The sequence below is a fragment of the Sapajus apella genome, unplaced genomic scaffold, assembly GCF_009761245.1.
Source record: "Sapajus apella isolate SASKATOON/1434 unplaced genomic scaffold, GSC_monkey_1.0 scaffold12, whole genome shotgun sequence".
Taxonomy (NCBI): Eukaryota; Metazoa; Chordata; class Mammalia; order Primates; family Cebidae; genus Sapajus; species Sapajus apella.
Window position 1 is genome coordinate 7918132 of NW_022436952.1, and position 71043 is coordinate 7989174.

Genomic DNA, 71043 nt, shown 5'->3' on the forward strand with positions numbered 1-71043 from the left:
CCTCCTTCTCCCTGCATCCCTTCCCTCTTACTCTCAGGGTAGCCAGATGGCCTGGATTTTGACCTTCAGTACACTCTCTCTGACACATTTTGTCCCTTGCTGTGGCCCACCACATGCTGTCTTCTTAGTTCTCTCACTTGCTCCTTCTTCATTTAGACTGGCTGACATTCACCCCTCAGTCTCCTTTTGCTGTCAGTGGGAATCCACTTTCCTTGCTAAATGGAAGTCCTTTTAAAATGAAGACTCTTGGCCTAGTGTGGTGGCTCACACCTCTAATTCCAGCACTTTGGGAGGCCAAGGCAGGCAGATCGTCTGAGGTCAGGAGTTCGAGACCAGCCTGGCCAACATGGTGAAAACCCATCTCTACTAAAATACAAAAATTAGCTGGGCATGATTGCATGCACCTGTAGTCCCAGGTACTTGGGAAGCTGAGGCAGAAGAATCTCTTGAACCTGGAATGCGGAGGCTGCAGTGAGCCGAGATCATGCCACTTCACTCCAGAATGAGACTCCATCTCAAAAATAAATAAAATAAAGATTCTCATCTTTACACACACACACACACACACACACACACACACACACACACATATTTTTTTAAAGACGGGGTTTCACCATGTTGGTCAGGCTGGTCTTGAACTCCCGACCTCAGGTGATCTGCCTGCCTTGGCCTCCAAAGTGCTTGGATTACAGGCGTGAGCCACTACGCCCGGCCAAGATTCTCATCTTTGACAATAAATGATATGGTGGAAGTTCTCAAATAGGTAAACAGTAAATGTAGAATCAGAGACATTAAAACTCTAGAATATTAGACCTACTAGCACTGTAAGAAAAATACAAAGTAGATTTTATTTATTTATTTATTTATTTTTGATACGGAGTTTCGCTCTTGTTACCCAGGCTGGAGTGCAATGGCGCGATTTCGGCTCACCGCAACCTCCGCCTCCTGGGTTCAGGCAATTCTCCTGCCTCAGCCTCCTGAGTAGCTGGGACTACAGGCACGCGCCACCATGCCCAGCTAATTTTTTGTATTTTTAGTAGAGATGGGGTTTCACCATGTTGACCAGGATGGTCTCGATCTCTTGACCTCGTGATCCACCCGCCTCGGCCTCCCAAAGTGCTGGGATTACAGGCGTGAGCCACTGGGCCCGGCCTACAAAGTAGATTTTAAACAAACAGTTGGAAGAAACATTAGAGACTATATATCATTCAGCCCTCTCATGTTGCAGACCTAGAAACAGATGCCCAGACAAATGCAGGACTTGTCAGAGGCCATTCAGCAAATCAGAGACAAGCAAAGGACCAGGACTCCTGCATCCCACTCAATTCTACCTCAAAACATAAATAACTTCTAAAAGAATTTAGGGCCAGGCAGGTGGCTCATGCCTGTAATCCCAGAATTTTGGGAGGCTGAGGTGGGCAGATCACGAGGTCAGGAGTTCGAGACCTGCGTGGCCAACATGGCCCTGTCTCTACCAAAAATACAAAAATTAGCTGGACATGGTGGTGCATGCTTGTAATCCCAGCTACTCAGGAGGCTGAGGCAGGTAATTGCTTGAACCCAGGAGGCAGAGGCTGCAGTGAGCTAAGCTCGTACCACTGCACTCCAACCTAGCCAACAGAGCAAGACTCCGTATCAAAAAAAAAAAAAAATTTAGATGGAGGAGTACTTTTCAGAAACAAAAAGAAACAGGCTATTGATATTTGCTACAATGTGAATGGACCTTGAAAACATTATGCTAAGTGAAAGAAGCCAGACCCAAAGGACTACATATTATATGACTCCATGTATACGAAATGTCCAGAAACGGAAATTTATATAGAGAGAAGGCAGATTTGTGATTGCTGAGGACTGGGAGCAGGAATTATCTACCAATGGACACTTTTTCGAACTCTGGGATGATGGTAATGTTCCTAAGCTAGAATGTGGTGATGGTTGCACAATTCTATAAATATACTTTAGAAATAACAGCATGTGGTGGGGCACAATGGCTCACGCCTGTAACCCCAGCACTCTGGGAGGCCGAGGCAGGCAGATCATGAGGTCAGGAGTTCAAGATCAGCCTGACCAACATGGTGAAACCCCGTTTCTACTAAATACAAAAATTGGCTGGGTAATCCCAGCTACTTAGGAGGCTGAGGCAAGAGAATTGCTTGAACCCAGGAAGCAGAGGTTGCAGGAAGCTGAGATCGTGCCACTGAACTCCAGCCTGGGCAATGGAGCAAGACTCCATCTCAAAATAATAATAATAATAATAATAGAATCAGCAAGCCGTGATGGGTCATGCCTATAATTGCAGCATTTTGGAAGGCCAGTGGGGGAGGATCACTTGAGCCCAGGAGTTTAAGACCAGCCTAGCCAACATGGTAAAATCTGTCTCTACCAAAAACACAAAAATTAGCCGGGTGTGCTAACACATACCTTTAGTCCCACCTACTCGGGAGGCTGAGGCTGGAGGATCTGTTTACCTTAGGAGGTGGAAGTTGCAGTGAGTCATGATCACACCACTGCACTCCAGCCTGGGTGACAGCGTGAGACCCTGTCTCAAAAAATAAATAAATAAATAAATAAATAAACAAAAATAGGCTGGGCACAGTGGCTCACAACTGTAATCCTAGGACTTTGGGAGGCCAAGGCAGGTGAATCACTTGAGGTCAGGTGTTTGAGACCAGCCTGGCCAACATGGAGAAACCCTGTCTCTATTAAAAATAAAAATAAAAAAAAAAGCTGGGTGTGGCGGCAGGTACCTGTAATCCCAGCTATAGAGGGCTGAGGCAGGAGAATCACTTGAACCTGGGAGGCAGAGGTTGCAGTGAGCCAAGATCGTGTTACTGCACTCCAGCCTGGTCAAGAGAGCGAGATCTCCGTCTCAATAAATAAATAAAAACAAATAAATAAGTCTGGGTGCGGTGACTCACACCTATAATCCCAGCACTTTGGGAGGCCGAGGTGGGCAGATCACAAGATCAGGAGTTTGAGACCAGCCTGGCCAACATAGTGAAATCCTGTCTCTACTAAAACTACAACAATTAGCTGCGTGTGTGGCACGTGCCTGTAGTCCTAGCTACCCAGGAGGCTGAGGCAGAAAAATTGCTTGAACCTGGGAGGCAGAGGATGCAGTGAGCCCAGACCATGCCATTGCACTCTAGCCTGGGTGACAGGATGAGACCCTGTCTAAAAAAAAAAAAAAAGAAAGAAAAATAAATAAATAAATAGAAGAATAGAATTGTACATGAGTAATGGGTGAATTTTATGGTTTGTAAATTATACATCAATTAAGCTGTTTCAAATAACATAAAAGGTAAGATAAGCTTCTCTCTCAGAGATCAATGATGTGTGGGAGACCCTGCTAATCTTTTCAGGGGAATGTCCCAGGGGAACAAATATACCTGCCCTTATGATATCCCTAAGGGTTACTGCCAGAGACAGATATGGCTCTTTGGACTATGCAATACCCAGGCTGGTATTTCTCATTAAAAAAAAAAATGTCCTGCACTAAAATATATAAGCTTCCTAAGGAGAACAGGTATGTATTGGTCATCTCTCTACAACACCTAGGACTGTGACCAGCATGCAGATGGTGCTTCAAAAGAAATGAATTAAAGGACACTCTAGTTCCACTGTGTCATGTGGGTACCTTGAGAAACCAGCTGGTTTCTAGAGCAGTGCCTTAGTGGGAGCAGTTTGTGTCCCCCACAGCTGACTTTCCTAGGCACTCCCTCCCAGAGGAAAGTCTCTGGAGAGGGGATGCTGGTTGAGTACATTCCCAGGCGACTGTGTGTAAACCAAAAGATCTGTTTCATCCCCACTTTAGATTTCTTGCTTCTCCGCTGTTCCCAATTACCTTTTTCAAGTCTGCCTCAAAACCATAATTGTCCTGGGGAGCAAATAAGCCGTATCTTTGACATTCTCCACCTGATTCTACATCTACTCCCTGTCCCTTCCCCTCATACCATGCACCAAATCAGGCATCAAGTATCATCAAAAGGGCCAGGTATGGTGGCTCACATCCGTAATCCCAGCACTTTGGGAAGCTGAGTTGGGAGAGAATCACTTGAGCTTATGAGTTCAAGACCAGCCTGGACAACACAGTGAGATCTGGTCTCTACTAAAAATTTTAAAAATTAGCCAGGTGTGGTGGGGTGTGCCTGTAGTCCCAGCTACTTAGGAGGCTGAGCGGGGAAGATTGCTTAACCCAGGAGATCAAGTCTGCAGTGAGCTAATATTGTGCCACTACATTCTAGCCTGGACAACTGCGGGAGACTCTGCCCAAAAAAAAATCATCAAAATCCAGTTCAAAGATATGAAAATATAACAGAAGAGATGAGTAATCTGAAAGGTGGTCTATGGTCTGATTTCCTTTAGACCCAGGGCATAGGCCCCAGAGCTTATTTTCAGAGTCGAAAAATATCATTTATCATTTGCATTGTAGATAACCACAAAATATCACCACAGATTTTTATGCAATTTTATTTTCTGTGCCTTGGTCAATGAGATTTTCCTCTGCCCCGTAAACTCCATCTTCACTGTCATTTACTTTAGCTTCAAATTAGACCTCGATTTCTCCAAATGTTCCTCATCTGCCCTTATCAGTTACTGATTCTTTCAGGACTTAAGTATTCAGTTTGTAGCCCATAATTTTGTAGTAGCTTAAGGTAGCCTTTCTCCAAGTCATTTTAAATATGGTTGTCTTTTTTCCTCAACTGAGAGCAAAGGGTATTTCTTTTTTTCTTTTTTTGAGATAGTCTCACTCTCTGTGTTACCCAGGCTGGAGTGCAGTGGTACAATCACAGCTCACTGCAGCCTCTACTTCCCAGGCTCAAGCAATCCTCCTCCCACCTCAGCCTCCGGAGTAGCTGGGACTACAGGCAGTTACCACCACACCTGGCTAATTTTTTTTTTTTTTTTTGAGTTGGAGTCTCCCCTTGTTGCCCAGGCTGGAGTGCAGTAGCACAATCTCAGCTCACTGCAACCTCCGCCTCCCAGGTTCAAGCGATTCTCCTGCCTCAGTCTCCCGAGTAGCTGGGATTACAGGCATGTGCTACCATGCCCAGCTAATTTTTGTATTTTTAGTAGAGATGGGGTTTTGACATGTTGGCCAGACTGGTCTCAAACCCCTGGCCTCAAGTGATCTGTCCTCCTCGGCCTCCCATAGTGCTGGGATTACAGGCATGAGCCACTGCGCATGGCCACTGTAAATCTACTTCTGACGGAAAGAATGAAGCCCAGTTACATCCTGCCCAACACTTCAGCCCTGACTTAATTTGTGTCTATTCTTGGTTTGAGATGGAGTTTCATTCTTGCCCAGGCTGGAGTGCCCAGGCTCGGCTCACTGCAACCTCCACCTCCAAGGTTCAAGAGATCCTCCTGCCCCAGCCTCCCAAGTAGCTGGGATTACAGGCACCTGCCACCATGCCCAGCTAATTTTTGTATTTTTAGTAGAGATGGGGTTTCACCACATTGGCCAGGCTAGTCTCGAACTCCTGACCTCAGGTCATCCACTGCCTCGGCCTCCCAAAGTGCTGGGATTATAGGTATGAGCCACCACACCTGGCTATTCCTGGTTTTTACTGTGGGTTTCCCATACCCAACACATCTATTCCACAAGACAGCCCTGGCTCAACAAGATGGCCTTGGCAGCCTAGTCTCTCTCTCTGATGAAAAAGTCCCAAAGGGCTGCCTGACACTCCTCCCACTTAGTGACTCTTAGAACAGTGCTCCTCTCAGCAGGTGGTTTCTCCTGCTGTGCATGGTGGAAGGTGAGGACCTTGTACCCAATTCTGGAAGCCCCTGATGGTTCAGTGCCTCGAGGAGTTGTATTATGCAGTGGAAGGGCCTGGAATGTTCCAGTACATTCCACCAGTGGCCTCTGTGACCCCCTGCTTCCATTCAACTTTGGCAAAGGCCTGGTCATCTACAAAGTAGCCTGTATTCTGCTGGGGTAGGAAGCAGCTTGGCCTTGCTTCTTCCTTGCCACTCTGATAATATCACACAAGTTGGCACCTTCCCTGGAAGTCCCACCCAAAAGCTTCATCCAACTCTCTGGCCTCCTGGGTGTTTGCCCAGAATGAGTCAGGGTTTAGATTCCAATCCTGTCAATTTATTGGCCCTGTACATCCAATTCTGAATTCTTCACCTGATTAGAAACCATGGGATTCCTGAACCAGTGGGGGGGTCTGCATTCTTTGGAATGCTAAAAAAGCACCCACCCCCCACCCCATACACCTGTGGAGACAGTAACATCAAGGCCCCAGGAAGGAAGTAACACAGCCAACAACCATGATGTAACAGGCCATGTGCCCCTGCTTCACAGAACAGAAGAAGGCTTCCACTTGCTAGGCACTGACTACAAGCTAAGCAATTTACAGATATGGTCTCATTTGATCCTCATAACTACCTTATACAGTTGGTACAGTTATCTTCATTTCACAGGTGAGGAAGTTGAGGCACAGAGAGGTTAAAAAATGTGTTGATGGTTATATAGCTAGAAGGGATCAACTACTTTCAAAGACTGTGCGTAACCACTATGAAGGGGCTCAGTGGACTAGGTCAGAGAGATCCAGACCTAGACAAGTGAGAAATACAAGTCGGAACAGTCATTCCCCTGCCTCTCTGTCACCTTCCCCAGCTCTAAACACTCTAGAACTCTGATTTTGTTTATAATGCTAAGAAATTATGGAGGTGTATCTGGAGGGTTCTAGCTTCTCATGGTATGGGAGTTGAGCTTCTCTGCAAAAGGACCATTATTTAATATTATGTTTCTGCCTCCAGTGGACTAGCCTAGAACCAAACCTACTCCCTTTCTCCAACCTTCCTACCTTGGGGGAGGAAAGCAAGATGGGGAAACCTGGGGGTTTTCCATGAAGGAGAAACCAGGAGATTAAGGAGGAGGAGGCTGGCGCTGCCCTTTCAGAAAGTCTACCAGAGCTAGGGAACTAGGACTCCTAAGACACTTTAATAGTGTGCCAGGGAAAGTAGGAAAGCTCTTTGTGGGGTCAAAAGGGAAGCTGCAAGAGGAGGCCCTAGGGGTGACTCGGAGGAAGAGGGTAGAAGAGGAGGTAAGAATCTATGCAAGACCAGAAGTGTGTTTGGATTCTGAAACCACCAAAAATCAGAAAAGGACTCACTCCTTGACTCTGTCTCCCCACCTCTTAGATGGGGCAGCCAAATAAGGGGGACTCTTGCAGGACTGTGCTCTCCAATGCCAGAAAACACTGGCTGCATGGCCTGCCCAGCCTGCCAGAATGCTGCTGGAAAGAGTGGCTGGCTGCTGTGTTTGGTTGATAAATGATGGGCACCCCTGCCTGCTGCCCATTCTCTCTTTTCTCCCTGCTTAGCTTGCAGCCTTCTGCCTGGCAGGGAGCCTCAGGGTAGGGGTGGGGGAACAGGGTCCTCTAGACAGTATTTAATACTCAGTGATTTATAGACTGCTGGAAGGGGAGGGGTGGGAAGCAAACAGGGAAGCCCCAAGCCTAGTTTCCACAAGGCACCAGGGCACCACTGCTAAGAGTCAAGGTATCTATTTTCTTGATGCCTATTCCTTCACACCCAACTTTGGAACAGGATGCAGCCTTCACCCCTCCGGGGGCCTGAGACTCTGGAACTATATGTGTATGAGACCTTTGGAGCTGGCTGGAATGAGGCTAATGGACACACATCCAAATCCTCAACCTTTTCCTTAAGCTCCACACTGCTGGGAGAGGGAAGAAATAAGTGAGGCCAAGCAGCTCAATAGCTGTTTTTGGAGGATTTTTTTTTTTAAAGTTCAAGAATTCTTTTGAACCCTCCATGGCTCCAAGAAAAACTATTTGAAATGTCCCTTCTTATGGGGCCAGGGGGTTAAGTGCCAGGGATGGAAGGCTAAATGCCAGGGATGCTGGTTGCAGGCGTTCTTGGGACCGGGGCTAATGGTCTCCCTGCTGTGGGCTCAGGAATACCAGGCCCAGGCACTGGTTGCCCTGAGAGATGCGGCCATTTTTACTTCTGACTGAAGGGCACCACCTTCTGGGATTTTCTCTTCTCTGGTGGGAAACAGAGTAGAATATGCCAAGGGACCAACAAGGTTTGTACCCAAGAGTGGAGGGCACTGAAGGCAATAACACGGAGGCACTGGGATAGGGTGAGACTAGCGACTTATATAGCTTAGGATTTGGTCCCTCCTGGTGGGAAGAAGATGCACTTTGTGGGAATGCATGGTAATTGCCCTTCATGAGGATGATCTCAAAAGGTCAACGGATGGGCCTTGAATAGCCCTAATGTCCCTGAAACAGTCCATTGTGTAGCTATTGTCTATACAAGTAAAGAAACCCTTCTTGACCTTATTCATACTTTTCTTTTTTTGCCTCTGGGGTTTCCCAAGTGAGTAATTGCATACTACCTTATTTATCCCTTGACCCGAGTCTACCTCCTTTGAGCTTTAACAACAAAAATAGTTCAGAAGACATTTCTTGAGCCCCTATTAAGTCCAGGCATCATGTTAGGTGCTGAGATATGCAGACAAATAACACACAGTCCCTCCTTTGGAGAATCCACAGCCCATTTTTCAAAAAATGACCCTTAGTGATGACTTTTGGGATTTTGAAAACAAATCTGCATGTATCCCCTTTATATTTCCATATACATGGATCATGATCTCAGACTCCATATTTCCACAATCTTTTCACATTTTGCCTGATATAGTAGTCTCCACTTAGACCAATTTAGATGACTTTCCTCGACTCTCATTTATCTTCCTCCACAGGTAGAGTGACCAGAATTAGGCACTATATTTCACAAGCAAATACCACATAAATGTAGGTAAGGAGTAACACTATGTTCTCTAACTTCCTTCATTTACCCCCTTGCCATTCATTAATACATCTGATAGTTATTGAATGCCTAATTGCCTTGCACTCTGCCAGGTCCTGAGAAGGCAATGGAAGTAAAATGGACACTGCCCTCATGGAACTTACAGTCTGGGGTGTGTGCTGGGGAGACAGAAAGTAAAGAATCCAAATATCACACACATAAATGTGTAATTACAGAGACAAGTGCTATGAAGAAAAGCACAGTGCACTGTAAGGGCATGGCAGTGGGGGCCAAGGTCTCCTGAGAAAACGATATTAGAGCTGAGATTTGAAGGATTAGTGAAAATAGGCAAAGAAGAATATGGGGGAAGAACATTCCAGGCAAAGTAAGGAGTATGTGCAAAGGTCCCGAGAAAGAAGAAACCGGCACACTCCTAAGGAATTGCAGGGAGGCCACTAAAGCTGCAGCACAGAGAAGGACGCAGGTTTGTGTGAGATGGGCCTGGAGAGTTAGCCAGAAGACAGACCATGCAGGACACTGCAGGCCAGGGAAGGATTTCTGACTTTATCCCTCCATGGATAGGCACGTGGAACGAAGATGTTTACAGAAGAGCGGCCAATGGCTCTTTCTCCCAGATTACTGATGCTACTTATAGTTGTCTTGAAGAACAGTCACAATGGTCTAAGTTGCTAGGAACTTTCCCAGCATCCTGACATGGTGTGGCTATGCCTGGCTGTCACTGGGGAGCCCCCCAAACCCATGGATCAGCCCTAGTCTACAACCCTCAAACAAGGGAGAGCCCTCACCCATGTGGACAGAGGGGCAGGGCGGAGTGTGGGTGGAGTGCTTTGCCTGAGGTATCAGCTCTGCATGACATTTGGAACAGCCCCAAGACTATGGCTCTTGTTCCTAGATAACTCTATCATGTGTACCCCCCATTTAAATGGCCTGCCACCCTTCCTACAGCAGTTGTGCTACCCACCCAATCTGGAGAAGGTCCCTGGATAAGAACTCTTGACTCTCCCCAGAGACTTGGGTCTTGACCTGCTGAGCTTAGGCCTCAGGACTATTGGGAGCCATGGATATATACATATCCTTATTAGTTTCCCAGGTTATTAATGGAAGCCATGGGAGAAGGGGGTCATAATGGTCGGACTTGGCCTTTCTAAGACCAGCCCTTTCCTTTCAGTCAGATCTTTGGAAAATGTGGTTTGGTGTAGTGACATCTGCTGGCAAGGCTAGGCACATAATAAAGTGACTGGATCCCTACTCATCCTCCTGTAATTTCCAGACTAGCAAGAAAATCATCCTTAACATTTGAGATTGGATTGGGCAAACTGGTAACCTCAGTTTGTAAGAGCAAGACTAAGATGTCCAAGGCTGTGGGTCTGAGCTATGTATGGGCTGGTTTGCTTTAAATAGAGAAAATGTGTTTCCTAGTTGTGGCTTACACCCCTCCCATTGGCCAGTTAATTCATATTTGGGTACAGTTAATCACAAGGGAGACTGGGTAAACATGTGTAAATGACTCAGAGGGATTGGTTCCTAGCCCCCATGCCTGGGAAAGCATCTCCCAACAAATAAAAAGACCTACATTTTACAAATGGCAAAATGCAGGGTCATTTTTTATCCTCCCGAGGTTGACTAGTTTGGGAAACTTTATAGTGTCTCCCAGGTCACCAGGAAAGTAGTGTCTACAGAATCATCTTCATGGTTCTTATGGTGGGCAAGAGTGACTATGGCTTTTATCATGGCCCTTTCACACATGCTGGGGTAAGGGCAGTGGCATGATCTAGGCTCACTGCAACCTCTGTCTGCTGGGCTCAAGCAATCCTCCCACCTCAGCCTCCCAAGTAGCTGGGATTTACAGGTCCACTGGCTAATTTTTTGTATTTTAGTATAGATGGGGTTTTCCCATCTTGACCAGGCTGGTCCTGAACTCCTGGCCTCAAGTGATCTGCCTGCCTTGGCCTCCCAAAGTGCTGGGATTACAGGCTTGAGCCACTGTGCCTGGCCTCTCCTCAACATTTTCATCCATGCCACGTACACATTCTGTTTATTTTATTTTATTTTATTTATTTTTTTATTTTATTTATTTATTTTTTTTGAGACGGAGTTTCGCTCTTGATACCCAGGCTGGAGTGCAATGGCGCCATCTCGGCTCACCGCAACCTCCGCCTCCTGGGTTCAGGCAATTCTCCTGCCTCAGCCTCCTGAGTAGCTGGGATTACAGGCACGCGCCACCATGCCCAGCTAATTTTTTGTAGTTTTAGTAGAGACGGGGTTTCACCATGTTGACCAGGATGGTCTCGATCTCTTGACCTCGTGACCCACCCGCCTCGGCCTCCCAAAGTGCTGGGATTACAGGCTTGAGCCACCGCGCCCGGCCCCACATTCTGTTTATAATCTCACTCTTTCTCAATAGTATGTGTACTTGACAGCATTTACCATTAGATGTAATTGGGATGCCAGAGGGAAAGAGTGAGGAGAAAATACTGAAGAAATGATCCTGAAGCAAATGTTCTGCCTTCTTTTTTTTGTTGTTGAGATGGAGTTTTGCTCTGTCACCCAGGCTGGAGTACAATGGCACAATTTCAGCTCACTGCAACCTCTGCCTCCTGGGGATTCTCCTGCCTCAGCCTTCCAAGCAGGTGGGATTACAGGTGTCCACCACCATGCCCAGCTAATTTTTGTACTTTTAGTAGAGACAGGGTTTCACCATGTTGGCTATGCTGGTCTCAAACTCCTGACCTCAGGTGATCTACCCACCTTGGCCTCCCAAAGTGCTGGGATTATAGTCGTGAGCCACTGCGCCTGGCCATGTTCTGCCTTCTTAATAACAGTAGCACTGACCCATAGCTGAATGTAGCTCAGACAACGCATCTCTCTCTCATTCGAACTTAAAAAACTCACCAAAATAATTTAGTAATAAATAGGGTTTCCCAGAAGAGGAAACAGACCTAGTAAATAAACACATGAAAGACTTAAGTATATCCTCAGTAGGTATAAAATCAAAAGCACATTTGGGGTGCGTTTTTTTTTTTTTTTTGAGACGGAATCTCACACTGTTGCCTAGGCTGGAGTGCAGTGACACGATCTTGGTTCACTGCAACCTCCACCTCCCAGGTTCAAGCAATTCTCCTGCCTCAGCCTCCTGAGTAGCTGGGATTACAGGCATGAGTCACCATGCCTAGCTAATTTTTTTTGTATTTTTAGTAGAGACGGGGTTTCACCATCTTGGCCAGGCCGGTCTCGAACTCCTGACCTCGATTCCCCCACCTCAGCCTCACAAAGTGCTGGGATTACAGGTGTGAGCCACCGTGACTGGCCCGCCATTTTCACTTTTATTAAAATTACAAGTTTTTTAAAAGTGGTAACGCTTAGTTCTGGAAACAATGACTTAAATTGGCACCCTTGCATTGATGATGGCATTGTAAATTTGTGCAAGTCTTTAAGGAAAGAAAAAAGCAATATATAAGAGGCAGAAATAAAAACAGGAGAGAGCTATGGATGCATGCAGATACCCACTGCAGCATTACCGGACATAAAAGAGCTTCAATAACTTCACAATAGGGGAATGAGAGCATATTACATCATAGCATCAAAGTGCAATGTCACACAGTGAGTATAGTTACAATTATGAGGATTTTATGGAAACACAGAAAATGCTGAGAAGATGTACAAAATATAAAATTTCGGCCAGGCACAGTGGCTCATGCTTGTAATCCCAGCATTCTGGGAGGCTGAAGCGAGAGGACTGCTTGAGCTCAGGAGTTTGAGACCAGCCTAGGTAACCTAATGAGACCCTATCTCTACAAAAAATAAAAAATTAGCAGGGTGTGGTGGCATGCACCTGTAGTCACAGCTACTTGGAAGGCTGGGTGGATCGCTTGAACCCAGGAGGTCAAAGTTGCAGTGAGAGATGATTGTACCACTACACTCCAGCCTGGGTAACACAGCAAGATCCTGTCTAAAAACAAAAATAATGAAATTTCATGTAAACAATGAGTATATCTATATTAAAATATGCACATAAAATATACGCATGAGGAGAAAAATTGGAAGGCAATATACAAAAAATACAAATAGCTTTGTGCCGAGCATGGTGGCTCCTGCCTGTAATCCCAGTGCTTTAGGAGGCCAAGGTGGGTAGATCACTTGAAGTCACAAGTTTGAGACCAGCCTGGGCAACGTGACGAAATGCCATCTCTACTAAAAATACAAAAATTAACCGAGCTTGGTGGCACACACCTGTAGTCCCAGCTACTGAGGCACAAGAATCAGTTGGACCCGGGAGGCAGAGGCTACAGTGAGTCGAGATCGTGCCACTGCACTCCAGCAAGACTCTGTCTCAAAAAAAAAAAAAAGCTTTTGTGGCAGCAGTGAGATTAAGAATGTCTTTTTTTTACTCAAATTTTCATTTTTCTTAAAAAAAAAAAAAAAAGTCTGGGCACGATGGCTCACACCTGTAATCCTAGCACTTTGGGAGGCCGAGGTGGGTGGATCACCTGAGGTCAGGAGTTCAAGACCAGCCTGGCTACCACGGTGAAACCCCATCTTTAAAAAAAAAAAAAAAATTTAATTTAGTGTTATTACACTGGGTTAATCATTTTGAAATGGTAGAGGGGAGTTGAGGGGAGGTGAAAGTGCTCCTCTAGCCCCTTCCTGTACATACTTGTCCTAAGCTGACAGAGAGGAAAGACCATGCCTGCTTATTCAGGTCCTGGCCAATGCCTAGCAACTATCAGGTGCTCAATAAACATTTGTCGAGTGAATAAATGAAAATGGCTGCAGTCTAAATGTCTTAACCCATGGTAACCGGGTACTTTCCACCCCGGGGAATAAAGAGCAATTTGGTTTTGCTGGAATCAAAAAATGAAGGCTCATCCATAATGGCAATTCCCTGATCTTCTTGGTAAGTGAATTTGGGCATGGAGAATCCAGGGAGAGACAGTCTGTTAAAGAAAACCCAATTACCAGTGTGGAACATATGTTGCCCTGAGGCCTCTGCTGCCATAACAACATCTTGTAACTATAACTACAGCCCTGAAGGGCTTTGGCCCCGTCCAATATGGAAAAGGATGTCTTCATCATAAGACAGCTTTGTGCTCGGACTGACTTCCCTAGGGAGCTTGGATCAGGAAAGGGAGGTGGATAAGTGGAGGAAGTGGGGAGATGAAGGGCAGAGGTGAGAGAAGAACTGCTATTGAATCAAGATCAGAGTGATTTTTTTTTTTAGTGATTTTCAAAATGTGGTTATTTGACTGTTTAGCTTTGGTGGTTATTTATATCCCCAGCTGCAGAGGCAGGGAGCTGTGCTTGAGCCTGCTGGGATCAGTCCAATAACTTCTCCCAGGGTGGGGCTATGGGTGGGGGCTAAGGGTGCTACAAAAACCAAATTAGGTGGCCAGAATGTAAGAGAAGCTCCAGGCCATTTCCAGCAAGAGTAAGGAAGAAGGGCCTATTAGTGACTGTGCTGACCCTTTTTGAGGCAGCTGCAAAAGAAAATATTTTAATAGGAATTATGGTCACATCAAGCAACCTCTGAGATTCTCCCAAAAGGATAGAGACTAAGCCAATATTTTGCCTCAGAAGTTATGAGATTGGCCTGGCAGTGTGTTTAAAGGCCAAGGCATGCTTCCCCCACCTTACAAGACTGCACACAGAGGAAATGGTGATCCCTAACCCCTACTGGCCACCCCACTGGTCAGAAAGAGGCTTAGAGGAGAGAGCACCGCTGGTTCTGTGCAAGCCTTTCCTGGCTGAGTCAACAACTGGCAGTGGGGTGAGAAACATTCAATTTGGTGCCACCCCAATTACTGAATTCTTTTGGGTGCCACGCAGGAAGGGAGAAGCTGGAGATACTACGGCCATCCAGGCAAGGCTCCCAACCTCTGGGAGAAGCAATGAATAACTCCATTTTGTATTTGAAATATGGTACCTATAATTTTACTGTCAAGGAAACATTTTAAAGGACATTGAGGGATCTTTTAGGGAGCTTACAAAACTGAGTAGACAACACACTGATATAAATAAGGAAACACAAGGACATATACAGAAAAGATTGCCCCCACTACCAATGCCTCCTTCCGTCCCTCCTCGTCGCTGGCTAAGGCTATTTCAGCAGCCTTCTAACTGGTCTGCTTTGGGTCTCCCTGCTACTCTGATCAGTTCCCTTCACAGCTGCCAGAAAGATATTTCCATTAGCCAGGCGTGGTGGCAGGTGCCTGTAATTCCAGCTACTCGGGAGGCTGAGGCAGGAGAATCATTTGAACCTGGGAGGTGGAGGCTGCAGTGAGCACAGATTGCACCACTGCACTCCAGCCTGGTGACAGAGTGAGACTCTGTCTCAAAAATAAAAATTAAAAAAAAAAAAAAAGAAAAAATTAAAAAACTTGTCCAAGGCCAGGCATGGCTTATGCCTGTAATCCCAGTGCTTTGGGAAGCCAAGGTGGGAGGATGGCTTGAGGCCAGGAGTTCAAGACTAGCCTGGGCAACATAGCAAGATTCTATCTCTACAAATAATTTAAGAATTAGCTAGGCATGATGGTGTGTACCTATAGTCCTAGCTACTCGGGAGCTGATGTGGGAGGACTGCTCGGCCCAGGTTCAAGGTTGCAGTGAGCTATGATTGTGCCACTGCACTCCAGACTGAGTGACAAGAGTGAGACCCTGTCTCTTAAAAAACAAAAAACAGGCTGGGTGCAGTGGCTTATGCCTGTAATCCCAGCACTTTGGGAGGCTGAGGTGGGTGGATCACGAGGGCAGGAGATAGAGACCATCCTGGCCAACATGGTAAAACCCCGTCTCTATTAAAACACAAAAAAATTAGCGAGGCGTGGTGGCGCGCGCCTGTAGTCCCAGCTACTCAGGAGGCTGAGGCAAGGGAATCCCTTGAACTAGGTCGGCGGAGGATGCTGTGAGCCGAGATCGTGCCACTGCACTACAGCCTGGGCGATACAGCAAGACTCTGTCTCAAAAAAAACAACAAAAACAAAAAACCAAAAACAGCAACAACAAAATACTTGTCCAAGAGTAATGCAGGTAGGAAGCAGCAGAGTTGAGATTCAAATTCAGATCTGACATCAAAGCCCTGTACTGCATGTGAGTAGAGCTGAGGATATAATAAACATTATTTATTTATGTTCCTATTATCTGTTTGGGAAGGGAAACGAACAGAATATCTACCAAATTGTACAAGGAAAAGTACAAATCCAGCAGTTAAGTGCAAAATAAATTATGCCCTACTATCTTACAAAGAATAAATCAGAACATATTTTCTGAAATAAGAAAATTTTAAGGAAGGTTAGGAGATGCATCCAGGCAGGAAGGAAAGCCTGTGAGAAAGTATAAAAGCAAGGAGAACTGCCGAGAGTGTCAACATGAAGTCTGGAGGTTGAGGATGGCCTGGGGGACAACCAATCAGAGGCTTTGAAATCAACATCAGTTCCTGCTTGGAAAGCTAATTGTGTTGTGATGAAAATGAACCTCAAAGTATATATTATATTTGGTTTAAAAAAAAGAAAGGGGCCGGGTGCGATGGCTCACGCCTGTAATCCCAGCACTTTGGGAGGCGGAGGCGGGCGGATCACGAGGTCAAGAGATAAAGACCATCCTGGCCAACATGGTGAAACCTCGTCCCTACTAAAAATACAAAAAACATCAGCTGGGCGTGGTGGCGTGCGCCTGTAGTCCCAGCTACTCCGGAGGCTGAGGCAGGAGAATTGCTCAAACTGGGGAGGTGGAGGTTGCAGTGAGACGAGGTCGCGCCACTGCGCTCCAGCCTGGTGCCTGGTGACAGAGTGAGACTGTCTCAGAAAAAAAAAAAAAAAAAGAAATGAAGAAGGAATAAGCTTTTAAGATCCTCCCCCTCCCCATTCTAAATACACCTAGCTGGTCTACTCTCTCGTACTATACATTTTTTTCCCCTTATGATCATGTTTCTATCACACTGGTGTTTTCTCATCTTTCTCCCAGAGTGTACATTTTCCAAGGACAAGAACCATATCTAAATGAAACTGTAAACTCTTTAGTATCAGCTACAGTCTTAGGGAATCTAGTGTAAGAAACTAACGAAGTTTTGTAATGCTGGTACTTGTGTGATGGATGTAAGCCAGGATAAGATCTTATTCTGAAACACTAATTTTTAGGGAAGGATAATCTCTGAGTGCTACAAATTCAGAGACGATAAAACAGTAATGATATTCTTACTAACTAGCAAGCATTTACTGTAGGTAGAACAAAGTTTGAGCACCATTAGAAAGGATGGTATGGGTGGGAGCAGTGGCTCACGCCTGTAATCCCAGCACTTTGGAAGGCTGAGATGGGCGGATCACCTGAGCTCAGGTGTTTGAGACCAGCATGGGAAACCTGGTGAAACTCTGTCTCTACAAAAAATACAAAAATTAGCTGGGTGTGGTGGCACACAACTGTAGTCCCAACTACAGCCTGGGCAACAGAAGGAGACTCTGTCTAGGAAGAAAAAAAAAAGGAGAGAGAGAGAAAAAAAAAAGGATGGTATGAAATAACTGAGATATGCTCTTAATATAAGAGATCCTTACCACCAGTTGGGGAGCCAGAACATTCAAATGTAACCTCAGGAACATACCAGCAAGTGCAAAATAAGAGTGACGGTATGAAATTAAATGCTTAACCGCCGAGGGTCTACAAAGGAAGAAATAAAGTGAGCCATTTTCAAATAAGTTCTTATGTGCAGTTCAACCTAAGTAGGTTATCAAAGGTATACTAAGCACTAAAAGCTAAGTATTAAATACGAAAAGCTGCCTGTGTCAACACTGGCCCAGGACATCCCCAAGGAGAGTGCTGGCTAAGGGTTTGGAACGTTAACTATTCAGAGTTCTTTACTTAGCACATCCGATGTTTACCTTATGCTGCTTTGTTCTTTAGCCTTGCTCCTGGGGAAATCTCCATCTTAACTGGGCCTGATTGAAATTGGGGTTCCGGATCCTAACTTAATGACTGAGCATGCCTGGATTCCACCCAGTCGCAATTGGCCAAGACTTGGTCCTCTCAAGACTTTTCTTACAGAGAGGTTAAATCCTCAAGGCCCGCTCTCAACTTTCCAATCTTTTCTTATGGCTCTTGCTTCAGCCTAGTATCTGTGACCAACTTCTCCTTCCTAGGCCCTCTCATTATTTAAATTTCCATTCTTTGGGGAGGCTTCAGCTTCACTGAAAACATTCCTTCCTCTTTCTCCGCCTCTTAACTCTCGGCTCAAGCATCTGGATTCCAGAGGTCATCCAAAGCTTTTCTGACTCTCATACCGCATCTCCACTTGCAAGTCACATTTTTCACCCCAGGGCCCCCAGTGCTCTCAAACCCAAACACAGTGCGGGAAGGGAGTGGGCGCTCGCCACAGAGATAAATTGGGAATTCTTTTGAAATGCAGCTTCTGGAAAATGGTTTTGCCACCTCCCGCGACATCAACTTACTGTCAGCTAAGGGCAAGGACAATGTCTCCTCTACCAGACAGGAAACTTCCTGATGGCGGACGCTACCCTTTAGTTCCTTTTTCAATTCCCCATTCCTACCCCTTCAAGACACAGGATGGTTCTTAAAATACGGAGTTTCTTTTACAAAACATCCCTCCGCAACTTTGAGTTTATATAATAAACGGAAACGTCCTTTAAACAATCAGGCAACGAAGAGGTTAACTCTAATCTCAGCAACCTGATGGATTCTGGGGGGTTTCCTTCCTCGAATCTAGAAATTAAAACGACCGGGAAGGGAATTTTGCCTAAAGTAAAGATGAGAACCATTTACATCAACTGTCAGGCTTCTGCCCCAAACAAGAATGGCTACCCACGCCCACAAAGAGTGCCACTCACGTAACTAAAAATGGCTGGCCCCGGATTCCACCACGGGCGTCACTTTCTGCCCAACTTCAAAATGGCGCCCACTGGCTTCACCAAAAGCATCGAACCTCCCAGCACTCTCTTTGGCCCGTAACGTCAGGTGACGCGAGACCCAGCCGGAAGTGAAGGAAAAAGCGCTTCAGCCCGCGGCGCCTGCGCAGAACGCTTCAGACGCTGAGAGGCAGGAGGCACTAGGGATCGTCCGCAGGATTGGGACTGCTACAGAGGCCGCCACGGAGCCCGCCGGAGCCACCGTTCCTGCTGCTGCTGCTGCCGCCGCTGCCCGAATCGGAACCGTCGGGCCGCAGCCGCCAGCAATGCCGCGAAGGAAGGTAAGAAACGGGAGAGGAGGGATGGCGGGTTTCTAAGGACAGTCGATTGAGCACCGTGACGCAGTTGACCACGCCTCACAGTGCTTGGGTCCCAACTTCCCGCTTCCCCGAACCTTGCTCAGCCACTCTCTCTTCCGTCCATACCCAACAGAAAAATGTGGGCCCGACCCTGGCCTCGGCCTTTGCTTGCAACTATTCCCGCCCTCTGCTTGCCTGGATCGGAGGCGTTCTTATTGTTAATTGGTCACTGAAACGTCTGGAAGCAAATTGATTGGCTGGTGACGCCGCCTGTTTGGGCTCAACGGTCACCTCCCCGCGTGCGGGGGCGGTGTCTGGCCCGGGCCCCAGCGCTCTATCATTGGCTGCAGAGAACGATCCCTCTTCTCCTGATTGGCCGGGATTGGCAGTCTGTCCCGTGGGGGCGCGGCTTAGCCGGACCTCGATTGGGTGGCCCGAATCCCCGCCTTTCCGAGTGGGGACGCTGATAGGTGGAGAGGCGGGGTTTTTGAGGCCTCGTTCCTTTCCAGGTGTGGGGCACAACAAAGCGGACTGAGTGTTGGGAAGGCAGCGCCCACTCCTAGGGGATCCTACTCAGGCCGGTTGCCTCCAAGCCGTAACATTTCCTTGTTTGCTAGTTTGACAGCGCGTAGAAAATGTAGTTGGTAAAAACCAACAACTTAAAGAATTAGAAGGGGCTTAGGAGATCACCCAGGAATGGCCCTGTCCCTTTTTGCAGCTGAACTAACGGAGGTCCATGGAATGCCGCAAGCCACTCAGGTAGTGGCAGATCCAGAATATAGAACAAATCTAACTCAATTCAACAAATGTCTGTTGACTGCTTTCTGCTGGGTGGTTGCTGAAGGTTCAGAAATTAATTAGACGTGATCCCTGGCTTAAGGATATCGCATCCCAATAGGAGAAAAGAGACATGAATAACTTTACAAGGATCTAGTAAGTTCTCTGCTTGGAGGTGTATACAGAGTGTTACGGGAAGGAAGTGAAGGAGCAGTTAAATCTGTTCTGGAGTACAATTCGAGGTATATTGGTAAAAGCCACATCGAAGAGGTGAGTTCCATTATCAAGCCAGGAAGGAACAAGTCTGACGTCAAGGCTTTAAATAACTAGGTAATTGGATTATAATGGTGACTTTTAAGATTCCCCCTTCATTTAGCCATTTTCTGTGATTCCTGCTCATTTCCCAGGTGTTTACCCTTGAGTTAGTTGGAAAGCTGGGTGGTGGTCTTGCTTATTTAAGTAGAAATCTTTCTCTTCACAGAGGTTTTTCGTGTTGAAAATGTACACTTTTTTTTTTTTTTTTTTTTTTTTTTTTTGTTTTTGTTTGAGACGGAGTTTCACTCTTGTTACCCAGGCTGGAGTGCAATGGCGCGATCTCGGCTCACCGCAACCTCCGCCTCCTGGGTTCAGGCAATTCTCCTGCCTCAGCCTCCTGAGTAGCTGGGATTACAGGCACGCACCACCATGCCCAGCTAATTTTTTTGTATTTTTAGTAGAGACGGGGTTTCACCATGTTGACCAGGATGGTCTCGATCTCTTGACCTCGTGATCCACCCGCCTCGGCCTCCCAAAGTGCTGGGATTACAGGCTTGAGCCACCGCGCCCGGCCTGAAAATGTACACTTTTTAATGTCTCCTAAAATGACCCCAGCTGATAGGTGGTGTGTGTGTGTGTGTGTGTATAGTTTTTTTCTTTTAGACGGAGTTTTATTCTTGTTGCCCAGGCTGGAGTGCAGTGGTGTGATCTTGGCTCATTGCAGCCTCCACCTCCCAGATTCAAGTGATTCTCCTGCCTCAGTCTCCCCAGTAGCTGGGATTACAGGAGGATGCCCACGATAGCTAATTTTTGTATTTTTAGTAGAGATGGGGTTTCACCATGTTGGTCAGGCTGGTTTTGAACTCCTGACTTGAGGTGATCCACCCAACTCTGCCTCCCAAAGTGCTGGGATTACAGGCATGAGCCACCTTGCCCAACGGGTGGTTCAGGCTCACCAAATGCAGGAATAATATTGGTGCCTTGAAATAGGGAATTCTTTTGGGATCAGAGTTCTGGTCCATGATATTTTGAAATAGTATATATGGTTTTTTAAAAATGTGATAGCTTTTCATGGAGACATTGAATAAAAGCTACTCTAAAGTTAAGTGAGGTCCAGCACCAATGATTTTCTCACTACAGTAGACCTTTTTTTGTGATATTGATCTCCAAATGGTCTTGGTTCATTCTTAGTGCTAATACAGTAAGAATTAATTCTCTTCATGCCGGGCGTGGTGGCTCACATCTGTAATCCCAACACTTTGGGAGGCCTGACCAACATGGTGAAACCCCGTTCCTACTAAAAATACAAAAATTAGCTGAGGATGGTGGCAGCCTCCTGTAGACCAGCCACTCAGGAGGCTGAGGCAGGAGAATTGCTTGAACCCTGGAGGCGGAGGTTGAGCTGAGATTGCGCCATTGTACTCCAGCCTGGGCAACAAGAGCAAAGGAAACTCCACCTCAAAAAAAAAAAAAAATTAATTAATTTGTTTAACAAAAGTTCCTTATTTGTAGGTTATTCCATTTAAGAGTTCTAAATAAAGCTGCCTGAGGTTGGGAGAATGGGAAATGCTTGTGGAATCCTTTCTTAGGTTTGAAAACTTAGGTGTTTTCAGTGTCACAGCTTTTATTTTCAGTGTTAATGCAAACCCTTAGACCAAATGCTACTGTGCTAATGTCTGGATTTATGGTATTGCAGAGGAATGCAGGCAGTAGTTCAGATGGAACCGAAGATTCCGATTTTTCTACAGATCTCGAGCACACAGACAGTTCAGAAAGTGATGGCACATCCCGACTATCTGCTCGAGTCACTCGTTCCTCAGCCAGGCTAAGCCAGAGTTCTCAAGGTAAAAATCTTCATTTTTCCTTACCATTCCTCACATCTGGCTGTCCATCACATTATTTTACTAGGTAATGTGGAAACTGGTCCCTTGGCTTGGTGTAGGTGACAGTGCACCAGATGATTGGTAAAATGTAGAGTGAATGCAGAGTTGTCAGGTCTTTAACCATGCTTCTATCGGGGACTACTGTCCAATTTGTAGACTCAAAGGAACTGTGGATGATATAATGGATAAACACACATGTATGTCTCGAGGGGTTTTTTTTTTGTTTTTTGTAGAGACGGGGTTTCACCATATTGGTCAGGCTGGTCTCGAACTTCTGACCTCAGGTGATGCACCTGCCTTGGCCTCCCAAAGTGCTGGGATTACAAGCGTGAGCCACCGTGCCCAGCTGAGTCCTTTTTTTTTTTTTTTTTTTTTTTTTGAGATCGCAGTGTCTCCAGTAAAATGGGAATGTTATCCCTGCACTTTCTGTTTGAATGGTTTAGGCTTAGGGACTTGAAGTACAGATGGTATCTGACTTATGGTGGTTTGATTTAATGATTATTTTTTTTTTTCACTTTACTGTGATACAAAAGCAATATGTATTCAGTAGAAACTTTTTGAATTTTGAATTTTAGTCTTTTTCTGGGGTAGCAATATGTGGCCCAAATATTTTCTCATGATGCTGAGCAGTGGCAATGAGCCATAACTCCCAGTTGGCCATTTGATCATGAGGGTAAACCGATACTCTTCAGTATATGATCTTTAATAAATTACATGCAATATTCAACACCTTATTAAAAATGGGCCTTGTGTTAGACGATTGTGCACAACTATAGGCTAATGCGTTTAGAGCTTGTTTAAGGTAGCATAGGCTAAGCTATGATGCTCTGTAGGTTAGGTGTATAAATGCTTTTTTTTTTTTGTTTTTATCTGCAAACAGGGTCTTGTACTCTGTTACACAGATTGGAGTGCAGTGGTGCGATCTTGGTTCACTGCAGCCTTGACCTCCTTGGCTCAAGCAATCCTCCCACCTCAGCGTCCTGAGTAGCTGGGACTACAGGTGCGCGCCACCATGCCTAGCTAATTTTCATTGTTTTTTGTAGAGACGAGGTCTCATTATGTTGTCCAGGTTGGTCTTAAACTCCTGGACTCAAGCAGTCCTTCCACCTTGGCTGCCCAAAGTGCTGGGGATATAGGTGTGAGCCCCCATGTTCAGCCTATAAATGCATTTTTTAAAATAAATGCATTTTTTAGTAAATGCATTTTGAACTTACAGTACTTCAACTTATGATAGTTCATAAAGACTTAACCCCATTATAAGTCAAAGACCATCCTTAGTCCTTTAGACTTGTTATTGGTGGAGGCCAGTACTTCTAAAACCATGTTTAATTCTGGAATGTAATCCAATACACACTTAATGGATATAAATAGTTGCACCAAAATATCAGTGTGGAAATACATAATTTTGCTTTGGTAATAAAGAATTGAGAATCTTGGGGTTGTCCCTCTAGTGCATTTAGGCATTTGGGCTTAGATTTGGAGGGTATCCTTTGACCCCTCCTGGCTCTGCTCTGGTACTCCTTGAGGAGGAAAGAAAGTTGCAGCTAATACGGAAAGCTGATGATCCATAGGTGATAATAGATTAAGGGAAAAAAAATTTAACATGTTTTGAGCACTTCAACAGTGTTTTTTTTGTTCCTTTTTTTTTTTTTTTTTTTTTTTGAGATGAGTCTTGCTCTCTGTCACCAGGCTGGAGTGCAGTGGCATGATCTTGGCTCACTGCAACCTCTGCCTTCTGGGTTGATGCGATTCTCCTGCCTCAGCCTCCCGAGTAGCTGGGACTACAGGTGTGTGCCACCACACCCAGCTAATTTTTGTATTTTTAGTAGAGATGGGGCTTTACCATGTTGACCAGGGTGGTCTCGATGTCTTGACCTTGTGATCTGCCCGCCTTGGCCTCCCCAAGTGCTGGGATTACAGGCATGAGCCACCACCCCCGGCCACTTTGGTAACTTTTATGAATATGTTGCACAATGGGAGGAAAACCATCAGTTTTTGAAGCAAGAAATTGGGAATATTCTCTTTAACAACTGTTCTAGCTTTATTTTTGAATTTACGATTTTGGCTAAAGTATTGGTATTGTCTCTTGATTTCTCAAGCTTTAAGTTTTTACCACAATGAGACTATGGTTAAATAACTACTGTAACTCAAACACTGTGTTATGTACTGGTAACCATGATAGAAAAATCATAGTTTTTATCCTCAAGGATCTTACAGTTCAGTGCAAGATATAGATATGAAAATTGATCATGGGAGTACATTATGGCAAGGGCTGTGAGAAGGGTTTGCATAGAGTACTTCAGAAGCCCAGAGGTGGGGCAGACAACTTAGGTCAGCACTCCCACAATGATGAAGTCTTTGGTTTTTTTTTTTTTTTTTTTTTTTTTTTGAGATAGAGTCTCACTCTGTTGCCCAAGCTGGAGTGCAGTGGCATCATTTTGGCTCACTGCAGCTTCTGCCTCCCGGGTTCAAGTAATTCTCCTGCCTCAGCCTCCCAAATAGCTGAGATTACAGGCGAGCACCAACATCCCTGGCCTTTTTTTATATTTTTAGTAGAGACAAGGTTTTACCATGTTGTCCAGGCTGGTCTCAAACTCCTGACTGCAAATGATTTGCCCACTTTGGCCTCCCAAAGTTCTGGGATTACAGGCATGAGCCACCATGCAGGGCCGTACAATGATGTCTTAAAGGCTTTAATAGGAATTTACAAGTAGAGGGGAATATGTTATTCCCATTCTTGGCAGACAGAACAGCATGTCTTAAGGAAAGGACATATATTCTTAGAAAGTATAATTGACTACGCCCTAGACACCTGAAAACTAAGTATTCAAAACCGCTAGGAAATGCATAAGTGCTGGGTCTCTTTCTAGTTATTATACCTGGTGACCACAGAGTTGCCTATCTCCAGGGGCACCATTTACAATGTCATCAGTGTAAGGTGGTCCTCCCGAGAGGAAAATGTAGATCATATTGTGAAAGGAGGCTCTGGGGGTGTACAGACTGATGACCTTGCTTTGTGCTAACTTTGTTCACCCAAAAGCTTGGGAACTTACAGTTTTCTTTGGAGAATATAGAACATTTCTTCAGATTTTTTTGTTTTTAATACATATGTCGAAGGTGCATAGCCATGAGAGAGTGAGGCTGGCACCACACCCTGATAAGTACATCCCGTCCTCCAAAAATGAAAAAAAATTAATTAAAATAACATATACTTTAGAGAGGATTTTGAATATTCTCACCGCAAAGAAATGACAAGGATTTGAGATACAGATATCCTAATTATCTTGATTTTATCATTACACAATGTATATGTCTTATCAGAACGTCAGAGCATACTCCATAAATATGTGTCATGTTGTGTCAATTAAAAACTAAAACATATCTATTAAAAAATATGCTTTAGAGGCCGGGCGCGGTGGCTCAAGCCTGTAATCCCAGCACTTTGGGAGGCCGAGGCGGGTGGATCACGAGGTCAAGAGATCGAGACCATCCTGATCAACATGGTGAAACCCCGTCCCACTAAAAATACAAAAAATTAGCTGGGCATGGTGGCGCGTGCCTGTAATCGCAGTTAGGAGGCTGAGGCAGGAGAATTGCCTGAACCCAGGAGGCGGAGGTTGCGGTGAGCCAAGATCGCGCCATTGCACTCCAGCCTGGGTAACATGAGTGAAACTCCGTCTCAAAAAAGAAAAAAAGAAAAAAAAAAAAAAGCTTTAATTTCAGCTTTGAATTTCTTTTATTTCCTTTGTCAGGTTGGAGATATAAAAGGTTTGCTGAGTGCCTCAGAATAGGTTTTTCCATCCAAAAAAACGTAAAATACTGTATTCCTGCTTTACCTTTATGAATCTATTATGATTGTGCCAGAGAGGATAATCAGAAAGAAAAAATTGGCCCCTTAAGAAAGGAAATCGTTGTGTTTGTTGTTATATCTTTAGCAATAGAATATATGTTTTATGATGGGTTAGAAAAAGGGAAATGAATGAGAAGGTACAGCTAATATTTATAAAGCACTGTGTACCACGGATCATGTTAAGTGCTTTACATGCATTATCTCACCTATTCCTCACCACAAACTGATGAGGAATGTGCTACTAGTATTCCCCTCCCCCCCTTTTTTTTTCAGACAGAGTTTTGCCCTTGTTGCCCAGGCTGGAGTGCAGTGATGCGACCTGGGCTCACCACAGCCTCCACCTCTTGGGTTCAAATGATTCTACTGCTTCAGCCTCCCAAATACACAGTTAGCTGGGATCACAGGCATGCGCCACCACACCCAACTAATTGTGTATTTTTAGTAGAGACGAGGTTTCTCCATGTTGGTCAGGCTGGTCTTGAACTCCCAACCTCAGGTGATCCGTCCGCCTCGGCCTCCCAAAGTGTTGGGATTACAGGTGTGAGCCACCACGCCTGGCCTAGTATTTTCCTTTTCACTAGGTCAGGAAATAGCCTTGGAGAAAATAACTTGCCCAAGACGCCCCAGCTAGTTGTTATGGTAGAAAGCAGTTGAATCAACTTCAGTCGTAATTCCAGAACCTAAACTATTAATGCTGTACCACATTACACTCTATACCTGAGCTAGGCTCTTTTGCTGATGTTTTATTTAATTAAATGGATATTTTAAGGCTTTGTTGGATTTCGTGAAATAGGAGGAGGAGCTACATTCTAATAAATCATATGGATAGGAAGTAAAACAGATTTCCATCATTTTCTTTATTTTCTTTTAAAATTGGGATCAGATTCCAGCCCTGTTCGAAATTTGCAGTCTTTTGGTACTGAAGAGCCCGCTTATTCTACCAGAAGAGTGACCCGTAGTCAGCAGCAGCCTACCCCAGTGACACCGAAAAAATACCCTCTTCGGCAGACTCGTTCATCTGGCTCAGAAACTGAGCAAGTGGTTGATTTTTCAGATAGAGGTGAGTGGGTGTGGTATGACTTAGACCTATTACAGAGCATCTGGGTGAATTTCTTTTTAAGGAGGCCTTGTGGCCACTGCAGATGCATGCCTAATACTTCAGCTAGATGAATGCAGTTTATTGCTTCCTTTCTTATGTCTTCCTGAGGACAGTTTGCTATCAGAGTATTCTCAAGGTCCAGAGTAGCTGAAGTATATTAAATCAATCCTGTAACAGGAAAAAGAGACTGGGCCTTCTCAACCACAGATGAAAAGGGCTTGAAGTAGACCTTCTTATAGCCATACTTAGTCCATTTATCTCCAATTTTTTTTAATTTTTTAATTTTTATTTTTTATAAAGACAGGGTTTCACCATGTTGGTCAGGCTGGTCTTAAACTCCCGACCTCAGGTGATCTGCCCACCTTGGCGTCCAAAGTGCTTGGATTATAGGCTTGAGCCACCATGCCCTGCCTTATCTCCAATTTTTTATTTTTTGAGACAGAGTCTCGCTCTGTAGCCCAAGCTAGAGTGCAATGGCGCAATCTCAGCTCACTGCAACCTCTGCTTCCAGGTTCAAGCGATTCTCCTGCCTTAACCTCCTGAGTGGCTGAGATTAAGCGCCTGCCACCACACCCAGCTAATTTTTGTATTTTTAGTAGAGACGGGGTTTCACTAGGTTGGCCAGGCTAGTCTTGAACTCCTGACCTCAGGTGATCCACCTGCCTTGGCCTCCCAAAGTGCTGAGATTACAGATGTGGAAGCCACTGCACCTGGCCGAAGCAGACTTTCTTATAGCCATACTTCTCAGTCCATTTATTTCTAAATTTCTCAATGCAGAGGTTACAGACTGGTGAACTACTTCTAGCCTGTCCACATGATTGGTTGGTTTGCTGGCACATTGTTTAAAATTTTTAAAATTTGTTGCTAGTATTTGAAAACACAGTGATTTCATATGAAAACCTGGATTAATAGTTTATTTTAAACAATGAAAAGATCTGGGAACACTGGGTGGCCAATCACCCATAGTAATAATTGGCTGGAGTTGAATAGCAGTTGTCCCCTTTAGATGGACAATGAGCTGTCTACTTGGCCTTGCTGAGTCCCTGTAGACATTTGGTTTGCAATTCCTGATTCAGAGTCTGGAATTTCAAGATTGAATTGTTAGACTACCAACAGGTTCACTCGAGTCATTTAAGTCCATTCACATCTTAAATCTGTTCAGTGTCACCCAGAAGGACAATCACTTTCACTTATCTCCTGTACTATGTATCTCCTGGAAGGGAAGTGGGATAGTAATGTTTTTAAAATTTATTTCCATCCAGTTTTGATTATCCATGTTTAGCCACTCAGGAGAAACACAGATAGGTGTAATAGGTAAAGTCCAAATTTCATTTTAATCAGAATTTAAAGTTGCACAAAAGGAGTGGTGTAGTAGTGCCTCTTCATTTTCCATTTAGCCTTCTAGCAGTTGAGTAGCTAAAAGTTACTGGTTGAATCGTAGAAAGAGGATTTGGGAAGCCCATAAACTCTTCTGAATAGTAAACCTCTTAGATAAATGAACTGAATAGTAAACCTCTAGATAAATGAACCCCACTCATAACTTCTACCAATTGCTTTTGCTTTAGAAACAAAAAATACAGCTGATCATGATGAGTCACCACCTCGAACTCCAACTGGAAACGCACCTTCTTCTGAGTCTGACATAGACATCTCCAGCCCCAATGTGTCTCATGATGAGAGCATTGCCAAGGACATGTCCCTGAAGGACTCAGGCAGTGATCTCTCTCATCGCCCCAAGCGCCGTCGCTTCCATGAAAGCTATAACTTCAATATGAAGTGTCCGACACCAGGCTGTAACTCTCTAGGTCAGTGTGCCCCAGCTTTATGACATCCTTTGTTCTGTGGTTCTCTCTCCCAGCATCATCCAGAAGTGTTTTGTGTTCTATTGAGATTTAGCTTCCTAGGCTCTTCAGTGGTCATGTGCTGAGTGATAATGAGTTGCTCCCTTGAATAAAAGCATTTCTCTTCTTGGCCTATGGTCCATAGTAATAGAACTGGTTTTTCGAGAGCTTTTCCCAGTAAAAAAATTCCCTCCTTTTCCCAGCAAAAACAAAAACTATCTCAAAATACCTGTTGCGTGGCACAAAGCTTGTACTCAGTGAGGACTACTTAAGGGTAAGCTAGTGCAGAATAGTGGTTGCACGGCCATAGCTGTTAAGGTAATGAGAAAAACATTTCCTGTCAAGAGGCTGTGAAATTAAGAGTATACATGAGACCCTGGCCTTCTGTAACTAGTAATTTTTTTTTTTTTTTTTTTTTTGAGACGGAGTTTCGATCTTGTTACCCAGGCTGGAGTGCAATGGCGCGATCTCAGCTCACTGCAACCTCCGCCTCCCGGGTTCAGGCAATTCTCCTGCCCCAGCCTCCTGAGTCACTGGGATTACAGGCATGCGCCACCATGCCCAGCTAATTTTTTTTTTGTATTTTTAGTAGAGACGGGGTTTCACCATGTTGACCAGGATGGTCTTGATCTCTCAACCTCGTGATCCACCCGCCTCGGCCTCCCACAGTGCTGGGATTACAGGCTTGAGCTGTAACTAGTAATTTTAGGTCTTGTGTTTTGTGTACTTAATAAGTATAAACAAGATAAAATATTTCTTCTGTGATAAATAAGTATCTTACTGTTTTCTTATGCGTTTTGCCCCTTAGTGAATTACTTTAGAGATTCTTTTAGTGGTTTGAACCTTATTTGTGCACCTTCAGTGAGCTGAAGTTCAAATATTGGGCTTAAGCTTTTGTCTAGAGTTGGAAGATGCTGATTGGGAGATAAGGGGCCTTTCACTACTGGGTCTGCTTCTCAAATTCACCCTTTGCATGTGGCCATCAAGTTTGAAAAAATGGTAGAACAGAGTAAGTTGCTGCTTGGCAGGCCAACAGTAAGTACATTTTCTGTAGTGGTTTCTCTGTTTGTTGTTACAGAGAGACAGGGGTCTTACTTTGTTGCCCAGGCAGGGTGCAGTGGTGTGATCATAGCTCACTGTGGTCTCAACTCCTGGGCTCAAGTGATCCTCCCATCTCAGCCTCCCAAGTAGCTGAGACTAAAGGCACATGCCTTAAAACTTGGCTTTTTTTTTCTTTCCTTATTTTTTAGGGGTGAGGTTCTTGCTGTATTGTTCAGGTTGGTCTTCAACTCCTGGGCTCAAGTGATCCTCCCTACTCAGCCTGTTGAATAGCTGGGACTACAAGTGTGAGCCACTACGCCCAGTGGTTTTCTGTAGTGTTTAATTAATTTGGATCTTTTCCTGGTCTTAGCAGGAGTTTCTCAGATAATTTCACACCATCAAAATAAATAAATACAGCAAAGTTCTCCTGAACTCCATACCAGTTGTCACTCAAAGAAGATAATTGTTTCAGGCCTTCATTGATTTCCTTGGAATAAACAGTGAAAAACTAAGAAAGACAACATATTACACTAGTATAAGAGATGATGGGCCGGGCGCGGTGGCTCACGCCTGTAATCCCAGCACTTTGGGAGGCCGAGGCGGGTGGATCACGAGGTTGAGAGATCGAGACCATCCTGGTCCACATGGTGAAACCCCGTCTCTACTAAAAATACAAAAAAGATCAGCTGGGCATGGTGGCGCGTGCCTGTAATCCCAGCTACTCAGGAGGCTGAGGCAGGAGAATTGCCTGAACCCAGGAGGCGGAGGTTGCGGTGAGCCGAGATCGCGCCATTGCACTCCAGCCTGGGTAACAAGAGCAAAACTCCGTCTCAAAAAAAAAAAAAAAAAAAAAAAAAAAAAAAAAAAAGATGATGGCTTTAATACCCCTTTAAGAGTTTTAGGGGGATCTACTTGTCATGCTGCAAGAAAAGCAATTTTCCTCGGCTTCTGCTTGTTACTAAACATGCGTTGCTACATTGTTCTTTTTATTTTATGTATTATATTTGGCCAATCATTCAGCAGATACTTTACTGAATATTGGTCATCTGCTGGACACTGTTTTGTTTTTTTTTGTTTTTTTTTGTTTTTTTTTGTTTTTTTGAGGCAGAGTTTCACTCATGTTACCCAGGCTGGAGTGCAATGGCGCGATCTCGGCTCACCGCAACCTCCGCCTCCTGGGTTCAGGTAATTCTCCTGCCTCGGCCTCCTGAGTAGCTGGGATTACAGGCACGCGCCACCATGCCCAGCTGATTTTTTGTATTTTTAGTAGAGACGGGGTTTCACCATATTGACCAGGATGGTCTCGATCTCTTGACCTCGTGATCCACCCGCCTCGGCCTCCCAAAGTGCTGGGATTACAGGCTTGAGCCACCGCGCCCGGCCTTGGACACTGTTTTAAGTTATGAGGATATAGCTGTGAACAAGTCAAAGTCTGTTCTCATGGAGCTTAGAGTCTAGCTGAGGAAGGCAAACAGACAGATACATATCAACTGGAGATAAATGCTGTGAAGGAAAATAAAACTGGGTGTGCTGAGAGTAGGCCATTATTTGTATATGCACATATGTATACAGTTGGGTGTATACGTATATATGTATATGTGACACATATATATGTAGTTGGCTAGGGAAGGCTACTCTGATATGGTCACATTTGAGCAGACTTGCTGTTTGAAAGTTTGAGAATAAGCATTATTGGTAGGGAGAAAAGCAAGTGCAAAAGGCTCTGGGCAAGAGTATAGTTAACCAGTTTGAGGAACACTTAGAGGCCAATATACCTGGGGCAGAATGACCAGAATGGAAGGAGGAGATAGGTCAGACTAGGGCCTGATTGTGTTATTTATCCCTAGGAGTTAGCCTCTCAATGGGGTAGACCATAGGGTAAATTAAAAATATGTTGCATTAGAGGAACGTTTACTTTTATATATTTATTTATTTTGAGACAGAGTCTCACTCTGTAACCCAGCCCGGAGTGCAGTGGCGTGATCTCGGCTCACTGCAACCTCCACCTCCCAGTTTGAAGCAATTTTCATGCCCCAGGCACCTGAGTAGCTGAGGATTGCAGGCATGTGCCACCACACCTGGCTAATTTTTTGCATTTTTTAGTAGAGACGGGGTTTTGCCATGTTGGCTAGGCTGGTCTCAAACTCTTGGGCTCGAGTGAGAAAGTTTACTTTGACTTTGGTTTTAACGTATTGGAACTTTGAAAAGTATGAACCTGAGCTTCCCAAGTATTCTTGTTTTTGAGTTAGAGTCTCACTGTGTCATCAAGGCTGGAGTGCAATGGTGTGATCTCAGCTCACTGAAACCTCTGCCTCCCAGGCTCAAGTGATCCTCCAACCTCAGCCTCCAGAGTGTCTGGGGCTACAGGTGCGCACCACCACGCCTGGCTAATTTTTGTATTTTTAGTAGAGATGGGGTTTCACCGTGTTGGTCAGGCTTGTCCCTGAGTTCGTGGTCCACCCATCTTGGCCTCCCAAAGTGCTGGGATTACAGCCAGGAGCCACTGCGCCTGGCCATGTTGGCTAGGCTGGTCTCAAACTCTTGGACTCGAGTGAGAAAGTTTACTTTGACTTTGGTTTTCATGTATTGGAACTTTGATAAGTATGAACCTGAGCTTCCAAAGTATTCCTTCTTTTTGAGTCAGTCTCACTCTGTCATCTAGGCTGGAGTGCAGTGGTGTGATCTCAGCTCACTGAAACCTCTGCCTCCCAGGCTCAAGTGATCCTCCAGCCCCTGAGTGTCTGGGGCTACAGGCACATGCCACCATGCCCAGCTAAGTTTTGTGTTTTTTGTAGTGACGGGGTTTCACCGTGTTGCCTAGGCTGGTGTTGAACTCCTGGCTCAAGTGATCCTCCTACCTTGGCCTCCCAAAGTGTTGGAATTACAAGTGTGAGCCACAGTACTGGGCCTCAAAGTATTCTTGATCCTAGTCTATTCCTTAAGAGTATGATGTACTTGTAAAAAATTGAAACTCTGTAGGAAGGTTTAAAGAGCATAACTCGTAGAGAAACATACTACTTTCTAAGCCTGTCTTCTTTCTTGAGATTAAGTTTTCCCTCCTTTAACAGGACACCTTACAGGAAAACATGAGAGACATTTCTCCATCTCAGGATGCCCACTCTATCATAACCTCTCAGCTGACGAATGCAAGGTAATTGTGTTCTCATTTATTCAACATACACTTATTGAGTGCTTACCATTTGCCAGGCACTTTGCTAAACACTGGGGATGCAGTGGCCCACAGGAAGGGCAGGGTCCTTGTTCTTACATTGTAGTGGAGGAAACATAAAAAACAACTGTGGTTTTTATAACAAAAGTAGTTAAACAGGCAAAAGAATTATATGTAATCAGTGCTTTGAAAGAAACTAACAAGGAGATTATGAAATATTTGGAACATCAGCCACTAGTGCATTGATATTTTCTATTGAAAATTGGCTTTGAAAACTGCTAGGGACTTACTCCACTACGGACTAATTTGCATAAATATGTGATCTTAATATTTATGCATTCGGTTCTCTTCTGATACATCTGTGAAGTCATTTTGCTTTTAAAAACTTTTCATAATTCTTGTCCCCTTTTCTGTCCATTTCTGTGAAATACTTTTTGTTACTCTCAGTCACACCTACTCTTGGCTAATTTGTCTTTTAAATTCTGGAAACATAGCTCCTAAATAACCTTTGGGATTTTGAAATAATGTATTTAAGAGCAGAGACTCAGATCCTGTTTTGTATGTTCCTGTGTGGGCTGCTGTTCCCAAGGATGGAACCAAAGATCTAATTATGGGGAGGCAAGAGTGGAAAATGCTATTAATTAAATGGATTGCTCTGGTAGTATTGGACAGGTTATCTAAGCTGGTTAGATCAAAGTATTATTGTTGTTTTTGTTGTTATTACTTTGATAATGAGGCCAGGGTCACAGGTTTATTCCTGTCTGAGCCAGTTTCATTCTGAGGAAAGGTTAGATTCCTTAGCTGACATTGATTTTCCTTGAGTCAGGAATTTTTTCTCTTATATACAGCTAGACCACAGGGGTGAAAGTTTCTTTTGTGTATTTAGTCTTTCAGCCAAGTAGTACCTTCCATGCTTACATGGATTTTAAGGTCTATGACCCTACTCTTATCTTTCTTCATTCAAATGTTTTTATAAGCAGCAGTTTCTTCTGCTCTGTGTAAAAATAAGTTGTAGGTCTTCCCATTAGTCTGGGACTAAATCAAAACAAAAAAAACTGCCCATATCTGTGTTAAAAGCACGCAAGGCTTCTAAGGTACTTCCTTCTCTGAGAATAACTGCGATCTCTGCTTTCTGAGAGTTGTTCTCTACCACTTGTCTTTAAATATAATGATCTGATACCATGGATGGTTTTACAGAAAAGTCTTCCAGAGATGTCTATTGCTTTTGAAATTGTTGGTTTGTAGCAATATGAACATTAAGCAGTTTATTTTAGAAAAAGAAAAATTTCAGTTTGGTGAAGAAAATTCCTACAGAAGGAAAACATTTCTATCCTGAATTTATCCTCTTTGTTCCCCCTTCTTTGCAAGGGGCATTAGGCTCAGCATAGTCCATCTTTACTACTGGAACATGTGCATAGAGGAGCAGGAGAATTTCTGAGATGATATATTTTTATTACATATAGATCCTTAAGTGGAAAGATTAGACAAATTCCCCACATTTATTAACAGCTCTAGTGTTTTTGAAGAACCTGCATATACACGATTGCTCTTGAGTTTCCCAGGACATCCTTGCAATAGTGATGTTACTATTTGTATTCAGTCATATATTTCTATCGCTGCTTGTGCCAAATACAGGTATCTGAGGATTTAGTGAATAAAAGACTGCATTTAAGGAGCACATGTTCGCATAGGGGGCGGCAACGTAAGCCTTCAAATTAATAAGTAATTTTGTGCAGTGATAAATATTGTGAGGAAAAAAAGATGAATGATACAGAGAGTGACTGTTTTTGGGGGTGAGGATAGGAATAGAATGCCTTTTCCCAGGGTCGTTCTGGAAGACCTTCCTGAGGAGTTGTCATTTGATCTGGGATATGGATGATGGCAAAGAAGCAGTTGTGTAAAGATCTAGGAGAAAAGATACCTAAGTGGAAGGAACAGCAAGTACAAAGGCCATGAGGTGTGGTTAAACTGATGGGTTTGAGAGGCTGAATGCAAGTAGGTTGTGTATGGCTGGATCCAGATCACAAAGGACCTGTGGACCTTGGCACAGGAATATATTTTTGTTCTGATAGAATGGGAAGCATTTTGGGGCTTTAAGAAAGGCACAATAGGATTTTATGCACACTTTCTAAAACTGAAGGCTTGCTAATATAGAGAATGGAGTGTGGGGACAAGAGTTGATGCAGGGTAGGGTGGTTGGGAGATTGCGTGGAAGTTCAGGCAGTAGTTGGTGGCCTGGACTAGCATTGTATGGGCAGAAATTCTAAGACTAGGTTGGATTCAGGATACGTTTGAGAGTGGAGCAACATGTTAGCCTTGCTGATGGATTTGATGTGAGGTGTGAGAAAAGAGAAGAATCTAGGATAACATTCAAGTTGTTGACCTGATCGGCTAGTCAAACAGTATTTTCATTTATTAATATTGGGAAGATTTGGAGTAGAGCAGATTTGTGGAGAAATGCCAGTTGTTCTGTTTTGATCATGCTGAGTTTTAGTGGTGAAGTGGAATAAGCAGTTGGATGTCAGTTCCCGATTCCTAGATTATGAAGCAGAAACTATTGAAAGCTGATGTGATTTCTCTGAGGTCACGTAACTACCGAGTTAAGGATCCCTGGAGACTTGAACCCAGGTTTTCTTTTCTTTTTTTTGAGACAGAGTCTTTCTGTTGCCCAGGCTGGAATGCAGTGGCGTGATCTCTGCTTACTGCAACCTCTGCCTCCTGGGCTCAAGTGATTCTCATGCCTCAGCCTCTCAATAGCTGGGATTACAGGTGTGCACCATCACGCCTGGCTAATTTTTGTATTTTTAGTAGAGATGGGGTTTCACTATGTTTCTAGGCTGGTTGTGAACTCCTGGCCTCAAGTGATCTGCCCATCTTGGCTTCCCAAAGTTCTGGGATTACAGATGTGAGGCACCACGTGCGCTGAAACCCAGGTTTTCTATTCTTTTTTTTTTTTTTTGAGATGGAGTCTCACCCTGTTGTCCAGGCTGCAGTGCAGTGGCGTGATCTCGGCTCAATGCAACCTCCGCCTCCTAGGTTGAAGCAATTCTTCTGCCTCAGCCTCCCGAGCAGCTGGGACTACATGCGCCCAGCATCATGCCCAGCTAATTTTTTGTATTTTTAGTAGAGATGGGGTTTCACCATGTTGACCAGGCTGGTCTCAAAGTCCTGACCTCAGGTGATTCGCCTACCTTGGCCTCCCAAAGTGCTGGAATTACAGGCATGAGCCACCATGCCCAGCCCAAACCCAGGTTTTCTAATGTTTTCTTTGTACTTCCTTACTCTATTCTTGAACTTCTTCATGCTTTTTCTTATTTATTATACTTTGGGAAGAGTCCAGGCTCAGAGTCATCAGGCATGATTAAAATATTAGTGATCCCATTATTTAGCTGTGATCATTTCAACTTCCCTGATTCTGTTATTGGCTGAGAAGGCAGAATGTGAAGCTTGCCTTATCTCTTTCTTGTAGAGATTGTGATAATAGGTGTAAAGACCCTTTGAAAGTAAAGTATGACATAAATTCAAGGCATTATTGTTGTATTCTTATGCTTTAAGTCAACGTAGTCTTAGAAGCAGGTGGATTTATTGACGTTGTTGATGGTTGCAGGTGAGAGCACAGAGCCGGGATAAGCAGATAGAAGAAAGGATGCTGTCTCACAGGCAAGATGACAACAACAGGCATGCAACCAGGCACCAGGTATGGGCCTTGTGAAAGCGCTGGCCATAGTTTGAGGTCCATTTCTTGGATCTCCTCTATAATTATCTTCAGGCATATCTGTGCCTCATTTCCTGTGGTATTTCTTCAGGATGTAAACTTAGAATCACGTTTGTTTTTCAAATAGTAAATTTTCACAAAGCAAACACTTCTACCTCATGAATGAGGGAATCATGCTATCTATAGTAGTTGTAGTAATAGATTATTGTGATTATTCGAAAGACGACACTTGCTGCTTCATTTCCTCACTTTGCATCTTATTTTAGACTATTGTAGCTTGCTTTCAGACCTGTCCACTCTGCTAGCACCTTCCTAAGGCCACCAATAACTTCTCAGCATTTGACACTTATTGTCTGTGTCATTTTTCTTCTACTCGTTTCTTCCCTTGGTTTGTAGGAAGCATCCTGGCTTGGTCCTAATCCTCCTCCTGCCCCTCTGAACATTCGTGCCACATTGTTTGCGCTTAATTCTTTGCTCTTCCCTAAATGGCTTTGGTCTTTACTCTTGCTGTTTTCCTGCCTGGAACGCTGTCCCTCTACTAAGAAGAGATTGTATTTTCTTTCAAGGCCTGTGCAATTCTCAGCTGTTGTGGGAATTTTTTCCAAATTCTCTCCCGCTGTTACTGAATTTCTTCCTCATGTATTCCCTTTGTAGTGCTCTCAAAATGTCAGCCTTTGTCACATACTATATTTTGTTCATCATGTAGGTGTCTGTTTTTGCAGTTAGATTATTGGTGGAAAGCAGAGATGTATGGTGATGAGGAAGAAGTTTGGCTTTGGAGCCAAACAGATCTGAATTTGAATACTGATTCTGTAACTCTAGCTATGTTGTCCTGGGGAAGTCAGCTAACCCCCCTAAACGTTACTTGTTTGTTAATAAGCAGAGGTGAATAATGCCTACCTTGAAGGACAGTCAGCTAAATTATGTGTGTTAAATACCCAGTGCTTGGCAGGTAAAGAGCACCCCGTGAGTGGTAACTACACTTTCTTCCTTGTCTATCTTGGGTTTTATTCTTTTTTTTTTTTTCTGAGATGGAGTTTCACTCTTTTTGCTCAGGCTGGAGTGCTCACTGCAATTTCCACCTCCCAGGTTCAAGCGATGCTCCTGCCTCAGCCTCACGAGTAGCTGATCATGCCACCACTCCCAGCTAATTTTGTATTTTTAGTAGAGACGGGATGTCATCATGTTGGCCAGGATGGTCTTGAACTCCTGACCTCCAGTAATCCACCCTCCTCAGCCTCCCAAAGTGCTGGGATTACAGGCATGAGTCACCGTGCCCAGCCTTGGGTTTTATTCTTATTCAGTTTTTCTATTTAAATGAATATATGTAATGAAGTTTTATACCACTGTTGATCAGATCCATTAGCATTAACTGGAAAACAGTAACCATTCTATATCTATAAATGATTAGTTGAAATGATCTTAATTTTATTCTAGCTGCTTTGGTAGAGATGTCCATCCTTGGTTTATGTTAATATTAAAATAAGTTTGTATTTCTGAACCTATATTTAATTGGCAGTAAAGGTAATGGGGTGATGAGAACCTGATTTAGAATTTTTAAATTGCCATATTCATGAAAAAACTAGCCAGGCCTGGTGGTACACACCTGTAGTCCCAGTTACTTGGAAGGCTGAAGCAGGAGGCTGGCTTGAGCCCAGGAGGTAGAGGTTGCAGTGAGCCATGATTGTGGTGTTCCTAGCCTAAGCAACAGAGTGACACCCTGCCTCAATAATAAAAATGAATAAAATAAAATTGCAATATGATTTGCAGTGTGGCTAGAACATTTCTGTCATTTTTTTCTCTTTAAAATTTTTAAAACATTTTGGTACTTTTTTATTTTTATTTTTGAGATGGAGTCTCGCTCTGTCTCCCAGGCTGGAGTGCAGTGGCATAATCAGCTCACTGCAACCTCTGCCTCCTGGGTTCAGGTGATTCTCCCGCCTCAGCCTCCCGAGTAGCTGGGATTACAGGCACGCACCACTACGCCCGGCTACTTTTTGTATTTTTAGTAGAGACAAGGTTTCACTATGTTGTCCAGACCTCAGGTGGTCTGCCTGCCTCGGCCTCCCAAAGTGCTGAGGTTACAGGCGTGAGCTCACTGGGCCTTGGCACTTTCATTTTGAAACTTAGCTTCATAATGAGTTTTCTAGCGAGCTTTTCATTTTCTCCTTTTTCCTTTTAGGCACCAACGGAGAGGCAGCTTCGATATAAGGAAAAAGTGGCTGAACTCAGGAAGAAAAGAAATTCTGGACTGAGCAAAGAACAGAAAGAGAAATACATGGTGAGGAAAAGTTAAATATTTAATGAGCATGAGCTCAGGCTATATTTGATTCCTTTTGCTTTCTGAGCTTCTGCCTTTCAGATTTGCCATTTAGTATTCTCTGCATGTGACTACCAAGTGACTCCTCTATGGCATTTAAAGTTTATTTCATCCCCAAAACTTGAGTTGTTGAAAGTGGAAACAGGAGGTCTTGGGAAAATGAAATACAATTAGAATTTATATTAAAAAAAAATTGACCCTCTAGTTGTTCATAAATTTTACTGTCATCTTAAAGGATCAAATTTACCCACTAGAACACATGCCGTGGCACTGGAGATATCTGAAGAAAAATATTCAAGCTTAATAGTAGGCTGCTTATTTTAATGGAAAAATAGATTTCCTCTATGATTAAAAGGTATTAATTGGGTGAATATTCTATAATAGATCTTCTTGTAGTATTTTAACATTTTTGTTCTAACTTTAGAAGTGATGTACATTTGTAAGAGAATTTAGAGTAATTAAGCAAAGTGTGTGGAAGAAAACAAATCCTATGACTTAAAAATAGCCAGAGTTAGTGTTTTTGGATATATCCTAGCTTTTTCACAATCCCTTATTTACATAATTAGCTTCTTACTGTATGTAGCACTTTAGATTCTGTCTTTTCACTTAAACATCTTTTTTAGGAAAAGATTTTATTCTAAATGTATTAATACATGCTTACTACTGAAAATACTGAAAATGTAGAGAAGAAACATTCCAATAAAAAATTGTTCTTCGAGATAGAAACCACTGCTTAACATTTTGATGTGTGTTCTTTCAGTCTTTTTCTTTTTTTTAAAGCATTTATTTTAAATTTTAGATAAGGGGCTACATATGCAGACTTGTTACATAGATCTATTGTGTGTTGTTAAGACTTAGGCTTCTGATGATGCTGTCACCCAGGTAGTGAACATAGCACCTGAAAGGTAGTTTTTTGACCCTTGTCCCTCTCCCCCCTTTGGAATCCTCAGTGTTTAACGTTGCATTCTTTGTGTCCCTCTGTACCCAGTGGTTAGCTCCCACTTGTAAGTGAGAACATGCTGTGTTTGGTTTTCTGTTTTTTTTTTGTTAATTTGCTTAGGGTAATGGCCTCCAGCTGCATCCATGTTGCTGCAAAGAACATGATTTCATTCTTTTTTATGGCTGCTCTTTTAGGCTTTTTCTGACATTTTAATTTTTTTTTTTCAATAGAGTTGGAATGTTTTCTTATTTAGCCATTAGAATAGATTCTTAAATGTAGGGCTTGTGAAGACTTAGAGTATGGTTTCACTGTGACAAAAATATGCCAGACTATGTATAGTTGACCCTTTGTATCCATGGATTTTGTTCCCGTGGATTTAACCAACCACGGATCAGAAATATTTGAGGGGAAAAAAGTGTGTGTGTGTCTGTACTGAACATGTACAGACTTTTTCTTGTCATTGTTTATGAAGTAGCACAGTGTAACTGCTATTTACATGGCATTTACATCACATTATAAGTAATTAAAGATGATTTAAAGTATACTACAGGATGTACCCAGGATGTAAAATATTACATCATTTTACGTAAAAGACTTGAGCATCCATGGATTTTGTTATATACAGGGAGGTTAGGGGACATTCCTGGAACTGGTACCCCAGGGATCTCAAGGAATGACTATATTTACTTTTTTTTTTTTTTTGAGACAGAGTCTGACTCTGTCACCCAGGCTAGAGTACAGCAGTGGTGCGATCTCAGCTCACTGCAACCTCTGCCTCCCCAGTTCTGGGTTCAAGTAATTCTCCTGCCTCAGCCTCCCAAGTAGCTGGAATAATAAGCGTGGGCCACCACACCCAGGTGATTTTTGTATTTTTAGTAGAGACAGGGTTTCACCACGTTGCCGAGACTGGTCTTGAATTCCTGAACTCATTTGCCCACCTCGGCCTCCCAAGATGCTGGGATTACAGGCGTGAGCCATTGCGCCTGGCATGTATTTACTTTTTTGATAGTCATCACTGTTTTAAATGATAATTTTAGGAATAAGTGGACATAGGCCAGTGTGTGATGGGTCGTGGGGTGAATTTGTAGTTAGACCTTTACACCAGACTCTGTTAGTTTGTAGAGTGAGGACTTTAGTAGTGGGCGATAGGGTACCAGGTTGTTTGCTTGTCCCAGTCTTGTTCACTGTTTCTATCTGCAGACTGGTTAGAAGTGTAATAAGACAGTGATACCACATGTTGAGTGATGAGCGCTCGGCACTGTCGTTGTGATGTGCCTTTGATCTTCGTTAACAGTCCAGGATGATCAGTGGTATTTCCCCTATTTTATATACAGGAAAAATAAGACAGAGAGGTAATTTGCCCAAAATCATACGGGTAGAAAATGTCTGAAGTAAAAGTTCCTGAAATTTTTAATCTTAACAGACAACTGCTTTTCAGTAATTTGGGATAGGTTATTAGGGTCCAACCTCCCTGATGAAAATGCTGGCTAGGATTTCTCAAGCTTGTTTTCCCCAATGTTCCTCAAACTAGAAGAAATAACTAACGCTTTGAACCCAAATCGTAGATGATGGAGCCCAAATTTAAAAAGATTCACTGCAGATGGAACCAGATTAACCAGAAAAAAATTTAATAGGGATAAAGATGCTGATGAATGATGTCTTCATATGCTAATTTATGTGTGAAATCCATAATGTTTTCCTGGGATACTCCATCCACTCCACTTAACTACCATTATCTCCTATTCTCTGGATGGGAGGTGGAGCCTCGAACAGAGTGGGAAGGGCTAAAATCAAAGATTTAAAAGGGAAGTTTCCTTTGTAGAATTTCTTTCCTGGAAAGGATTCTTGTAGTGACCGCCATGGTAAGATTGGGAAATTATTTAAGATTGGATTATTTTCTTGCTTTTAATTTTCTGTGGCTTTTCCCTGTTTTATTCTTGCTTGATATTTAGAAAGGCTTTTTTTAAAGAGTCCAGCCTATTTTTCCTATACATGTGGACTGGAGTTTTAAAGTGAGAGTAGTGCGCCTTCTGCAGACAGTGTAGCGGTGGCTGCGGCAATTCAAGTGAAAGAAGTTACAAAGGACTGCTTCATCCAGCTGCCCCTGCCCCTCCCTTCCTACAGATCTTTTCAGTCTAAACTCTTAGACACTAAGGCTTAGAGAATCTGGTTTTTGTTTGTTTTGTTTTTAAATCGGGGAGTATCCACCAAAGCTCCTTCCAGATTTCAGGATTCTGGGAATTTGTAGTGTCTCTGGGTTTGTTGTACTTTATTTATTTGTACTGTCATGCACATTTTTACATGAAGGAACGGAGGCAGAGTTCTGATCCTCGAAGTGCATCCATTTAGAGACAGAAGAATGAAGCTCCCTTCCAGAGATGTGGGAGCATTTCCTCTCCAGATTCACTGGGGTGGGTAGTGGGAATCTTCTGCATTAACCTGATAAGTATGTCTTGTGCTTAGTCCCTAGCACCTAGTATGTAGGCACTAAATAAAATGGTGGTATGGTTTGCATGGATTGAAATAAAGTTCTTAGAAACAGAGAGTATCAGAGTATCATGCTCTGGTTATTTTCCTAGGAACACAGACAGACCTATGGGAACACACGGGAACCTCTCTTAGAAAACCTGACAAGCGAGTATGACTTGGATCTTTTCCGAAGAGCACAAGCCCGGGCTTCAGAGGATTTGGTGAGTATTAAAACCTCCAAACTGAAGACCACTTGTGAAAGGTGCTTAGAACTGCCAAGAAAAATGATTGCAAATCAGTTTGATGGGAATTAAGTGTACCTTGCTTCTTGAATCTCTTTCCCTGTCTCCCAGCTGTCTCTTTGGAGACTGGCCTTCCCATTCAGATTTAAAACAAATCACCCCTCCTCCTTTCCTTTTTTTGTTCCCTCCTTTCCACCTCAGCTCCTGGAAGTACCAGTTTGGCTAGAGCTGGTGAGGCTGGGTAAGACAGAAGGCTCCCCTTTGTCTCAGCTGGGCAATTTGCAATTCTGAGAACCTGTAGCCTAGGAGAGACTCATCTCTGTTGTTTTCTTAATCCCAACAGGAACTCCCCTTTTGCAAGGTTTCCTCTGCACTAAGAATGAAAATAGCAGTGAAGGGGAATAATGGAAAAGGCTGTTGTCAGATGTTTTAGAATTAGTCTTTGACATAGCCAAGTTTGATACATTGGTTTTCCATTCTGATCTTTATTTAGAGCTAGTTTATACTGAGTTTTGCTGTCCTAGGCAGAATTTTTAACAATTTTGCTTGAAAAAAATTCTGGTGATTGAGTTTACCTCTGATATAACAGATTAAATGTGTTCAGGGAAGCTCAACTTTTAAAGTGAATCTCATCTCCACCCACTACCCCCTTGTATTTAAAAAAAAAAAAAATTGTATCGAATACTAGACCTGTTGAAAACTTGGTGGAGGCAGGATATGCTGGCTACCCTTGGCTGGACTGGGCGGTTGCTGATGCTGGTTTTCCCTATCCTGTTCCTAAATGCATGGAGTATTTCCTAGGCTAACCTTTCACAACTTTACACCTGTTGTGCTTACAAATTATGATACTTTTGTAGCCAACTCAGCATATCCAAGGAAAAAAACGTTTTTTTTTTTTTTTTTTTTTTTAGAGAGGGGCTTGCTCTGTCGCCTAAACTGGAGTGCGGTGATACTATCATGGCTCACCGCAGCCTCGACCGCCCTTGCTCAAGTGATTCTCACACGTCAGCCTCCTGAGTAGCTGGGACTACAGGCATGCCACCACACCCAGCCCGAAATACTTTCTATTTCCTAGAGTTTAGATTCCAGAATTATTATGCATCATTTCAAAAATAATTTTTAAAGGGCCTACTTTTTTTTCTAAGTGACCATTGTAGATGTATGTCATAGAGATTCATATAGTTTTATAAAAGCTTCTGCAGAAGCTTACTTTAAGGCAGATTCTAAGTCAACATTTTGTTTAGCTTTAGAATACTTTATACGGGTTAAGAGTTTGTATCTGTGATGACTTTCTTGATAATTCAGTTTGGTCTGGGATGATAAAAATGAAGTTTCCAAGGTCTCATTTTGGTGAGGCCCAGAATGTGGGAGGTAGTGGAGAAACCCCCCCTTTTGAGACCTGTGCTCTGGGCAGTATGGGTAGTAAGTTTTCGATATGCCTGCCTGATTTTTCATGTAGCTGTCTTTAGTGTAAATTCTCATGAGTAGAAACCAAATCTGTCTGATTTTTTTTTCATAGCCTAGCATGGTGGCATGTACACATGCTTTTAAAAAGAAAGGTATTGTTTATTTATTTATTTATTTTTTAAAACAGTCTCACTCTGTCTCCCAGGCTGGAGTGTAGTGGCATGATCTCCTTTCACCATAACCTCTGCCTCCTCGGTTAAGTGATTCTTCTGCCTCAACCTCCCAAGTAGCTGGGATTACAAGTGTTCGCCACCACACCTGGCTAATTGTTTTATGTTTAGTAGAGATGGGGTTTTGCCATTTCAGCCAGGCTGGTCTTGGACTCCTGGCCTCAAGTGATCTGTCCGTCTTAGCCTCCCAAAGTGTTGGATTACAGGAACCACCGTGCCCTGCCTAAAAACAAAGATAATAAAGTCTAATCCTCCTTTGACCTTTGATTTCTTGGCAATAGGAGAAGTTAAGGCTGCAAGGCCAAATCACAGAGGGAAGCAACATGATTAAAACAATTGCTTTTGGCCGCTATGAGCTTGATACTTGGTACCATTCTCCCTATCCTGAAGAATATGCACGGCTGGGACGTCTCTATATGTGTGAATTCTGTTTAAAATATATGAAGAGCCAAACGATACTCCGCCGGCACATGGTGAGTTGTCTTGGGTTCCTCTGCTTTGACCGTGATGACAATAAGCTGTAGGATCTCTAGATTTCGCCATAGCGATGACATCTATTCAGGCACCTTCTCGGTGTTCCTCAGCAGTAGGACGAAGGCATAGGAAATGGAAGGCCACAGTTCAAGGCACAGTGTAGAGCCTGAAGCATGGCTGGTGCTGGGTGCCCCCCAAAGCAGCTGAGGGCCCTTACCACATCCTGTCACGTACATCTTCCTGTCTTTTGTTCTTGCTGCCTACTCCTCTGCATTTCCTGCTTGGAATATGAATTACTTCTGCCCACAGGCTTTGTGTGTACCAAACTAGATGAAAATACAGACTTCATTAGGCAGAGCAGGGACAGCATGGCTCACCTTTATATCCCTAGCAACTAGTGTGGACAGCTGATACCCAGGAAACATGTGCTGAGTAGGTACTACCTTAATATTTAAGGGAGATCAGCCTGGGTTATGAAAGTAGCAGAATGGGTCCTTTGGTGCCTTACCCTCTTTTTCCTAATAATCTATTATTTCCTAATGAATCTGTTATTGTTGACAAATATGTTTACTAGATTTTTTGCAGCTTAAAAAAAGAAGCCGTTTTTTTCCCCCTGTGTTACAGAATACAGAAGCTTTGTCTTAAGGGGAATTTCTGCCATGGAGCAAGGATGGGGAGCAGGGGAAGGAGTGGAGATTAGATTGGCCTTTCAGACAGAGAAGACTTTTTTCATTCTCTTCTTCTTCTTCTTCTTTTTTTTTTTTTTGAAATGGAGTCTGGCTCTGTTGCCCAGGCAGGAGTGCAGTGGCACGATCTCAGCTAACTGCAGCCTTCGCCTCCTGGGTTCAAGCGATTCTCCTGCTTCAGGCTCCTGAGTAGCTGGGACTACAGGCATATGCCACCATGCCTGTCTAATTTTTGTGTTTTTAGTAGAGACACGGTTTTACCGTGTTGGCCAGGATGGTCTCGATCTCTTGGCCTTGTGATCCACCTGCCTGGGCCTCCCAAAAGTGCTGGGATTACAGGTGTGAGCCATCGTGCCAGGCCCTTGTTCTTATAATCACAATATAATTTGGCTCTAAGGCCTCTGGGGTGTCTCTTTTTTCTTCCCCTTCCTTTTTATTTTCCAGGATTTCTATATGCTGAGCAGGCGTCTTGTGATTTCTGTCGTTATACTCTCCCCACTTTGGTTGGTGATACTGCTTTTTTATGTTCCCAGTTCAGGAGCACATGGTCTGTAGGTTTGGGGCCCAGAACTGTTGCTTTGACTCAGGTTCTCCAGGCCCTGGCATACTTGACTGCATGGGGCTAGAGAGGATTAGCAGGGACTGCTAGAGATACCAGTACACAGGGAATAATGGGGTCAGAGTAGGGGCACTGACAGATGGCAGTCCATGGAGATAAAGTAAAATGGTTTTACTATGTGAAAGCAAAGCTGGTGTTTTTATTGATGTGAACTGCTTATCATTTATGCCTTTTTTTTTCCTTTTGTTTCTGGTTAAGTGACACTAACCAATGAAATAGCCAAAAGGGCAAGAAATAGTAGTAGAAGGAGAATAACAAAGGATCTAAATAAATCTGAGGATCAAATAAACATTCTGAGTATTTGAAAATCTACTGTATTATATGCTTTAAAAATCAGATTTCAAGAAATACCTATTTTACCCATGCCTGTTCTGATTCCCATTGCTTCAGGTGTGATCACTGAAATGAAATGGGCTTCCGGCTTGGCTTCTGTTTCTTTTCTTTCTTTTTTTTTTTTTTTTTTTTGAGACGAAGTTTCGCTCTTGTTATCCAGGCTGGAGTGCAATGGCGCGATTTCAGCTCACCACAACCTCCAACTCCTGGGTTCAGGCAATTCTCCTGCCTCAGCCTCCTGAGTAGCTGGGATTACAGGCACGCGCCACCATGCCCAGCTGGTTTTTTGTATTTTTAGTAGAGACGGGGTTTCACCATGTTGACCAGGATGGTCTCAATCTCTTGACCTCGTGATCCACCCGCCTCGACCTCCCAAAGTGCTGGGATTACAGGCGTGAGCCACCGCGCCCGGCCTTGGCTTCTGTTTCTAAACAGATAATAATTGTTGCATTAGTTTGGTTATTGTTGGGAAGAGCCAGCATCAGTAAAGGGGCAGAGATAGGAACAAGCTACAGGTGGAACTTTCTTGTAGGGATTCCAGTTAATAATATTTGGGTTTACATGTGACAAATTGGAACATGCTTCTTGAGTTGACAAAAAGAGCCACAGTAAAACTGCTTACTAGAAAGTGTTTCATGGGCCAAGTGCAGTGGCTCACATCTGTAATCCCCGCCCTTTGGGAGGCTGAAGTGGGAGAAGTGCTTGAGGCCAGGAATTTGAGACCAGTCTGGGTAAAATAGTGACTCCCTATTGCTTCAAAAACAGTTTTAAAAATTAACTAATCAGGCATGGTGCTGTGCACCTATAATCTTAGCTACGTGGGAGGATTTTTTGAACCCAGGAGTTCAAGGCTGTAGTGAGCTATGATTGTGCCACTGCAGTTTGGCCTGGGTGACAGAGGAGACCCTAATCTCAAAAAAGTTTTATATATCTATACTTTCAAACAGCTTTTTTTTTTTTTTTTTTTTTTTTGAGGCAGTCTTGCTCTGTCACCTAGGCTGGAGTGCAGTGGTGCAATCTCTGCTTGTTGCAGCCTCCACCTCCTGGGTTCAAGCAGTTCTCCTGCCTCAGCCTCCCAAGTAGCTGGGATTACAGGCATCTGCCACCATGCTTGGCTAGTTGTACTTTCAGTAGAGATGGGGTTGGCCAGTCTGGTCTCAAACTCCTGACGTCAGGTGATCTGCCCACCTCAGCCTCTCAAGTGTTAGGATTATAGGCATGAGCCACGGTACCCGGCCTTATACAACATTTTAAAATGTAAACTTTTAAAAGAATTCACCTACTTAACAGCAGATGATTGGCTGGCTGGCTGGCTGGCTGGTGGGCTGCATTAAAATAATTAGCACTTGAGGCTTGAAGAAAAGGGGGTACTTTGTGCCCCCTTGTGGCCAAGTGACCCTAGCTTTCTGCTGCTCAGCCAGGCTGGCTTGCCTTTTTTTTTTTTTAAAGTCACAGGACTTTCTCTTCATTTCCTTATGCAACAAAGGGAATGCAGTTGCAGGGGAGAAGGGCTGACAGGTAGTGGTGCATGATTTTTTTACCATTGTGAGTGGGTTTTCTAATCTGAACAAAGAAGACCATAATGATTAGGTGGTAATGAGAAGTTGGGTAAGGGTGAGAGTAAAGTACTTAGCCACCCTAAGCTTCTGGAAATAAGCTGCTTAAGAATTTCCTGTTGGCTTGAGGCATTTGGTAATAAGCAAAGGTATTCTTATTTATTTGGCCTTTATGTAGTGGGTGATTTTAATCTCCTGGGCTAAAGCAGTGCCAGAATGTAATCCAGAATACTTAGTTCCAGATTGCTATAAAAGTGTCATAAATATATTCAAATAACTGGAAGCCTTTGTTTTATGGAAAAAAAAATCTCTGTTTTGCTGTATGTTCTCAGCTTGTCCGACTGTCCTGTAGTTCGTTAACCAGAGTTGACTTGTTACTCTTTTTCCCTTTTGAGGAGCAGTCTTGTTGGGAGGCTTTGGTTTCCTGATGTGAATTTCATTGTCTTGCAGGCCAAGTGTGTGTGGAAACACCCACCTGGTGATGAGATATATCGCAAAGGTTCAATCTCCGTGTTTGAAGTGGATGGCAAGAAAAACAAGGTAAAAAGTGGTGACTTTGGAAAGGAATTGTAATGTATTTTCAGAGGTTTCAGAAGAAATGTATTTTGTCTCTGTTACACCTTGTGAGGACGTTTCATTAACAATTATGGTATGTTTGTGAATTTTAGGCCTTTATCTGTCTAGAAGTCAGTGGCCCACACATGAACTCTGTTTCTCTCTCTGCTTCCAGATCTACTGCCAAAACCTGTGCCTGTTGGCCAAACTTTTTCTGGACCACAAGACATTATATTATGATGTGGAACCCTTCCTGTTCTATGTTATGACAGAGGCAGACAACACTGGCTGTCACCTGATTGGATATTTTTCCAAGGTAAGCAGAATCTGGAGATGAAGAAGCCAATGGCCAGAGCAGGGTGATCGATGTTGGCAGTCGGGGGCTAAAATCACCGACAGAAAGAAGCTGTACTCTGGGCATTGATGACACCCCTTCCCTTAAATAAATTTTTTACGAAAGGCAAACACATGTATCAAAGATTGTTTAATGAAAATGCAGTTTTTATTAAAAGCTCTGGTTCATTCATTTCTAGAATTGTGGACTGGAGCTGCCTATTAGTGACTGGCCAGAGCCCTCCCTAGTAACCCACAAGCCCACATCTTGGTAGTCAAGCCAACTCTCCTGGCTTTGCCTGCCTCTGTGTTATTAGCTTAAAACAATCAGGCTAAAGGAATATACTCCTTTAGCCTGATTGTTTAGCTGGCCTCCTTCTAGCACGGTCCCGTCTGTGATTAACACCACTGTGCCTTTTAAAGACCCAAGGCCAGATTTTTTCTTTCTTTCTTTTTTTGAGACAGAGTCTTACTCTGTTGCCCAGGCTGGAGTGCAGCGTCATGATCTTGACTCACTGCAACCTTCACCTCTGGGTTCAAGTGACCCTCCTGCCTCAGCCTCTTGAGTAGCTGGGTGCCTGCCACCAAGCCTGGCTAATTTTGTGTGTGTGTGTTTTGTTTTTGTTTTTGTTTTTGTTTTTGTTTTTTTTGAGACGGAGTTTCGCTGTTGTTGCCCAGGCTGGAGTGCAATGGCACGATCTCGGCTCACTGCAACCTCCGTCTCCTCGGTTCAAGCAATTCTCCTGCCTCAGCCTCCCGAGTAGCTGGGACTACAGGCGTGCGCCACCATGCCTAGCTAATTTTTGTATTTTTAGTAGAGACGGGGTTTCACCTTGTTGACCAGGATGGTCTCGATCTCTTGACCTCGTGATCCACCCGCCTCGGCCTCCCAAAGTGCTCGGATTATAGGCGTGAGCCACCGCGCCCGGCCTTTTGTGTGTTTTTAGTAGAGATGGTGTTTTACCATGTTGGCCAGGTTGGTTTCAAACTCCTGACCTCAAGTGATCCATCCGCCTCTATCTCCCAAAGTGCTGGGTTACAGGTGTGCACCACCGCACCCGGACCAAGGCCAGATTTTGTTTATGACTTTTAGTGTAACAACTTGATTGAAATATAAAATTCATACACCATAAATTCACGTACTGAAAGGGTACAGTTTAGTGGTTTATAGTGTATTCACAGAGTTGTGCAGTCAACCCAGTTTGCATTATCCTAGAAAGAAATTGTTAGCAATCACTCCTATTTCCACTCAACCCCTCTCAGCCCTTCTGTCTCTATACATTTCCCTATTCTGGACATTTCTTATAAGTGGAATCATACATCTTGATTTGGTTCAATGTGATTGCTTTTTTTACCCATTGCAGAATGGGGACCTACTGTGTTTTTTCCTTCCCTTTTCTTCCATTAGGCAGCTCCTTTTCAAAAATTGCATTTAACCTTCTTGCCCTGCTCTGTGGCTGTCAGGAACCCAGAGTCAGCTCCCTTAAAATGAGACTAGAGGTCTCAGCTAGGGAAATCTGGGATGATTAATGGCTTTAGCCATAATAAAAGGTGTGGATATAACAGCTGTGCACCTTACAGCCACTCCTTGGGACTGGTTAGCCAGGTGTTTTGCAAGCAACCTTATTTTGTATCTGTGGAAGTGCTGAAACTTTTGGTTTCAAATCCTCACGACATGTTCATCTGTTTGCTCTTGATTTTAGGAAAAGAATTCATTCCTCAACTACAACGTATCCTGTATCCTTACCATGCCTCAGTACATGAGACAGGGCTATGGCAAGATGCTCATTGATTTCAGTAAGTGAAACTGCTAAGTCATAAGTTCCGCAAGGCAGGGACCATGTGAATATTGTTGTTTGTCTTTTTGTCCTGTGGTCTCTGCATTCCTGGAATGTAGTGGAGGTACGTGGATATTTAGTAAATGAATGAACAAGTAGGAAAAACTTGTTCCTTGTTATTCTGAACATTGGCAGACTGAACATTGTCATTCTGCCTGATATGCATTGAACATTGAAAGAATACTGGACTCCTACTTAATTAGTAGGAGGTACAGAGGATGATAAAGTAAGCTTTTTAGGATTATCCCAGTTTTCGATTTTTAAATAGCACATGAATGCATGAGGCTTAAAAATCTGTTCCTTGATGCTAGGGATTTCACTTTTGTAGGGACTTGTCTAGAGGTAATATATATACCCGATGGACTCTTTGTGTAATATACTCTGCCCTCATTAATTGTGGATTCTGTTTGTGAATTTGCTTACTCACTAAATTTTATTTGTAACCCCAATCAGCCCTAACATTTTTGTGGTCATTTGTGGACATGCACAGAGCAGCAAAAAATAAAGAGTCATGGATGTGCACATTCCTGGCTGACTTCAGAGTTTCCAGCTCTTATACTGTAAACAAGTTCATTTTCACTCTGTTAGTGCCACACATTCTTGGCCTTCTGTTGATTGTAAATGGCCCCTTGAGTAGTGCTGATGTGTCTGTTGCTCATCTCAGGAATACTGGTGTACCTTATAGTGGTTAGATAGGTTTCTTCAGGCGAATTACAGAGTTGCTGGCAGTGAGTTCAATGTTAATGATATCAACAGTATATATTAAATGAGGCATTTTTAAACAGAAACATAAAATAAGGCTATATATTTATAGTTGACCAATATATGACCAGAGGCTTGTAGGAACCCAGCCCTTCCTGTATTTCCCCTAGGAGCAGCGGTTCAGTATTCACTAAGTCAGGGTTCTTGGTGACTTTCTAAAACACGACTGCTGAGAATAACAAGGCTCCACTGTATGTTACTCCATGTCCACGGTCATAGGACATGGTATATTTTAATCAAAATTGGAATTCCTAGAATTAGCCTTCCAAGCCTTCTTTCATTTTTAAGCCACCTGAGAAGAGATGAACTGGGAGGTGGCATAAGAGGGGAACTCTGTATCTCTGAATAGGTAACACCGTTTTTATAAACTTGATTATTATTTTAAGCATTAACAAAAGTAGAATAAGAGTATAATAAACCCTCCTATACCCGTCACCCAGCTTCATTAATTACAGTTTTATTGGGGGCTAATCTTGTTTTACCTATATTCCCACCTGCCATTATTTTGATATTTCTGAAAGATAAGGCCCATTACACCTTAAAAAAAAAATCTGCTTCATAACATAGGCTTAATGGATTAAAAAAAAAAAAAAGTCCTTCATATCATAAATTGTGATACTCAAATTTCCCTGGTGTGACTTTGTTCTTTTTTAACAGTACTATTGAGAAATGTGACTCAAAATTCACTTTTAGTCTAAAACTTTCCACTCCCATCTTTTTCTTCCTTGTTGTGTTTTTGTTAAAGAAAGCAGGTTAGTTCTAATAGGGTTTCCCAGATTATGAACTTTGTAGACTGCGTCTCCATAGTGTTGTTTTGTATATTTTTGTATAAATTGAATTTTAGGTGTTTAGACTTCACATCTAGCGGCCTTATCATTTGGGCTTTCTTTTTTTTATTTATCTTTTTTGAGACAGTCTTGCTCTGTCACCCAGGCTGGAGTGCAGTGGTGCAATCTTGGCTCACTGCAACCTCCGCCTCCTGGATTCAAGCGATTCTCCTGCCTCAGTCTCCTGAGTAGCTGAGACTACAGGTGCGTGTCACCACGCCTGGCTAATTTTTTGTATCTTTAGTAGAGATGGGGTTTCACAGGATGGTCTCAATCTCTTCACCTCATGATCCAGCTGCCTCGGCCTCCCATAGTGCTGGGATTACAGGCGTGAGCCACCACGCCTGGCCCATCATTTGGGTTTTCTACATCCCCCACTATCTCATGGGTGGTACTGAGATAATCTGTTCTTACCATTCCAAGATTTAAAAACCACATAACGAAGTGGCTTCACATTTTTGTTTCCTGTCTCCCTTGTTCTCAACACACACCTACAGAGAATCATTGTTATCAAAATGATTTATAGTGAAGCCTTCCAGAGTTCTTTTAGTGCCTGTTACAATAGTGCCCTCCTTATCTTTCGTTTCACTTTCTGCAGTTTCAATTACCTGTAGTCAACTGCGGCCCAAGAATATGTGAGTACAGTACAATAAGATATTTTGAGAGACAGACAACCTTCACATACATTTATTACAGTATATTGTTATAATTGATCTGTTTTATTATTCTCTTCCTGCACCTAATTTATGTTAAACTATGACAGATATTTATTGATAGGAAAATACATAATATATATAGGATTTGTTACTCTCCAGTTTTGAGCCTCCACCAGGAATCTTGGAACACATTCCCTGTGGATAAGGGGGATCTACTGTGTCATGTAAATGCAAGTACACATTCTTCTTTTGTTTATACAAAGGTGGTGTACTGTACTTAATCACACAGTATTCCATTGAATGGCTAAACCCTAATGGAGTAGACTGTGCTTCTTAAACCTTCTTTCATGTTGGCACACTGTTTTTTGCTATTAGGATAAGATCCAGTGTTGCTAGAAAAAGTCTATATTTGTTCCCTGGCAGGTTATTTGCTTTCCAAAGTTGAAGAAAAAGTTGGCTCCCCAGAACGTCCACTCTCAGATCTGGGGCTTATAAGCTATCGCAGTTACTGGAAAGAAGTACTTCTCCGCTACCTGCATAATTTCCAAGGCAAAGAGATTTCTATCAAAGGTTGGTTTTTGTCTCCTTGGAATGGTTGACGGTTCAAGCGGTTTACTCTACTGGATGTTGTGTTTCCCCTGAATATGAGAATGGAAGCCTCACTGAATGTGGACCACTGCAAAACCCTCACCAAAGTTGCCTAGCAAAGCATTTGGCCCCTGGGAATAGTTATTAATTGGCTTCTCAAATCTAGAGTTCCTAACACTTTAATTCTTATAAAAGTCAAGAAGAAAAACTTCAGGTCTTTTGGTTCATCTTTCTGAGAAAGACATCCCTGTGTGTTTATGCAAGGGTGGAAGAATTTAGTTTGATCTATATTTGACCCTGATTTCTGAGGGGGCAATAGTAGCTTCTTGCTGTAATGTTCTTCTGTAGTTATTTGAACTGGTCAAATGAATGCTTTGTAACCTCTAAGCAGATTGGGTTGAGTACAGAAGATTCTGTCCATTGGATTTCCTTTAAGGAAAAGTAGACCTTGGTTGGGGGACACAGGGGTGGGAACCTGCACTTTGGCCAAGTTGTCAGTAGCTCTTCTGTTTCAGAAATCAGTCAGGAGACGGCTGTGAATCCCGTGGACATTGTCAGCACTCTGCAGGCCCTTCAGATGCTCAAGTACTGGAAGGGAAAACACCTAGTTTTAAAGAGACAGGTAAGGTTTTCATCAGTGTGCTCATTGCTGGATGTCCCTCAAGGCTTAGCAGAGCAAAGTAGGGGTCTTAAGACTCAAGAGAATCTAACCTTAAAGGAGTTCCACTACACGGCCCTTTTACTGGGTCTCATTTCTGTAGCTGGCAGTGATGCCTGTGTTGCTTTATCAGCATCAGAAGCTTTTGGTAAGTTCCTGTCTCAAATTTGGATGGCACAAGTGAAGCAGCTTTATGTTGTACAGCACTTCTGTCACTGGATGATTTTCTTAGGTGGAAATTGCCCATCTTTAGTGGAATCTTCACAAATGCTATCTCAGCTCATGCTCACTTCTAATTTTTTAAATTATTTCACACATACAGTAAAGGTAGGTGAGCGATGATTTTCATTTCTCACTGAGGGTGAAATACAAAGAATGGATCAGGTAGGAAAGCAGTTTGTTATAAGTTAAAAGATAGGGTTTTTTTTTTTTTGAGACGGAGTGTCAGTCTGACACCCAGGCTAGAATGTAATGTGTGATCTTGGCTCACTGCAGCCTCCGCCTCCTGGGTTCAAGCCTTTGTCCTGCCTCAGCCTCCCGAGTAGCTGGGATTGCAGGCACCTGCCACCACCACGCCTGACCTATTTTTTGTATTTTTAATAGAGACGGGGTTTCATTATGTTGGCCAGGCTGGTCTCGAACTCCTGACCTCGCAATCTGCCCACCTCGGCCTCCCAAAGTGCTAGGATTACAGGTGTAAGCCACTGCGCATGGCCAAGATAGTATTTTTTTATACCCTAATATGTTGCTAAACTTTGGCAGTCTCTTCTTGGCTGTTAGTTATTTTGGAATCTATGTAAAGGCATTTGAGTTGAAAGTGTATAATATTTTTTCCCATTGTTCTCCCCCAGGACCTGATTGATGAGTGGATAGCCAAAGAGGCCAAAAGGTCCAACTCCAATAAAACCATGGATCCCAGCTGCTTAAAATGGACCCCTCCCAAGGGCACTTAAAGTGACCTGTCATTCCGAGCCAGCGAACCCCGGCAGTAGGAATCCGTACCCTAGGGATCTGTCTGTCATTTCTGTTGCTCTTGTGATTGGCAAGTACAGTATCCTTTGGGAAAGGCCATCCCCCTCAGGACTGTCCTGGCTCCGACCTTCATGTACACTGCAGACGCTGGTTCTGAGGAACTGTTGTTTCGGCCTCAGTGAGGTTGCCTGAATGGGATCTGTATTAGACTTGAATGCAGATCTCTCAGCACTGACCCAAGGAGTTCTGTTATGGTACTGTACCTGTCCAGTCACTGGTTCTCTCCTCATGTCCTCTCGCCCCATGAGGTTGTGTTGTGTCTTCTAAGCGTGGTACTAGTGCTTGCTGCCTGGTCACCAGACCTCCAAATATGGCTGCCACCACCAGGACCTTTCCAGTTACTCCTAATACATGTGTTCTATGGAGGGGCAGGGAAGAGGTGGCACTTGTGAGTGTGTGTGGATTAGGAGGGGGTCCATTCACTTTGGGCTTCATCTTGCTTTAAATTTCTTTCCTTCATTTTGATTGAGAGACCTCTTTTTGATCAGTATCGGGCTAAACAGAGCCAAATACTTTTGAAGAGCTTCCCAGGGACTAGTATATAATTTATCTGAATGAGATGGAGAGAAGAATGAAGTGGTGGTTCTGTGTTTGAGTTCACCTGTGGGCAGTGGGCAGTGTCTTGGTGGAAGGGAATGGATACTTCTTTTTGCCTCACCAGTAAGTACCCTCTAGTAAGAGTTTCCTTCTCTCTTTACTTCCAGTCCCTTTGTATGTTTGCAGGTGCCAAAGTCATATCCAGTTCTCCCTTTCCTGCTACATGCTAACTGGTTAATTATACTGCAGAAACCTTTTCATCTGTACCAGTCCTGATGTAGTACATCTGTACTTCCATGTAAATTGCACTGATTTTGTCTGAATGCCCTGGGAGAAGTTGAAAATGATTGAAAGTGACTTCTGTATTTCAGCCCATGACTCAGCAAGGCAGAATGGCCACCCCTGCCAAGGTTTGCTTCTCTTTCCAACAGTGCCTCACCCTCCCTCTAGGATTAAAGTGCTTCTGCCCTTCCACGAACTCCTCCTCCATTTCCTTTTTGGGATTCGTACCATCCTTCTATTCTCTGGTCTTCTATTTTTGGTGTTGTTTAAGTGAAGGAAGAGATGTTCCCTCTAATTTCTCTCTAGTCCATTATAACCTGCTATCTTGGGGCAACTTTTGATGTATGACATGTCACCCTTCCCAACTGGGTCTCCTGCAACATACTGTCTTCATGTGGAGCCCTCACCGCAATCCCTGACTCTGGTCATTTGTGCCTTTCTCTTGTCATCTCTGTACACTACTTATATTCACTGTGGTTTGGGGGAGCTAATTTTAAGCATGTTCAGTGGCAGCTCCCCTCCAGTTTCAGTGTCACTGTTAAAATTTATCCAAAAGCAACTTCACTGGGGGTTTTCTTAAGGGGTAAAGGCCTTTTACAGAAGCTAAACCCTTCCCCACGTGGTAGAATGTGCTCTTCTGTATCTACTCCTCAATAAAGCATGTTCTCTGCTCAAATCTGTTTCATCTGGGGGCTCTCATTTATATGTGAAAACGGTGCAGACGATCTGCAGCTTAGTAAATGCACTTGGGATTTGCTTTCCCTAAAAGTAAACTCTTAAGGGATGGAATGTTTTACCCTGTAATGCAGGCTGTCTATAAAGATCAAAGGAGTGCTCACTCTGAGCTTGTCTAGATGGTGGCAAAACTTTGATCTGCCTCACTTTGGTTCTAGCTAATCAGTATACGTAGCCATGATTAGTCAGTATTACCCGTCCTTTCACTAAGTGCCATTTTTCTCTGATTTTCGGGGCAAAAGAATCAATAGGAAGTTAGGATATGTGGGGGAACAGTTGATGCCTGTGGGAGATGGGAACAGACAGCCCTTCTCATCTCCAAGCTCATTCACCAGTATTGAGCAGTGTCACTGCTAATTATTGAGTCTCTCCCAAGTAGAAATTATTATTTGTGAAAATAGCTGCATTTTCCTGTAAGATGTACCCAGCACAGGAAAAGGGTGGCTGAACACTTACTTACCTCTGTATGGTGGAAAGGAGGAGGCTGGGAATTGTATGTGGTGGAATGGTTTTGTTCACTGTGGCCAGTACTGGTGAGAACCCGTACAGTTGACAAACTAAGGGTTCTCTTTTGCAAGGCTAGAGTCTGTGTGTGTCACTTACTTGGGGTGGGTGATTGGAGGAAGGAAAGCAAGACTTTTCTCATGTTTATGTTTTTTTAGGATGATAATGTGCCCAAATCTCCCTGTTCTTTTTTGCTGCTGTTGCGATGAAGATTTGCTCTTGTTGCCCATGCTGGAGTCCAATGGCACGATCTTGGCTCACTGCAACCTCTGCCTCCTGGGTTCAAGTGATTCCCCAGTCTCAGCCTCTTGAGTAGCTGGCATTACAGGTGCCAGTCACCACGCCTGGCTACTTTCTTGTATTTTTAGTAGAGATGGAGTTTTGTCATGTTGGTCAGGCTTGTCTCAAACTCCTGACCCCAGGTGATCCATCCGCCTCGGCCTCCCAACGTGCTGGGATTTGTGCACAGTGCTGTTCCCAAGTCTCCAGTCACTTTACCATCCTGCTTTACTCACTGAAAAATAAAAAGATTTATTATCTAATTTAAGCCCAATTTTATCCAAAAGCAACTTCACTGGGGGTTTTCTTAAGGGGTAAAGGTCTTTTACAGAAGCTAAACCCTTCCCCACATGGTAGAATGTGCTCCCTACAGGTGTGGGGAACAGAGTTTCACTTCCCTTGGCAACTTTGAAGGAGACTATCCCATTTAACTCTTTTTTTTTTTTTTTTTGAGGTGGATTGTGGCTCTGTTGTCCAGGCTGGAATGCAGTGGTGTGATCTCGGCTCATTGCAACCTCCATCTCCTGGGTTCCAGCAGTTCTCCTGCCTCAGCCTCCCAAGTTGCTGGGATTACAGGCACAGGCCACCTCAGCTGGCTAATTTCTGTATGTTTAGTAGAGACGGGGCTTCACCATGTTGTCCAGGCCTTGTACTCTTGACTTCAAGTGATCCACATACCTCAGCCTCCCAAAGTGCAGAGATTACAGGCATGAGCCACTGCATCTAGCTTTTAACTCTCTCTTATCTGCATAACACAAGCTCAGCTGCTTAAATTTTTATTTATATATATATATATATATACACACACACACATATATGTGTATATACACATATATATACATACTAAGTATATATAAGCGTGTGTGTGTGTGTGTGTGTGTGTGTGTGTATTTTTAGTAAAGACGGGGTTTCACTGTGCTGGCCAGGCTTGTCTCAAACTCCTGATCTCGTGATCTGCCCACCTCGGCCTCTCAAAGTGCTGGGATTACAGATGTGATTTACCCCACCTGGCCCCAAGCTCCTTTATTAGAAGAAGAAAAGTCTGGAATTGTTCCTGAAACCTGCTCAATGAAAGTACCTACTCTATTTCTGGAAGAACAGAGCCCTAGCATGGGCTGTTTGCTTCTCATATGCTTGGGACTGTACTGCCTGATTTGACCCTCATATTATCCCTGTGCAGTAGATGCCTACAGTGGTTTGCCAAAGGAGACCTGGAGTCCAAGGTAGAAGTAAGCAGCAAAGCCAGAAACCTCACCTTGTCCGGCTCAAGGTGTGTCGCCCACACCCTCCCTTCTGCTGTTTGTTTCCACAACTTTTTTTTTTTTTTTTTTAAGACGGAGTTTCACCCTTGTTACTCAGGCTGGAGTGCAATGGCGTGGTCTCGGCTCACCGCAACCTCCGCCTCCTGGGTTCAGGCAATTCTCCTGCCTCAGCCTCCTGAGTAGCTGGGATTACAGGCACGCGCCACCATGCCCAGCTAATTTTTTGTATTTTTAGTAGAGACGGGGTTTCACCATGTTGACCAGGATGGTCTCGATCTCTTGACCTTGTGATCCACCTGCCTCGGCCTCCCAAAGTGCTGGGATTACAGGCGTGAGCCACCGCGCCCGGCTCCACAACTTTTTTTGATTTCTTAATGATTAATTATCCTCTCTCTTCTGTTTAGATTTCTTTGTTATAGACACCCTTGTTTCTAATGGCTTCCATTACAAGGATAATAATGAAGCTGGTGAAAACTTTCAGGCAAAGGATTGATTATTTTTCTTTTAAATTTTTTTATTTTTATTTTTTAAATTCATTAACCAACTCAACACATTACAGCAAAAAGGACTGATTTTTAAGCCAGGCATGATAGCACTGTGATAACTCTTTAATAGTCTGTAATCTCATCACTGGGAGGCCAAAGCAGGCAGATCGCTTGAGTCCAGCATTTCAAAATTCAAGACTAGCCTGGGCAGCATGACGAAACTCCGCCTCTACAAAAAATAGAAAAATGAGGCATGATGGCATGTGCCTGTAGTCCCTGCTACTCAGGAGGCTGAGGCACAAGGATCGCTTGAACCCAGGAGGCAGAGGTTGCAGTGAGCTGAGATCATGCCACTGCACTGCAGCCTGGGTGACAGAGTGAGACCCTGTCTCAAAAAGACAAAAACAAAAAACAGAATTGATGTTAGTTGGCTTTAGAAGCAGCAATTTTGAGGGGCCGGAGAGCTAAACCAGGAAGCAAAAGATGTGCCGCATTCTGGCATTCTGATTGAGGACTGAACTGTTGAGTAAGCACTGTCCCTTTACTCCGTGGTTTTCTTCATTGCTCACCACAGCACGGTAAGGTGGATATTACACCCTCTTCAGATGAGAAATTGAGGCTCATAGTGGTCTAGCTGTGTTACAGCAACAGAATAAGAGCATTGGTTCCCCGAGTCCAAATCCCATACTTTTGCTAATGTTATCATAAGGTCTGGTCACCTAATGCGTCTCTTATTTTCTTTTTTCTTAATATGGGGCCAGTGAGTCATATTAAAGACACATATTTTTTAAGATAGAGTCTCGCTCTGTCACCCAGGCCAGAGTGCAGTGGTACGATCTCGGCTCATTGCAACCTCTGCCTCCCAAGTTCAAGCGATTCTCCTGCCTCAGCCTCCCAAGTAGCTAGGACTAAAGGTGTGCACCACCTTGCCCAGCTGATTTTTGTATTTTTAGTAGAGACGGGGTTTCACCATGTTGCCAGGCTGGTCTCGAACTCCTGACCTCAGGTGATCTACCTCAGCCTCCCAAAGTGCTGGAATTATAGGCATGAGCCACCGCACCTGGCCAAGTAATTTTTAACAGTGTGGTGTAACCTTTAAATGACAAGGTGATGCTTTTGACTTGTCCTCAACTTCTATTTGTCGTGATTTGTCCCATAGTTCTGAGTGGGTTGCACTGCTGGGGTTAGGAATGGCCTCGAATGGATTTGCCTATGTCAAGCCAGTTGGTTCAGATCAGAGTTGGGGCTACAAAGTACCTAAAATCAGTGTACAAAAATAGACCACAGCTTACCTGCAACACACATTCCTTGTGGAACATGAAGCAAATGGAAATCAGCTTTTTTGGATGTGTATTAGTAACTTTTCAAGTGTTGCACTAGATGTACCTGCCTTTTCCTCCTCTGAGGAGCAATTGAGAAGTCAAGTGACAGCAAAAAAAGTCTTACGAGCAGCACCAGGATCAAGCAGCACGGCTCAGCCATGATCCTTCTACCACTTTTCTGACCTTTTGAGACTCTGATTAAAGCACTGGATTTTTAAAAATCACCCCTGTAAATATGCACACATTTGTCTATAATTGAGGAAATTGTGCCTTTGAAGTCCATTCTTGGATATGGATTGAAGAAACCCTGATTTGAGAAAAAACCCGGGTGAGACAGTAGGAATCCTCTTACCGCACAACCTTGGCTAGTTCTTAGTGTGCTCAGGCTCAAATAAGCAATCCCATCAAGTGAAATGAAATGGCAGCGGGGAGAAAGCCTGACTCACTGAGGCTCTCAGCATTAGTTTCCTCTACCTCATGTGTCTCACAGGCGCACAGATGTACAGCATATCAAAGTGTTGAATGTCATGAGACTAAAATATGAAAACTGCTTTGCTGAATGATAGTATGTGATGTGTGCTAGGACTTCTAGAAGCCACCGTTTGCTGTTCACTGGGATCATGGAATTGGACCTCTATTGGTTTTGCCCCAGCACTTACATGAAATTATGTGTGACTGCGTCCTCCAGACTGTTTCCTGCTGATAGGGGCAGTAAAATAGCTTCTTCCTGTGTGGTATGCGCAACAAAAACCCGATGAATGTCACTAAGAAGGAAACAAAGGATTGCCCAGTGATGAGCAATGTCCTTGGTGCCAGAGCGTCAGTTTGCCCCAACCTCTCGTGCAATACCTTTAAGTCCAGGTCATGTTGTCACCATTTGGGGGTTTGGGGATTTGTTTACTTGTGCCCAAGAGTGGAGAAAATAACCTGTACTATTGCACAATTCTGGCTCCATGGCTCCTCGCAAATGTGAGATTATAAACACCTTTCTTTATCGTCGACAAGTCATGTTTGTTCCAGGAAACCAGTCTTTGTTCTTAATCGGGCATTTATTTCTGGAAAGAGCTTACCATACGTTCAGTCTCAAACTTGTCAGAAACCTACACTCTTAACTTCACAGATTTAGAGGTATGGTAGGTATGTGATCTCCAAGGATGGCCGCCAACAATTGCCCTCATCCCTCTGTGCACTTGCAATAAGGCCTACTTTTTTCCTCATTGTGGGCTGAACTTGTGACTTATTTTGACTAAGGATGTTATGGAAGCGATATTTTGGCAGCTTCCACTGTTGCTCTTGAAAATGAGCTGACATGTTTCCAAACCAGAAGCTTGGGCTAGATTACTGAATGGTGAGAGACCATGCATAGGAGAACCAGGATGCTCCAGTCATAGCACCAAAACCCAGACTCGGGTCACTTGAAGGTTTCAACCCTGCCAGACTCCCAGCTGAATGCGTACTCGTGAGTGGCCCTTGCTGATACCTCAGGACAATAAAGACATCTAGCCAAGTCCTGTTAACCCAGAAAATTGTCAGAATGCTGTTTTAAACCACACGTTTTGGAATGGTTTGATACATGGCAGTGGAGAAGTGAAACGGGCACTTTGGAAACTAAAGGACTGGAATTCAGTTTGCCCTGTAGGTTTCATTAACTGCCTGTGGTTGGAAGCCAGATGTGCCTAGAGATAGGCTACCACCTTGTACAATTCCAGGGGGCACCGTTCGCGTTCTGTGTAAATGGCAGCCTCAGTCAGTTCATCTCATTTGGTGATTTATCATATCTCACCTGTCAAATTGCTTCTAAGGTAACTTACTGGCCTTGGAATTCGTAGCCATCTCCTTAAGTGGATTAGGAAAAGTGAAGACTCTCTACTGCCTTATTGTCACCCAGGCTGGAGTGCAGTGGTGTGATCACGGCTCACAGCAGCCTCGCCTTCCTGGGCTCCAGCGATCCTACCACTTCAACTTCCAGAGTAGTTGAGACCGCAAGCGTGCGCCCCCTAGCCTGGCTAATTTTTTGTGTTTTTTAGTAGAAACGAGGTTTTGCTGTGTTGCCTAGGCTGGTTTTGAGCTGAGCTCAAGCAATCAGCCTGCCTTGGCCTCCCAAAGTGTTGGGATTAGGAGGTGTGAGCCGCTACGCCCTGCCTTTTTCTGCTGTCAAGATACTGTTTATCACCTGCCTGCTCCAGAATTGATGGGGCTTCTCATTGCTCAGTGGATTAAGTTCATGTTTATCCTGGCTTTCAAGTCTTTCCGTAATCTGACTCAACCTACCTAGCTTTCATCATTCCCTTACACGTAACCTCAACGTGCAACTGGATTAGTCTATAATTCCCTTTCTTGTATTTACTGAGAAAGCCTCCACTCAACATTCCATAAAGTATGTTCCATTAAATACAAAAATACAGGCAAAAAGGGCTCTGTGGCCAAATGAAAGTTGGAAAACAGTGTGTTTCCAAAGTTAATATCAGGCCCAGCATGGTGGCTCTTGCCTATAAGCCTGGCACTTTGGAAGGCTGACAGGGGAGGACCACTTGAGCCCAGGAGTTTTTAGACCAGCTTGGGCAACGTGGGGAGATGCAATCTCTACAAAAAAACTCTCTGGGCGTGGTGGTGTGCATCTGTAGTCCCAGCTACTTGGGAGACTGAGGTAGGAGGACCACTTGAGTCCAGGAAGTCAGGGTCAGCTGAGATCCCACCAGTGCACTCCAGCCTGAGTGACAGACCGAGACCCTGTCTCTAAAAATAAAAAAATAAATACCAGTATGTTTCTTGACTTCAAGATTTCCCAAAACCTTCAGTAGGCTAATGGGCATTGGGGTTTTCCAAGAAGACACAGGATGTAACATTTCCTAAAATGATTTGATCTGGAAGAAGCCTCTTGGACTGGTGTCCTGGGAAACATTTTGGAAATGTTTCCCACCCAAATAGGCCCCTAATTCTGCCTGAGACTTGTCTGAACTATCATGGCATAGACTTAGTATGTGTATGTGAAGTCGAGCCACTGTAGCCCAGATCCTCTCTGTCATTTCCTTTGCAACTTCAAGCAAGTGGCAGAATTGTGGAAAATTCTCTTGCAGTGCCTGCCATATATTCATTCATGTAGTCAGTAAACAAGTTCCCTTGGGCCCACCAACTAGGCAATTAGTTGAGTCTGGGGAACCAGTATAAACCCTGTCTAAAAAGGGGCCTATATCCCGGGAGCTGAAAGATGAGTTAGCAGGGTGGGGGCCATATGGAGTAGAGGGACTGGGGCAGTGTCCAGATCCAGAAGCAGGCCAGCATTTATGTGTGTCTGAGAGGCCCTGGTGACAAGTGTGACAGGTGACGACAGAGGAGAGGGACTAGAGAGCAACAGGGCCCTGGAGATTTCGCAAGAATGTCAAGAATGCTAGGACACCGTTGGACTCTGGCCAACAAGGGATGGACATGATCCTAGTTCCCATTTTAAAAGGTCACACTCTGGTGGACAAAGGCTGAGGGTGGCTGGCTGGCAGGAGGGTGGAAAGCAAGGAGGTCTGCCAGGCTACTGCCCTCCAAACAAGGGAGGAAGGTGGCTGGTACTAACAGTGACGGGAAAGATGGCAAGAAGTAGGTGGACTCAAGATAGATTGTAGAGGGTTCAATAGCTAGGGGATAATGAGATGTGAGGAATTGAGGGGAAGCCCCAGATTTGTAGCTCTAGCAGCTGAGTGCATAGAGGTGCCATTTGCAGAGATGCAGAAGATGATGAAGAGTAGCTTTGGGGCAGTGGATCAAAAGTTCAGTGTATGGACAGGTTGAGTTTGAGAACTATGGGATGTGTTCAGTAAGTCGCAGCTGCTACTACTTATTTCAGTGGTTTGTATTAAGTTTGGCTTTCTAGAGATAGACTCCTTGAGGACAGGAAATGTGAATCCTTTGTCACAATGCTCTCCAGGGACCTCTCATGTGCCAGGCACTACTGTCGGCACTGAGGGCACAAAGATAATAAGATGTGATTGATGTTATTCAGAAACCCTCTTGCCGGGGAGGTAAATCATTAATTATAACATCAACATTGTGACATAGAGGAAGTGCTGAATGGAAGAACTTGTAAGGCATTTCAGGAATGCCAACGAGGGAATGGATGGGTGTTTCCTGGGCTGGAAAACTTTTACAGAGAAATGGATCTCGGCAAATAATTCATTCACCAGGATGGAAAGATTGGCATGTGCAGAAACCAGAAGCAGGAGTGAACATAGGGAGCTTGAAAAAGATAGCACTGGGGAGCGAAGGCGGGTTTTGCATCCTTTAGTACATCTTGGCTCTCCTGTAGCACCATGAGGCCTTCAAGGGCAAATTCCAATCTTACACTCGTTCATATCCCCAGTCCCATCTGAGTTCCTAGTGAAATGCTGGCACATAGATGAAACTCACTGTTTGGTGAATTCACCTGTTTCCTAAATGTCCCAGAATTCAAAACACAAGAATGACGTCTTCAGCCCTCTGCTGGAGCTTTGAGTTGGGTTATTGCAGTAAACTACTTCTTGGGAGCAAACCGGTGGCTGGGTGGGTTGGGGCAGGCACTGGGGATGCCTGGTGGGTTAGGGGGTTAGGAGCGGGTGAGATGGGAAGTACTTTAACTGGAGAATTCAGCAGTGTCAGAGTCCAAGGAGGAGGCTCGCATTGGCCCCCACTCCCATATTCATTGCTGGACATGATGGTAAGGTGTGAAGAAGGGGAAAACGGGGGCCTGAGGTTTATTTGGGGCTCACAGTGAACGGTCTTGGGAGAGAGACTACCTCACTACAGATCAAGTGGAAGGACTCCTCCTGCCTGTGCTGTGCCATTTGACTTCCTTCTTGCAGCCACCTTTGTTGTCACTAAAGCCTTTCCTGGCATACAGAGGAGGGTCCTGCCCTCTATACCAGTGTGCCTGCTTTCCCCTCCTTTTAAACAGCCCAGCTTCCCTCTCCTGCACCTGCCTGCAAAGAATAAGCCACCCCGAAAAATTCTTCCCCCGTGTTTTTTTTTTTTTTTTTTTTTTTTTGGAGAGAGGGACACAGAAGCTAAATGCTTTGTAGCCTAGTGGATTAAGGCACCTCCTTTACTGCTGGACCCACACACAATTCCCAGCGCATTCCTTACACCACACTTAGGACCTAGGTTTGCCTCCAGGATTTCATGGTAGCTCATGTGCTGCTTTCTAAGGGGTCCTCTGTGTCTCACCTGCCTATAAATTACTGGTGCAGGGACAGTTGCCTCCCTATCAGTGTGGGGCTCCCTGAGGCTTCGAGCTGTTTCGGTCTTCTAAGGTGTTCAAGAATGGCGCTGTGTCTTAACCACATGGCAGTTAGTTGAAAGGTCACCTTATACAAGACAATTGATGAATGACCTGGAACCCAGTTCTCTGAGTCAGGAGATGCATGGACTTCAGCCCTTGAGATCATGTCTGTGAGTAGGAAAAGGGCGTCGTCTTTCCGGCTGGGGCTTCAGAGGATGCTAAAGGGAAAAAAGACCCCCTTTTTTTTTTAGATCCCTTCCATTTCGAAATGCCCGTAATACCTTCCCACCCCGTCATGGCCTCCTTCCTGTTTCTGTCATCCTTACCTGTGTCCCAAGCCTGTTTTCCCTCCTGGGGGCAGGACCAGGGCTGCTCACTATTTCTCTGCACTTCTGCAGAAGGCCCCTTGGCCTGCTGACATACCAGTGAGGCCACTGAACAGGCTACCGAGCCCAGGCCATTGCTACCCTCTGCTGTGCACCAGAATAGGAGCCATTCACTGGTCACTTATTTATTGAGCACCTACTGTGTGCTAGGCACGGGATACAGAGTTTGCGAGTCTCCCCACTGCTGGGCAGTGAGATGCCAGCTCTGAGTGTGAGGGAAGGCAGAGTCAATTGCAGCTTGCAACAGTGAAGACTGTGCATTTATGCAGAACTGCTGCCTGACACCATGAGTCCAGGAAGAAGCCCAGTGGGTTCAGTGTGGGCCTCGTGTAAAGTGCCAGCGATGAGGACAGGAGACATGGAGAAGAGAGTTGGCCTGCCGGCTTGTCAGCACTGACGTCCAGGTGGGAAGAAGCGGCACCACGTCCTCTGGGCAGTCTGCGGTGGGGGCTTTTACTCTGAACCTTGGGCCTCATCCTCTCTGCCTGGGGAGAGTTTGGCATATGAACTGTGGTTATGGGGGGTCTTGTCTGGCTCCTCTACCCATGGTAGTCTTCCCTAGTCTCATTGAAGGCCTTCATCTTCCTAACCCCCCTCTCCTGTCTAGAGATTTCTAGGGCAATGGAATTACAGGCTTGTCTGTCAATTGCTAATGCCTGCAGAGCATGGATGGAGCCCACCTTCAGTTATCCTCTTTAAAGGTGGGGAAGGCTATCTAAGAGTCCCAAAGGCTGTCCTGGGGACATGGAAAGTGCCATGGACCAGGAAACAGGAGACACAGTTTAGTTCTGGCTCTGTTATCGGCTCACTGTGTGACTTTGGGCAAGTAGCTTTCCATCTCTGAAAAGTGATGACAGACTTCTAATATTCCTGCCCACAGCATGCACGGAGGGACATTCATCTCTGTTATTGAGGTGACTTCCATGGCTCTTGAATGGAATGGCTCGAGCAGGTGTTCTATCAGGGGTGCTAGGGAGGGGAGGGGTCCAGAAGTCTGCAGCTCCGGTGGAAGAGGTTAGGCGCCAGGAAGGGCAGACTGGAGCTCAGTGTCTGTGACCTGCTGGGGTACCCACTGCCTGTCCTCTTGTGCCCACTCGCTTGAGCTGTGACCTTTCCCCAACCTGATTCATTTACCCATTTTCTTGCCTGGCCCCCTGGAACCATTTGGGGGCATGGCCCCTGGTAGAAGGTGTGAGCTGATAACTACTTCCAGTGTTACCCCTCCCAGAGTGATCTGCGCTTATTTACAGTTGAAGGCAGAAAATCTCTGAAGAGTAAAGGCATGACTCTCTTAATGATCAGTGATGAGAACTTTGCAAACAGTGAGGGAATAGGGGATGTTCCAAGGCCTGGGAAACTAGGCATAAGTCCCCATGGTTTCAGCTGGCCCTGAGGGGCAGGGGTAGGGGCCGGGCAGAGTGTGCCTGGGTGTGCGGGGAATGGGGAGGGTACAGCTTCAGGGCCACAGCAATTTCAGTCTTGGATCATCAAAGGCACCACCTCCTTGCACTCAACTGCCTCTCCTGGGGGCCTCTCTCTCCAGCTGCCCAGCCCCCACCTTGGAGACTGGCGGCAAAGTGGCCATTTTCCCATGATGCCCTTGCAACCACCAGTGGCCCTTACCTGCTGTGGATGGGCTTCTCTTGCCCAGGAGGCCCTGGAGTATGTGTTCCAGCTGATACACTGGCGGTGGGAGAGAGAAGTGGTAGAGAAGAAAGAGGCAGCAGTGGTGGGCTATCTTGGGAAGCAAGGAAGGGCAGGGCCAGGGCCAGGGCCTTGCAGACAGAATCATTCCTCCATCAACCCAAGAGGTGAGGAAACACCAATGGACTGATTGATTTATTCACTAGTTCTTTCATTGATTCCTTCCTCCATTCTCCCTCTGCTCTCCCTTCCCAAACACCTAGTGGTGCTTCTAACAGGCAGAAACTGCTGGGAACTGGAGATACAGAGGCAACAACAGACTTGATGCCTGTCTGTTGGGGGACTTCCGGTCTGGGGACACCAGCCAGCCATGTGACCCAGGAAGAAAGTGTAGTGCAGTGTGCCAAGGACGGGGTCATGCCAGGTCATGGAGACAAGCTCTGTCTGTGTAGGGCAGGCGGTCAGGGAAGGAAAGCTGGTCAAGATAGGGGCTGGGAGTCAAGTCAGCGAGGCGGTCCTGAAGGATGCGGTGAGTTGTATTAGGGGAATGGACTTGGTCCCGAGAGCACTGAGGGAGTGCAGGGTACAGGCTGGTTTTCTTTCTTTTTTTTTTTTTTTTGAGATGGAATCTTGCTCTGTTGCCCAGGCTGGAGTGCAGTGCTGCGATCTCAGCTCAATGCAAACTCTGCCTCCCGGGTTCAAGCAATTCTCTGTCTCAGCCTCCTGAGTAGCTGGGATAACAGGCACCCGCCACAATGCCTGGCTAATTTTTGTATTTTTAGTAGAGATGGTGTTTCACCATCTTGGCCAGGCTGGTCTTGAACTCCTGACCTCGTGATCTACCTGCCTTGGCCTCTCAAAGTGCTGGGATTACAGGCGTGAGCCACCGTGCCCCGCATGTTGGTTTATTTTCTTTTGATTTTGTTTTTCCCTTTTCGCTGAAAGATTTAAGCAGGGTAGCCCACTCGCAGTGGCTCACACCTGTAATCCCAGCACTTTGGGAGGCCGAGGCGGGCAGACCACAAGGTCAAGAGATCGAGACCATCCAGGCCAACATGGTGAAATCCCATTTGTGCTAAAAATACAAAAATTAGCCAGGCATAGTGGTGCACGCCTGTAGTCCCAGCTACTCGGGAAGCTGAGGCAGGAGAATCACTTGAACCTGGGAGGTGGAGGTTGCAGTGAGCCAAAATCGTGCCACTGCACTCCAGCCTGGTGACAAAGAAGTCTTAGATTTGCACTTCGTTTTTTGGTCTTATTTTTCTTTTTTTTTTTAAGACAGAGTCTCCCTCTGTTACCCGGGCTGGACTGGGCTCACTGCAACCCCCGTTTCTGGGTTTAAAAGTTTCTCTAGTCTCAGCTTCTGAAGTAGCTGGGACCACAGGTGCTCGCCACCACGCCTGGCTAATTTTTGTATTTTTAGTAGAGATGGGATTTTGCCATGTTGGCCAGGCTGGTCTCGAACTCCTGACCCCAAGTGATCTGGCCACCTTGGCCTCCCAAAATGCTGAGATTACAGGCGTGAGCCACTGCGCCTGTTCCAGATTTGCACTTTTAAGATAATCTGGGTGCCAGGGTTTGGAGCTTTAAGCACTCTTATCTCTGGTGGTTTGCTCTTTTTTTTTTTTTTCCTCCATAATTCCAGGCTTTAGACCTAAGGTAATTTTGAAACGTTGGCAGAACTAGAGCCATTGCTGTCTCCTCCTATCCCTACAGCCACTCCTTAGGACCACCCCTCTAAGAAAATAACCAGAAAGCCTAGCATGGCCAAACCACACTGGCCCCGCCCTCTGCACAGCATTGCCAGCCTGGCCTTCCCCTGGACCACCTGGTTTGTTCTCACTGAGGACAACTCAGCCCTCCCCAGGGGGCATGCTGAGGGCAGGTTTGAGCAATACTTACCTTTTTTTCCTCCCTGGCTGGATCAGAGGTCTTCCTGGGGAAGGAGAAAGAAGGAATGAGGACTGCCAACTGCACTGCTTCCCTGGGGGCTTGGTGAGGTGGGAAAGGCTCCAGTTCTTTGGGGGTCGGTGCATGGGTGGGTCTCAGTGGAATTCTAGTCACTCCCGTTATCCTCTGTGGTAATAGGAATGTGCCAGTAGGAGGCAGTGTGGAGCGGCTGGAAAGGCACAGACTTTGGGGTCACTGGCCCCTGGTGCCAGCTGGGCAGGCAACCTTGGGAAAAGTGCTTAACCTATCTGGGCCTTGGCTTCTGTGCTTGTGATAAGGGGGATAGTGTTGTGGAGATTTAATCTTGAGCATAGTAGGTGCTCAAGAAATATTTATCTGACACCCCCATTCCCCGTTCCTCATGGGTTGTTGGATTTGGAAAAGAAGTTTGAAATGGCTCAGTTCAAAACTCATTTTGTAGAAGAGGAAACTAAGGCCAAAAGTGCTTGGTCACAAGTTGGTTTTCTCTATTTTTATATGTGTACTTTTTTTTTTTTTTTTTTTTTTTTAAACAAAAGCAGTCTTGAATACATTCACTATTTTGAAAAGGTTTGTACAAGTACAATTTAAAATCTCTCTTCTCTTTCTCCCCCTCATCTCTACTTCCTGTCCTTGATATAACCACTGTTTACAGTTAGATATTTATCCTTCTAGAACTTTCCCCATGCATTTGGATATCTGTGTGTATGTCATTTTTTTTTCTCCCACAACTGAGCAAACCTTCTGCAGGAAGAGTATGTCATTTTTTAAAAACAAGTAGGCTCCTCTCGAATATTGATCTGTAATGTGCTTTCTTTCTGCTTAACCTTGTACCTTGTAGACCTTTCCATATCTTTCCATGGGTCTGCCTCATTCTCTTTAATGGCCACAAAGGTTAAGGATATGCCTAATATATTTTGACCATTCCTTGATGTTGGTCATTACGTAATTTCCAGATCCTTGGTATTACAAGCATGTTGGCAATGAACAACCTTAGGGCTCATGTAGCAACAGCGTGTCCACCTGAGAAGTGAGACTCTGAGTCAGAAAGGCATGCACATTTCCAACTTTCCTGGAAATTGCCAATGTACCCTCCAATAGTCAGTGTAAAAGTGTCAGTTTTTTCACACCCAGGCAACTCAGAGCGTTACCACTTTAAACATATAATGTTGACAACAGGAAAATAGAAAACTGCTGTGTGTGCAGACTAGTTTCTCCTGGTCCCGCGAAGACAGGACTCCTGAATTGAAAGTGCCCTCAGGGAACACA

The 71043-nt window shown here is 44.3% G+C and overlaps 2 protein-coding genes across 3 annotated transcripts in view; one reads left to right on the forward strand and one right to left on the reverse strand.

Annotated features, from left to right (window-relative positions):
• The first annotated feature begins 18698 nt into the window (after positions 1 to 18698).
• On the forward strand, positions 18699 to 56662 carry KAT7 (lysine acetyltransferase 7). Of its 2 annotated transcripts, XM_032279947.1 has the most exons (15): positions 18699 to 18994; positions 21741 to 21888; positions 26661 to 26837; positions 28442 to 28681; positions 32827 to 32909; positions 36535 to 36624; positions 38825 to 38923; positions 42482 to 42592; positions 44532 to 44723; positions 48369 to 48458; positions 48649 to 48789; positions 50510 to 50603; positions 53313 to 53459; positions 53993 to 54099; positions 54987 to 56662. In XM_032279947.1, exons 1-15 carry the CDS (start codon positions 18980 to 18982, stop codon positions 55086 to 55088), a joined length of 1836 nt encoding a protein of 611 aa, XP_032135838.1. In that variant the 5' UTR covers positions 18699 to 18979; the 3' UTR covers positions 55089 to 56662. The 2 variants fall into 2 exon arrangements, with proteins under 2 accessions (XP_032135838.1, XP_032135839.1); XM_032279948.1 differs by lacking the exon at positions 36535 to 36624 and having other exon boundaries at positions 54987 to 55528.
• Positions 56663 to 66310: 9648 nt separating this feature from the next.
• Positions 66311 to 71043, reverse strand: part of TAC4 (tachykinin precursor 4) — a 10572-nt gene continuing 5839 nt past the window's right edge. The window contains exons 3-5 of the mRNA XM_032279953.1: positions 69751 to 69781; positions 67825 to 67886; positions 66311 to 66686 (exon numbers count right to left, since the gene is read on the reverse strand). Coding sequence (XP_032135844.1) covers positions 66655 to 66686; positions 67825 to 67886; positions 69751 to 69781 — 125 coding nt within the window. The 3' untranslated portion in view covers positions 66311 to 66654. The remainder of the gene's footprint in view (positions 66687 to 67824; positions 67887 to 69750; positions 69782 to 71043) is intronic.

Excerpts from the sequence above, each read along its gene's own strand:
- KAT7 (XM_032279947.1), top strand. Across the intron at positions 36,625-38,824 it reads GGCATGCAACCAGGCACCAG|GCACCAACGGAGAGGCAGCT; the intron begins GTATGGGCCTTG and ends TTTTCCTTTTAG. Across the intron at positions 42,593-44,531 it reads CCCGGGCTTCAGAGGATTTG|GAGAAGTTAAGGCTGCAAGG; the intron begins GTGAGTATTAAA and ends TCTTGGCAATAG.